General features: G+C 49.5%; 3 protein-coding genes across 4 annotated transcripts in view; 2 read left to right on the top strand and 1 right to left on the bottom strand.

Moving 5' to 3' along the window:
• The window catches only part of EIF4E2 (eukaryotic translation initiation factor 4E family member 2), a 26,946-nt gene extending 20,395 nt beyond the window's left edge, over positions 1–6,551 (top strand). For both annotated transcript variants that reach the window (XM_078880151.1, XM_078880152.1), the window contains exons 7-8: positions 309–347; positions 5,116–6,551. In XM_078880151.1, coding sequence (XP_078736277.1) covers positions 309–347; positions 5,116–5,176 — 100 coding nt within the window. In that variant the 3' untranslated portion in view covers positions 5,177–6,551. The remainder of the gene's footprint in view (positions 1–308; positions 348–5,115) is intronic.
• Positions 6,552–12,631: 6,080 nt separating this feature from the next.
• Positions 12,632–31,180, top strand: BDH1 (3-hydroxybutyrate dehydrogenase 1). The gene is made up of 6 exons (XM_078880155.1): positions 12,632–12,952; positions 21,226–21,336; positions 22,850–22,991; positions 24,998–25,150; positions 26,018–26,295; positions 28,184–31,180. Exons 1-6 carry the CDS (start codon positions 12,881–12,883, stop codon positions 28,379–28,381), a joined length of 954 nt encoding a protein of 317 aa, XP_078736281.1. The 5' UTR covers positions 12,632–12,880; the 3' UTR covers positions 28,382–31,180.
• Positions 31,181–32,026: 846 nt separating this feature from the next.
• Positions 32,027–38,869, bottom strand: LOC144950197 (transmembrane protein 126A-like). Its single transcript, XM_078880273.1, has 7 exons — positions 38,823–38,869; positions 35,784–35,871; positions 35,205–35,263; positions 34,663–34,788; positions 33,977–34,170; positions 32,597–32,711; positions 32,027–32,312 (listed from the first exon to the last, which is right to left on the bottom strand). The coding sequence occupies exons 4-7, from the start codon at positions 34,776–34,778 to the stop codon at positions 32,135–32,137; spliced, it is 603 nt and encodes a 200-aa protein (XP_078736399.1). The 5' UTR covers positions 34,779–34,788; positions 35,205–35,263; positions 35,784–35,871; positions 38,823–38,869; the 3' UTR covers positions 32,027–32,134.
• Positions 38,870–71,095: the final 32,226 nt, after the last annotated feature.

Raw genomic sequence — 71,095 nt, forward strand, 5'->3', positions numbered from 1 at the left:
TTATATTGCTTGCGGTGCTTGGATCGATTGGCATGCGTTAAGAATCCATTTTTCGATTGATATATTTTGTATTTAATGTCTTCTCAATCACCTCTTGCAGCCACGATGGGCGCTACCATCCACCATAATGTTTAAAGAATAAATTCTTGAATCGAATCGTGACAAATCAACAAATCGCAGATGCCCGCTGAATCATTCCACACCCTGTACACGCCAGCGTTCAGTACCGCAAGTGTCGTCGATGGAACATTTCTAAGCCGTAACATTCCTGCTGACCGATGGTGACCGACTGCATTCATGTGTTGCAGGGACAACTCAAGTTTTCGCAATACGGAGGTGTTCCGCAGGTGAAATCCCATCGTGCGAAATTCCTCATCCACCCTCCTTTCCTAGACCTCACCGTTGGCGCGTTCCTACCGGCGAGGGTGGGCCAGGGCGGTCCCACGAAATGCTGCCCTCTCCGTTGTCTGCAGAGCCTCTGCGTCCTTGCGGGAAATGCCCTCTGGTTGTCCCGATCGGTTTCACAAGCATGCCCTCTCCCCGGGGTGGCTTGCATCAGCCAGCATCAGTTTCTGAACAGCTCTGTACGTGTAAATTATGCCTTTTGTCGTGTCCCCGTAATCATGACACGGCTTTCGAAATGCGGAGCAGCGGTCTCTTAATAACGGGCGCGTAGCGGTTCGCACGCCAGCTTCCTGCACGAATCAACGCTTTTTCAGGGCGTGTATCGGGGGGGCCCGCGGTTCTATTCAAGAATCGATTAATTTTTCGTCTCGTTTGTTCCGCCTCTGTTGCATTCTCATAAACTCCCATGAAAATGTAGCTAATTTGGATACATCAAGTAATTATCAATTGTTGCACTCACGATTCGGCGCGCGAATGACGAGCGTAAGGACTGATTTTGACCGATGAGTGAATCGTTACATGCGTAGAAATTCGATTCTTTAATTTCTCCGCATTCGCCTGCCTACCGTGCGCACGACGAGCATTGACAACTCCTCGTCAATTGGCGCCTTGCCGTGTGGCTCATTCAGAAGTTACAAACAGGAGGTTGCCAGGCGCTTTTCACAATAAAAAACAAATATTTGTCACTGAAGTGGCAGATACGTGAGCGGGGCATTTGTTGCAGAATTTGCAACACAGAAGACTACACGGAGAGAATGATGTGGATTCGTCAAAGAAACTCGAGAAAAGGCATCGAGAGAGTTGCGAAAACCAAGTGCCGATAATGCCAAAAAACCCACCTCTCCTAATCAATGCCACTATTTTTTAACGACCCTGTTTTTCCCCCCGCCCCCCTCCCCTTTATGAAGCGTCGCACACCCTGGGTTTTGCTCGTGAAACCGATGTCCCTCCCCCCCTCCAACGGACGCATCTTAAGCCGCAGTTCCGCCCACCCTCAGAAGTTTGCTGTGCAATTCATCAGCATTGACGTGAAGCATTGGGTTATATTTTTTTTATTTACAAAAAATAATCGTTTTGAACTCCAGTGCTCCCTCCCCACTTTTGCGAATCGATGCAAAGGAGCCACCCCCCCTCGCTTGTGCCACAATTATTCGCGATGAAAACAAAATTATCGTGAAGGAAACTTTTTTTTGTGTGTTGCCCACGAGGAATCCGACCAGACAGACCTGGGGTAAAATCGTAAATCACGAAAAGAAACTCCAACATTGTTCGGTGAATTCAAGGCGACATTGTGGTGAATGACAATTACAATTGTAATTGAACCCAGGACTTAAGCAAACCCTTTGGATGATGGGTCACTCTTAATATAAAGGCTTGTATGGCATTACATACAGGGCTCTATATAGAATTGCACGTATGTGTGTATATATGTTCAGTTTGTATATATATGCAGTATTTGCATTGTGTAATATATGTGTAGTGTATATGAAGAGGCTCGCATATATATACTATATAGAACATGAAGGTCACAGTTTTAGAGAATGCGAATAATGTACGGACCCAATGTTTAGCTTATTGGAAACTCCGTTTTGTGTATTTTCATATGCGGGGCATGAAAATACACGGCTCATCGACATGTATATATATAGTAGATGTATGCATAGTTTTAGGAGTGGCTGGCAAATTTCACTTGATGAATGGAAACATTTGGCAAGTCCAAGATGTAAAGGTTAAATCCATCGGTACACACAAAAGGGCATTCTGGACATTTTAGTAGGCACGACCAAAAGACGCCAATTTGTGAATTGCTAAAATTGTCCTATATACATAGTAATACTAATAATATATCCATATGTCAAGCCACTGCTGAATGAAGGCATCCCCCATGCCATGTCGGTCATTGCTGTTTGACCTTGCGTCTCCACGCGGGTCAGCGCGGGTTCATGAAGTTGTGGGTGAGTGCCTCAGGACTGATATCACTCGGCATAGGGCGCCACGGTGGCTAGGAGATGTTAACTACCTCGCCTGGTATACAGGAGGTCGTGGGTTCGATCCCTACCCTGACGCCTGCTGCTGTATATTTGGAGTTTGCGTGTTCTCCCCGTGGTCGCGTTGATTTTTCTCCGAGTTCTTCGGTTTTTCCCTCCAAATTTAGAAACATGCGTCCGGGGGTATTTGGCTGCTGTAAAATCCCACGTGATAAGCTGTCATTTGTGGCCAGGTCGCTTCTAAAAAAAAAGAGCTATATAGCCAAGTGGGCCTTACCTGGCAAAAAAAAAAACTACAAAAAATGTTCTCCGCTTGGCAGCAACAGTTTTAGATTTGAAGCTTTCGTGACTGCAAGGATTCATACTCTTCGTTTTTTCGGTAAAGTCACGTAAGTAAAAAAAATGAAATTAATAAAAATAAAATAATAATAAAAATCACGACGTTTCAGAGGCAACACAAGGCTGTATCAAGCAAATCTGGCTGTGACGGTCCCACCTGATGACGGAGACTTGTGTTGCCTCCGAAACGTCGTGATTTTTATTATTTCATTTTTATTTCATTTTTTTTTTACCTACGTGACTTTACCGAAAAAACGAAGAGTATGTAGCAACAGTTTTGTTTATGGTATTTTCACGTAACCACGTGTTCCCAGAGGCAATGTCACACCTGGCTCCCATTTTTTGTTGTTGTTGCATTGGACACGAGCACAATCCGAGCAAATTTTCCCGCAGGTCATCGCGCTACGTTTACAAGTAATCATCAATGACAACAGTAGGTGTATAATAGCACGGGCCGGAACATTCCATCGCTTCGTACGTAGACGGGCGTTCAGGGTGGGCAGAATTCACGGTCGGTGCACCACCCCTCGTCTAGACCGCAGCACAAATGGGTCCAACATAGGTCGATCGGGCAAGTCTCGCGCGGCGGAGGGTAAAGGTGCTAATACTCTGGCCCATTCCAAGAAGTTTAGCCTCCTGAGAGGGGGGTCTCATTGTGGAGTCCCTTCTGCCAGCAGTGGCACGAGCAAGTCATTGCAGGGTGCACCTTGACCTTTTGTTACAGCATCTCGTAACAAAAAATATCACGAGTGACTCATTGCAACAGGTATAACAAAGACTACCTTTGCTTTCTTGCCGTCGCTGCTTCTGCTTGGTGTACATGTCTTTTTGTACACAGTGTGGCGCGTTTACTAGATTGTATTGCACTCCTCGGAGATGACGCTTTGGGTGACTGTTCGATCATTAGAAATCCTCGGGTTTTCATCTAAACGTAACAACCGTGGATGATTATTCCACCATCGGTGTCGGAAACATTTTTTAGAAATGCGGATTCGGAAGAGGTTCTTGAGCTCTGCGTGGTTCGTTCTTAACAATTACGGGACGCGACGCTGAATGCGCTCGTATGTTCACATTTGGTTGGGTTTTGATTGTATATTTTTGCAGTGGCTAAATTACCTTTTGTCTCTGGGCAGTCTTTCTCTGAATTTCATTTTGGTGGGGAGCCAAAGGTAATGTTTAAACGGAGAACCCACCGTTGCCCCCCCCCCTCAATATTATCTAATCTTTTTTGCTCGCGCAGTGTTTACCCATGACGTGTACGTGCTGCAACAGAAGTGTCTGCTATCTGAAATACTCGGCTGCTATCGCCCGTACCGTACAACTTTTTGGGCGATAGATAAGTCCAACACGATGACCGTCGGCACGTTGCGATTCAATATTTGAAATACCCCAAGCATTGAAATGCGGTGCACCGCGCTTTGTCGCAAATTTGACTCATTGTACATAGAGGTACAAATGGATACGTGAAAAGGTCGGATTTGTGTTTGTCTACAGATAACGACAGTTGCACCGTGCATAAATACTTGCACGGTGGTGTTGGGCAGGTAATTGGTCAGGGAGAATATATGTGGAGGTAAGAGTTGCGACGTAGCAGATAGTGTCGCAATCGGCCCTCTGAAATATTGAAATAGGTAATGGCTATTCTGGTACGGACAGATGTGGATTGCAGGAGGGATCCAGCAAATTAGGGGTTTTCAGACATTGCTGTTCTCTTTGCAGGTATCCCTCTATTTACGAAAGGGATGCGTTCTTCAAAAAACAAACGCAAAACGAAATTGCGTCAATCAGAAATGGCTTTCCCATTATTTGAATTTGAAAAAGGGATGTGTTTCGGACAGTCATTCCAGCTCTACTCCATGCCTAAACAAGTATAACCCGTAAAAACAAAGTTTTTCACTATAAATCCTTTATGTGCGTGGCGGCTGGAGTCCTCTCATCCTCTGGCTTGAGATGACTGCCACCTATGGGTCAGATGATTGTCCGGCAGCATTAAACAATTGGTAATTAAATATTTTTTAAAAAATTCCCTAAACAGTGTAAAATTTTGGAAACATTTTTTCACGAAAATGCATTGTCACGCACAACGAGTCTGTGTGCAAAATGTCAGCTCGATTGGATAACGGGAAGTGGGTTAAAAAACGACCGAAAGATTTGCACGGTCCTAAGCAAGCAAGCGAACTTAATATAAAGGATTAAAAAAAAAACATCCATCTATATCGCTTCTCACAACACAAAAACGACAATAAGTAAGGACACATTAAAGCGATTGAATAATAATGCATCTGAAAGCAAGATAATTCACCTTTTTCACGGAACTCGCTGAAAGATCTGCACGTTGAAATGACTGGCAAGGTGATGTGGAGGCGTTGCTCTTGCACTGCAGGGAGATCGTGACGCTGTCGCGGACGGACGACGCAGCCTCCCGGATGGTTCGTGTTTGGTGATCTCACAGCGCGTGCCGCGGTGAAATTTCTTCGACACGGAAAATTCGATTTCGCTCATCGAAAAGTGTCCGTAGTTTCGTCAGTTGCGCGAACGCGAGATTTCGTAATTCGCGGGATGCCTGTACCTGTGTTGAACATTATAAGAGGATAAGGGGTATGGGGGGGGTTGCTGTTAAACTTAAGCCACTGCAATCAAAGTTATGTCTTTAATGAATCAGCCACCACTTCCACGCAGGGCCCACATAGTTGGAAGAGATCAGGCCAGTACATCTAGACTCACGATATCTTAAAAAAATTTAAAATACTCAAGATGTTCGTCCTATATTAATACTGAAGGTGTATCAAATCGTAATTTCATGTAATGGGTTCATGAAATATCTGGCAGCCAAGTGGCGTCCACTAACATTCCCCGCAGTGTAAAACAAAATAAGCAATATTCTCGGTTCTTTCGGTAAAGTCATGTAGCAGGGAAATAATATTATAATATAATATTATTTCCCTGCTACGTATTATAATATAATATTATTTCCCTTCTACGTAATATTATAATATTACTTTACCGAAAGAACCAAGAATATGAATCCCTGCAGTCACGAAAGCTTTAAATCGAAAAATAAGCGATCTTGAATCGTGATCCTGATGGTGACTTTTCATCGTTTCACCAAGGGGTTGAATAGTTACACCTCTCATAAATAGAAACAACTACTTTAAAGCAATTCCAAAGTTGCCATGTCTCGTCATTTGAGTTGTTAAAATAATCTTCAACTGTTGTGTTTGAAACCAAGGAATTGATTTGTCATGGGGTTCATTTTGTAGTTGTGGTGTTTTTTTTGCAATTTCATTTTTTTTAAATGTGGGTAAGCGAGGGTTGGAAATAAAAAAAAGTGTTGACACCTCCGCTACGCTGATTGTAACAATGTATACATGTTTTCAAACAATGGTCAACAAGTATGCAGAGATCACGTCAGCCAAACGTTAGCTTTATTTTTAAATATATTCTGAAAGAAAAAAACAATTTTGCCTGCATTCCGGTCCACACATTTAATTGCTAATTCTCAAATCATCATAATCGGTTCTATGCAGCATCGTGAGTTCTATGCAGAAAGCTCATTACGCAAGACGTCTTAAGTTATGGTTGGCTTTTATTGAATAACATCCACAGTAATTTGGTTTCACAGATTTCTGTCTTTCGTTGGACATTGCCGTGAGGCCGGATCGCGGTGAAAAATTATTACATGCCGACCGAGCGCGCGGTATTTGAGTTGGAGGTTGTGGGAAAGCACTCGTGTTTGGCCATATCTCACCTTCGTCATTGCTTTTAATGGAAATAACATAGCACTTTTTACTTTTCATCGTAATAAAACGGAAGCCGGTACCGTGAACTGCGTGCGTGTGTGTGTGTGAGATGTGTTCATATTGCAGCTATTTTCTTTTTTTAAGGGCTTGTGTTCATAGGGTGTGTTTATAAGGACGCCGTGGTGGCGAGATGTTAACTCCGTCACTTTGTGGGTTCGATCCCAACCCTCACGACTGTATATTTGGAAGTAATAAAATAATAAAAATAACACATAATAAAATAATTATCACGACGTTTCGGCCACAACGCAAGCAGCCGTCCTCAGGTGAAGAAACGTCGTGAGAATTATTTTATTATGTTTTCTTTTTATTATTTTATTACTTCCCTTCTACGTGACTTTACCGAAAGAACCAAGAAGATGAATCCCTGCAGTCACGAAAGCTTTAAATCGAAATGTATATTTGGAGTTTGCATGTTCTCCCCGTGGTTGCGTCGATTTTTTTCCGGGTTCTCCAGGTTTTCTCTCCACATTTAGACTCAAACTTGCGTTTTAGAATATTTGGCTGCTTTAAATTTGCGCATGATAAGCCACTTAGTTGAGTGTATCACTTGTGGCCAGGTCGCTTCTGAAAAAGATCCATCCAGCTCAGTGGGCCTTACCTGGTAAAATAAAATAAAATGTATATCGTAAATGCGTTGGCAATTCAAAGTGCATTGCATCACATCTATTCTCAACCGTTCCAATGCCACGCGTCAATGTGTGGCGATGAGAGGGCCCAACCAGTGACGGCAGTTCCCGCACAGCACGTGATGTGACCACCACAATCGGGCATTAGTTCGGCAGTCGTATTTAAATTTCGATTTAAAGCTTTCGTGACTGCAGGGATTCATCTTCTTGGTTCTTTCGGTAAAGTCACGTAGAAGGGAAGTAATACAATAATAAAAATAAAACATAATAAAATCATTCTCACGACGTTTCGGCTACAACGCAAGCAGCCGTCCTCAGGTGAAGAATGAAACACTGCCAAGCTTGGAGCGTATATATAAGGCGTTCTTCTTCCACCTCCAACCCAGCTTATATATACGCTCCAAGCTTGGCAGTGTTTCATTCTTCACCTGAAGACGGCTGCTTGCGTTGTAGCCGAAACGTCGTGAAAATTATTTTATTATGTTTTATTATTTTATTACTTCCCTTCTACGTGACTTTACTGAAAGAACCAAGAAGACGGTCGTATTTAGTTTTCTTTCTCCAAATTAAGCGATGCGCGAGTGTAATTTGATCAAATGTGGATCTCGGTTCCGTAACGCGCGCACACGTTGCTTTTTTCTTTTTCCAGAAAACAGGGTACTCTGTCGCTGTGTTAACCCCGGGGGGGCAACGTGGGGAAGGCAACCACCGGGTCTCAAACCGTGAACTTTGGCAAACCAGTGGCTCACGCCCATCACCGATTGGCCACGTATCGCTCTTGCATCGGTTCGCATGAAAATTCTCGGATAATTCTTGACGGTCGGCACGGAGTGGCGGGCTCAGTTGACCGTTCTTCAACACGCATCTTAACATGGGCAGCGAGCGAAGCCTGAACCAGCGTTGGGCGACTCGGCTTCGCAGAGCCGGACTGAGCAGTTCCAGAGTATCGTCAAACAACTCCCATGGACCAACGGAATGGGGGGGGGTCTGGGGCCTTCATCCAGGAGTGGGCTGTACAAAGGGTCGAAAGTTAATAATCACATGCAGATTGAGCTCGTATACGTATACGGAGACGAAAACGTTTCTGTAAAGGGATGATTTCGTGGAATTACTTTTCGAGGCCAACACGGGTAAGAAAGTTTGAAAAAAAAACACACAATTGTGATTAGATTACTGCCCATTAGTGAACTAATGGGCAAAAATGACAAACTACCCAACGAGTTTAAAGTGTAAAGTTAAAACTTTGCCAAAGTGGACTTTGCCCTGACCTTGAGTGTCACAAATGTGTGCCATCCCCTTTGCATCACCGCCAATTCCGGGGACATGTGAAACTTAATTGACATCTGCGCAACACTCTCCCCGCGTCGGGATTGCGTGGGGGAGGCTGCTAAGTGAAGCGTAGGAGTCCACAGTTTGGTCCGCGTTATATTTAATTGGTGTCTTCAAATATGAATTGATGCCGTACGTATTAGTCCGTGGGTCAAAGGTCATTGGCAACAACCCCAACTCCGGTTTTGCATTAGGGTCACCAAAGGGTCCTTTAGGCATTGTGTTTAGGGGTGGCATCCGTGCTTTTGTTCTTCCACTCGCTTCTTATGCAATTGACCAGGGTTCGTGTCGACCTCTAGGTCGACTCGGCCTCAAATGAGTACCTGGGTGCGGTGTGTAGTAAACATCGCCACCGGGGGAGACAAAGGCGGCCGGGCGTGGTGCTGGCCACCCACCCCCCCTTCGTGTGCCGTGCCGGCCTTCATAGGTGCTACTCGCTAGCAGCACTTGCCCCAACAGTCTGTCAAGGCTACACGGGGGATCTTTGTCTTTGTACCCTGGCCGGCTTGTGTTTTTCAAAGCTTTGGGGGAAATAAAAAAACAAAAACCCCTTCAATAAATCCGGTCAGTTTGGCACAAGCGTTCATCGGGTTACAGAATTTAACGATCGATTATAAAGTTACACATTTTTAAATCCTTTATATTAAGTTCGCTTGCTTAGGACCGTGCAAATCTTTCGGTAGTTTTTTAACCCACTTCCCGTGATCCAATCGAGCTGACATTTTCCACACAGACTCGTTGTGCGTGACAATTAATGTTCGTGAAAATTTTTTTCCAAAATTTTCCACTTTTTAGGACAAAAATATATTTAATTACCAATTGCTTAAGGGTGCAATGCAATCATCTGACCCATAGGTGGCAGCCATCTCAAGCCAGAGGACGAGAGGACTCTAGCCGCCACGCATATAAAGGATTTATAGTGAAAAACTTTGTTTTTACGGGTTATACTTGTTATTCGCTGTGAGGGATTGATCGCATCGGCTTGAAGGTTAACCTTTATCCAGCAGTGGATTGATCGTGGCTGTTGATGAATCTCAGTAATTGTTATCATGGAAATGCAAGGTCAGCGCATTGGCGCTTTACTTTAACCGGTTATGGAACCCCCCCCACCCCAAATAGACTCCATTTAGCAGTGGATAGACCATGGCTGATGACAAATACTATGATAGTATTTGTCATGGTTTTCGTGAACCGATTTTTTTTTTGATTGATCATGGCTGACAAAGATAACGATACAGCAGTTTTTTGCGTGCAGGGTAAGCATGAAGCAGTTCGAACTCAGACATAGACTTAAGGGAGGGCCTCATCCAGCAGTGGATTGATCATAGCTGACAAAGAACGATACAGCAGTTCTTTGTGGGTTAGCCTGAACTGGTTTGAACCCGGACACTGATTTGAGGAAGGCCTTCATCCAACAGCGGGATTGATCATAGCTGACAAAGAACGATACAGCAGTTCTTTGTGCAGGGTTAGCATGAACCGGTTCGACCCCCCACATAGCCTTAAGGGTTTCATCAGGTAGCAGATTGATCATAGCTAACGAAGATTATAACGATAGTCCTATGCGTGGGTTAGCATGAACCGGTTCGAACTCAGAAATAGGCTTAAGGGAGGCCTTCATCCAGCAGTGGAACGACCGTGTATGGCAAGGCCGTAATTATAATATATTGGGGGGGACACACATCCCACACTATATATTGCTATAAAATATGATCTGTTTATATGATTGTGGTTATGGTTGTACTTGATTAATCCATAATCTCTGCCATTGCATACAATGAAACAAGAAAAGAAAAAAAACATAAAAAACAGAGCAATGGAATACAATCCACTATTAGACATTATTGTAAGAAGATAAATAAAAAGTCCATCCTATGTGTTTGTGAATTTTTACTATTTTAGGCAGGAAATTCGTTTTCAAATTTAGATTTATTTTTTTTTCTGGGGGGGGGGGGGGGGCAGACCCCCTGGAAGATTTGGTCCCCCCCCCAATGTTGACTCCATGGCTACGGCCTTGGTGTATGGTAGTAAGGCAGTGGTTGTAGTAAGGCAGTGGTTATGGTAGTCGTGGTAGTAAGGCAGTGGTTATGGTAGTCGTGGTAGTAAGGCAGTAGTTATTGTAGTAAGGCAGTGGTTATGGTAGTAAGGCAATGGTTATAGTGGTAGTAAGGCAGTGGTTATAGTAGTGGTAGTAAGGCAGTAGTTATAGTAGTCGTGGTAGTAAGGCAGTAGTTATGGTAGTAATGCAGTGGTTATGGTAGTCGTGGTAGTAAGGCAGTAGTTATGGTAGTCGTGGTAGTAAGGCAGTGGTTATGGTAGTAAGGCAGTGGTTATGGTGGTGGTGGTAGTAAGGCAGTGGTTATGGTAATGGTGGTAGTAAGGCAGTGGTTATAGTAGTAGTGGTAGTAAGGCACTAGTTATGGTAGTAAGGCAGTAGTTATGGTAGTCATGGTAGTAAGGCAGTGGTTATGGTAATGGTGGTAGTAAGGCAGTGGTTATGGTAGTAAGGCAGTGGTTATGGTAGTGGTGGTAGTAAGGCAGTGGTTATGGTAGTAATGGTAGTAAGGCAGTGGTTATGGTAGTGGTGGTAGTAAGGCACTAGTTATAGTAGTAGTGGTAGTAAGGCACTAGTTATAGTAGTAGTGGTAGTAAGGCAGTAGTTATGGTAGTCATGGTAGTAAGGCAGTGGTTATGGTAATGGTGGTAGTAAGGCAGTGGTTATGGTAGTAAGGCAGTGGTTATGGTAGTGGTGGTAGTAAGGCAGTGGTTATGGTAGTAATGGTAGTAAGGCACTAGTTATAGTAGTAGTGGTAGTAAGGCAGTAGTTATGGTAGTCGTGGTAGTAAGGCAGTGGTTATGGTAGTAAGGCAGTGGTTATGGTAGTGGTGGTAGTAAGGCAGTGGTTATGGTAGTAATGGTAGTAAGGCACTAGTTATAGTAGTAGTGGTAGTAAGGCAGTAGTTATCGTAGTCGTGCTTTCCGTGGCTGCAGCAGCAGCGTGAACTGGTCTGAACCTCTCGCCATCACGTGGCCAGAGAGAGAGAGGGAGACCTTGGGACGTCCTCACACTTCACGTCCCACGTGGCATCATTGTGCATATTCAATCACCACCAAAGATTAAAAGATTTAACCCCCCCCCCTCTCTCTATACTGTACGTCGAACTTCTTTCGCACCGTACGTAGCCAACCGTGCTACTCGGAGGTGTGTCGGGAAGGACAACAAACTATGGGTCTCTGTGTGAGTCTATGGGTCTCTGTGTGAGTCAATCTATGGGTCTCTGTGTGAGTCTATGGGTTCTCTGTGTGTGTCTATGGGTGTCTGTGTGAGTCTATGGGTCTCTGTGTGAGTCTATGGGTCTGTGTGTGAGTCTGTGTCTCCATGTGAGTCTATGGGTCTCTGTGTGAGTCTATGGGTCTCTGTGTGAGTCTATGTGTCTCTGCGTGAGTCTATGGGTCTCTGAGTCTCTGTGTGTGTCTATGTGTCTCTGTGTGAGTCTATGGGTCTCTGTGTGAGTCTATGTACGTATGTTGAACTTCTTTCGCACCGTACGTAGCTAACCGGGGGAAAGTTGCTGTGAGCGAGTAGCAGCACCTATGAAGGCCGGTACGGCCAGCACCACACCCGGCCGTCTTTGTCTCTCCCCCCCCCCCCACAGTGGCGTTGTTTACTACACAACACCGCGACAGGTAACTCATTTCAGGCCGAGTCAACCTATGGGGAGGCCCAGCACGGGCTCTGGTCCTGGGCCTCTGGTGTTGGTCGTGAGCGGGAATCGAATTCGGATCGCCGGGGTCCCTAAGCACAGCAGCGCGCTAACCACTGCACCACCGCTCTCTCCACCCAATCAAAGACAAAGATCCCCCTGTAGCCTTAGCAGACTGTAGGGGGCAAGTGCTGTTAGCGAGCACCTATGAAGGCCGGCACGACACACGAGGGGGTGGGTGGCCAGCACCACGCCCGGCCGCCTTTGTCTCCCTAGCGGCGATGTTTATTACACACCAGACGGGGTACTCGTTTGAGGCTGAGTGGACCTAGGGGCAGGCCAGATAATCGTCACCGATGTTGGCCGCCGTGAGAGCGGGGGGAGGTTCGTAAGCGCAGCAGCGGCACTAACCGCTGCGCCACCGCTCCCCTCCCAGCCAATCACCGTCACCGCATTGAGGAGGGGGTGGGGTGAAACGTCGGTGGGTGTCGCCCGATCCATTATAGCGCCGCGCACACTGCACGTACACCGCAGAGGCGCGTTTATAGCAACATCAGCAGCGGCAGCAAAATCTTAACATTAACGAAACTAAACAATATTGTCGATATATATTAAAATACATTTACATTTGTTTAAAAAGAAAGAGAAAATAATTATAAAATAATTCACGGCACATCGGGTTTAAAATGGCGGCAGACAAGATCCTCGCTCTGGCCAAGTTTTGGAGGAACATTCGTCCCAACATTCCAGCTAAGAAGGTAAACAACACCAACAGCAGTAACAGCCTGTGGTTGTTGTTGTTGTTGTGATGTTCGTCTTGCAAACCGCGTTGAGATTAATGTAACAGCGCTTGTGTATCGATTAACATTGGTGGTGGTGACGGCGAGCGGTGGTGCAATGGTTAGCGCGCTCGGTTCACACAACAAAAACCCTGGGCCGCGCCTAGATCCACTTGGCCTCTTCAACGTTGTACAGTAACCTTGCAGTGCTTTGGTGGTGGGCACCCTGCGGGGAGACAAAGGCGGTCGGGCGCGTACTGTCCGATCCACGCCACGTGTGCAGTCGTGGCCTTAATAGTTGCTCGCTAACTCGTGCTTGTGTGTGTGATGTGATGATGATGTACGTGTTTATAATGGCACAGTTGTTGGTATCTGTGGATAGTTGAATTGAAACTTGGTCTGGGCATCATCACCTTTAGGTCGGCTGAATCTCAGTCCTCAAGCGAACGTGGTTATGAACTGGGGGAGACAAAGGCGGTCGGTTTTGTGTCTCTTTTTAACATCATTAATTGGTCTAGCATCCTGTACTGTTGCAACTTAAACGTACGGCTATTTAAATGCAGTTCATTGGGTACTGATGTTGGGTAATGTGTAATATTCATACCGTAAATTATAATGCTTCTTACGTGATAACAGGACGACGTACAAAGTGCATCCTTTTAAAGTCGATTTTATGGAATGACTAATCTTATTAAATTTCGATTTAAAGCTTTCTTCTTGGTTTTTTCGTTAAAGTCACGTAGAAGGGAAATAATAAAATAATAAAAATAAAACAATACAATTCTTCTTTTATTATGTTTTATTTAATAAAATAAATATTTTATTGCTTTATTTTTATTAATTTATTATTTCCCTTCTACGTGACTTTACCGAAAGAAACAAGAAGATAATCTTATTTAGTTATAATTGCTATTTTTTCCCCGGCTTGAATTAGATGTAACAGCTGTTGGAATTGTCTTTAGTATTATACTCATGATTGTAGAATACAGTACGTTGATCGTGAAGTTTGCAGTACAAATAGTTGAAGTTGTAGAGCCTCATGCTTAACTTGGTGAGATAAGAGAATGTGAATTGGTGAAGGTCAAGCCGATATCATCATCACTATCATCACATTCATCATTACAGTACCTCCTCTACCCCTAACACCATCATCATCAGTAAGGTGGCAACACATGACGATAGCTGTACACATTAAAGCCATTCGTTGTATTGTACAAGTGTGGATGTACGTGCTCCCGTCACACGAACGTGGGATTTCTACTGCTGGTTCAGGAATAACATTGTGTGGAGTATAACCGCACCTCGCCCAACATGTTTAAGCATGACAATTGTATTGCATGATAGAATACTTCATTCTTAACTACTGTGGATAACTGAAATGGGATCTTTATCCCAAACTTGATGTACGATTGGTGTGGTTCGTTTCTTCATTCGGACTTTTAAGTGAAATGTAAAGTTCGAGTGTTTATTGTACTTTTCCGTGCGGTATTAACCACATTTATATTTACGTGATCTAACACCCCCTGTATTGTGGATGATATTGGTCACGAAAGCCGGCTCCGTGTTAAACTTGTGAATGTTTTCAGCGGCACACGTGTGTGGGTTGCCCGTGTTGGCATAACACTGGCAATTAATCTTCGCAAGTAATTTTGTGTAAACGTAACACACAAAATCATCCCCCACCCACCCCCACACACTTACAATTTGAGATAATTGTAATTATTTTCCGCGAAATTCTTTTGGCCCTTTAATAATGGGGCTGGAAGCGATTTGACCTTGGGTTGATGCCAGACAGTGGCTGGAATTGGAGTTGAATAGCGTGTCAGAAGGCCCTTCAGGCAAAGTGTACAACCACATCGCTGATAAGCAAATGAAAGTCCACTATCGTCGAGTCAAAAAAAATATTTTATTTATTTTCAACGGTCTGACATTGTTTAACTTTTTTTTCTACACAATGCAAAGTGTTTGCGGTGAGTTTGCAAGAGAGTATAGGAGGAAGTTTACTGTACAGCCCACGTTGGTATCCAACCTAAATCATGAGCTGTTAGCACCTCTGGCATGCAGTGACAAGCCACGTTGAGAGATGTGACATTGTCTAGGCTGAGTTGAACCCAGATTAACTCTCACCCTAGTAGCCCCGTTGGCCTTGTCTGTGACACACACACACAATGTACAATTCACTCCTCCACATCTGTTGGCACTTTGATTACAAATCTCAGCGACCGATACTGATGGATCCGTGGCGTTAATGATCCAGGCTCTCGGCAATACATTGCCAGAAGTGGCATGGCAATTAAAGGAAATGTTAACCCCAATTCTACACTACTGGCACGGAACAATGGACACTCATCATTCAGTTAAAGTTATTGAATACATTACTGTGTATCGCTCTCAAAGTATTGTAGTGGGGGGGGATGGTGGGACAGTGATTAGCGCACTGTGTTAAGAACCTTGCCGCACGAGTTCAATTCCGGCCACGCTTAACAGCAGTGGTGGATGATGTTTGAAGCCATCTGCACACCCCCCACCTCATCAGCCCGCATGGATCAGCGTTGCGATGAAGTATGGCCAATGAGGCTTGGGAAGGCCTTCGTGAAAATAGTGTTGTTATATGTTTTCACAAATAGTTTTTTTAGGAGTGGGAAATTCAATATTTCATGGTTGGTTTTTACAGTCTGTGTGCATAGAACCGAAAGCATAAAAAATTACTTTTTCAATAAAAAGTAAAATTCCACAACTAGTTTATCACTGTGAAAATCCGAACTGTTTCAAAGTTAAGGTCATTCTTGAATCTCAAAAGTGGGTCAAGCTAAGAAGAGGTGCGTGAGACCTGAGGTGGGGTCCACCGTGGGTGGAAAGTGTTGGGATATGAAATGCTAGAATTTGGTGAACTCTCCCTTACCAGTGGTCTTACCCACTGCCAATAGTTTCCCTGCATGCCAGCCACACCTCATTTCCCTCTGCCAACATTTTCCACCATCCACTCAGCATTGCCGCTTGCGAATTGAGCTCCCGTTAAATTTGTCCTGCCCCGTCACCGCAATTCTCTTGAGACCGGAATCTGTCGCGAGTGAATGGTTAACCCGGCCGTTAAAAGATTCTCCCGAATGTTTAACTTAAAGATTTGAGCGTTCGTGGGGGGGGGGGGCTTTAAGGGATGCTCGCCAACGTGTTTTTTAATGCGTGCATCCGACGGTTCATGCCACGTGTTCGGAAGCATTTTCAGGAACTATCCACTTCTACGTGCTGGGAATGCAACGTAGGACATCAAGCCTTGAGCAACGGGCGTTTCGATCTGAGCAACTACAAAAACATGCATCGCCAGACCTTTACAGCACATTCTAGATTTGAAGCTTTCGTGACTGCAAGGATTCATATTCTTAGTTTTTTTCGGTAAAGTCACGTAGGTAAAAAATTCATAAAAGTAAAAAATAAAATAAAAATCACGACGTTTCGGAGGCAACACAAGCTTACGTCTTCAGGTGGAACCGTCACAGCACGATAGCTGTATCAAGTGAGAGAAATTCCAAGAACACAGTATTTGTATATATACTGGTTGAGGGTGGGAGGAGCCAAGGTAGGCCCTGAATATTATTTTTTTGTGAGGTTCGGTGCGGCTGAAGCACGCTGTTAGGAATGAATGAGCCTTTGTTGTGTGAACTAGCACAACCGCTCAAATCTATGCGGTAGACTTGCTTCTTTCACTTATTTTTCCACTGCACAACGCGAACTGCTTCTGGGCTGTGCCGGCTCGGAAGGTGCCAGATCGTTTTCCACTGTGGAAGCTGAGCCGAGCTGCTGGTGCCACTTGCAATAAACATGTACGAGTCACACGTAGATGGTGCGGTGATGCTGTCTCCACGCAGTGTACCGACTAACATTACACGCGCAATCGTCATCAGGTGTGAAATCCACAGCAAGAAAATTTTCTTGCTGTGGATTTCTTCACGAAAGCTTTAAATCGAAAATCAGCACATATTCTTGGTTCTTTCGGTAAAGTCACGTAGAAGGGAAATAATAAAATAAAAATAAAACAATAAAAATTCTCACGTTTCCGCCACTTTTTCAAATTTTCAAATTGCTGTGGTTTTCGCACCTGATGATGATTGCTTGTGTTGCAGTCGAAACGTCGTGATAATTTTTTTTTATATTTATATTATTTTATTATTTCCCTTCGAGTCGGTAGCTCCGCCCCCTGGCCCTGTTTGGCTTCGAGCCAGATCCAGATGTCTCCTCATGAGGCCAGCGACATCACGGATTGGTTCTGGCTTGGAAAGACGAGTAGTCGGTGAAAAAACCATACATGCCGGGGAGGCTTCTCGCTGGTTTGGTTTGGATGGGCCAGGGTGAAAGGGGTATAAGAGTGGCTGGGACGTGGGATGCCAATCGTACCATGTGTAGTGATGATAAAGGGCTTGCAGGGTGATTGAGGAATTGATCTCCACAGGGCAGCAATATCGCCTTTTGCAAAGAGCGTGGTACACCATTTAGTCTAGATTGCAGACACCAGGTGATGTTTTACTGCTGTTAAGTGCCGGGTCCTTCACCTCTGCTCCCATAGGGACATAAATGCTCGACTGCTAGTCAGGTGTGCGTACATTGTGTACCGTGTGGGCGAGTCTTAAACCATTGTGGTTATTGCTCCAAGGGTACAATTTGGCTGTGCCATGAGTTGGACATGAGCTTATCCCATACGTGCGCAGACAACGGGGAGTGCATTTTAACGCCGATAATAGGATTGTGTGTCTAGACCAGGGGTCGGCAACCAAAATAACAAGAAGAGCCATTTCTTTCCAATTCGGTACAAAATTCAGTATTTCAAGAGCCGCAATGCATCTGAGTACATACTGTACATACGTACATATCGTCAAGAAGCAGCCCGTAAAGAGCCGCATGCGGCTCCGGAGCCGTAGGTTGACGACCCCTGGTCTAGACCATCGCCCCGGATAATAGGAGTCTCGCTTCGCTGCAATGTGTTTTCTGGTCGTACCATGTGTTCTAGATTTGAAGCTTTCGTGATTGCAAGGATTCATACTCTTTGGTTTTTTCGGTAAAGTCACGTAGGTAAAAAATCTAATAAAATAAATGAAAACAACTAAATTAAATCACGACGTTTCTGGCGCAACACAAGCCTGAAGGACGCTTATGTTGCGCCCGAAACGTCGTGATTTAATTTAGTTGTTTTCATTTATTTTATTAGATTTTTTTACCTACGTGACATTACCAAAAGAAACAAAGAGTACGTACCATGTGTTGTTTGACAATATGTCCCGACGTTTAGCTACATGTGCTGAGCTCCTTCTGGAACTGAAACGTCGGGTATCACGCAGAACACAACTGTTTATTTTCCCTTTCTGTGTCCCCCCCCACCAAGCCAAAGGGCAGTGCAGAAATCGAAATGTTTGTACTGCTGTTGCTCCACGCTTTGACCAACCCGCAACTGACCAAACATGGCGAAGTGTGCTCAAATAAACCACCCCTCCGCACTGCCGTCGCGGTGTGGGAAGGGGGCGGCGGGGCCCTCTTGCAGCAGCGAGGAATGACGAACAGAGCTATGCATGTGTGCTGCCCCCCACCACCAGTTTCAAGATCAAAGTTGGGTCATTCAGGTTCAAAATGACGTCCACAAGCCGTGACATTTGGCACCTTCCTCCCCCCTTGCCTCTTCCCCATTCGAGCAAGAAAATGCCTGCTTACGTTTTGCCTCGGCCGGCTGCCGTCATCGCTGGAGACTATTTATAGCCAAGGACCGTGGATGAGGCCAGGCGAGCAATGGGGGCGGCCCTCTTAATACTGTACGGGTTCCCTGCGGCTCTCCGTCCTAACCTTGGTGGCGCGTTCCAGACGGTTGCGTCGGCACGCGCGCCCTGCCGCGGCAAGTCAAACGTGAACAAATGGGCCTACATCTTCTTGGTTCTTTCGGTAAAGTCACGTAGAATGGAAAAAAAAACATAATAAAATAATTCTCACGACGTTTCGGCCACAACGCGGAGACAGAGTCTCTGTCTCCTGGACAGAGTCTGAAGACTCTGTCTCCTCGACAGACCTGTTCTCCACCTGAGGACGGCTACTTGCGTTGTGGCCGAAACGTCGTGAGAATTATTTTATTATGGTTTATTATTTATTATTTTATTATTTCCCTTCTACGTGACTTTACCGAAAGAACCAAGAAGATGAATCCCTGCAGTCGCGAAAGCTTTAAATCGAAAAATGGGCCTACACTTTAAATGTGTGTATCGTGAATCCGCTGTTGGATGAGGGTCTTTTCTCCCCCGTGCCATTGTAGAGTCGTGGCGAAGAGTTTACACGGACTTGGGCGCATTGGTCACTTGCGGCTTGCGGAATGCTGGGGAACATAGAAGTACAGTGCAGCATTTTTTTAATGCTCTGCCCTCTGCCGCCTCGCAATGAGAAGGTGTATACCAGAGGTCGCAAACCGGTTTTGATTCCTTACCCGTACCCGGCCGCACCAGGGTCGCAAACGGGTACCCGTACCCGGCCGGGTACAGGTAGCCGGGTATCGGGTAGGGTACGGGTATCGGGTACCCGGTTGCGACCTCTGGCGTATACGTACGTTTTAGATCTCGAGGACGTCGCATGTAGTACGTATGGTAGTTGAATGGAAAATAAATGACGTGTCTGTATAGGGCAGGGGTCGGCAACCTACGGCTCCGGAGCTGCATGCGGCTCTTTACGGGCTGCTTCTTGACGATATGTACAGTATGTACATAGATGCATTGCGGCTCTTGAAATACTGAATTTTGTACCGAATTGGAAAGAAATGGCTCTTCTTGTTGTTTTGGTTGCCGACCCCTGGTATAGGGGGTGCACTTTGAGGCACTAAAATGCACCCCCTATACAGACAGCGACCCCGGGTTAAGTAAGTTTTCTTTGCCACGATGCACACACACCATTGCTGGCGTGTGATCTCTGTACGTGTCCCGGGCCCCTACAGCGCCTGAGCATCATCGCTGAGGCAGACGGAGGCGGTCGGATGTGCACGGGACTTGCTACCACCTCACCGCTGCCCGTGTCATGCTGACCTTGATAGTTGCTATGATAACAGTACCTGTCTGTGCAGTTTTTCGCAGTGTTTCTCAACTACAGTCCTCACGATTCACCACGATACAATTTTCTATCACAGTTTTATTAACCGTCAGGTGCTTGGAGTGTGCATTGGCCTAATTAGCATTTAAATAGAACGCGTTTGTAATGGACTGTGGAGAGTTGCCTGGACTGGATTCACTCTGTACGACTAATCCTGTGTTTTTGCACTTTCCAGTGAAGGTTGAAAGCGTTCATGCATTTTAGACGTGTCCGTCTTTCCGTCACATGGGGGTCACGGTGTCTATCTGGTAAACATGATTTCAATGTGGATTCAACTTTGGGATGAGGTTGTGTTGCTTCTCGGCGAGTTTATAGAAGACCGGCCACTTTGATCGCGGGGTAAACGCACGCCCTTCCCGGCAGAACCGCCATCCGAGACCCGATGTCTCATCGGGGCCTACGGCCAGGTGCTTCTTGTACGTACGTTGAACTTATTTAGCACCGTACGTGCTAATCAGAGGTACGGGTGCGTGCGGGGGTTCTAGAGAAATGAGTGTGCAAACACAAGGTTTTTTAAAGTTCTCAAGAAATGTGTTTGCAAACTCACCTTGTGTTTGCAAACTCACCTTGTGTTTGCACACCTTGTGTGAAGGCCTCCATTTTTATTGCTAATTAAATACGTCGGAGGACAAGTTTTTCAGTTTCAGTTTTCACTTATTTGGTAAAACGTCGTGAGAATTATTTTATTATGTTTTATTTTTATTATTTTATTATTTCCTTCTACGTGACTTTACCGAAAGAACCAAGAAGATGGTATAGCCCTGTGAGCCATTCGGCTCTTAAATCGGGTGCAACCGCAACAAACAAAAACATGAACAAAAAAACATCTTAAAGTGACTACGCGCAAACAGAAAAATCCTGGAAAAAACAGCAAAGTCTTCCAGAAAAAGCACCGTACACCAACGCTGTGTGCAAAAATCCCAGTGGGATGCAAGTCAAACAACAACAACAACAGCCACAAGACAACTTAGATTAAAGCCATCGGTGTAACTCCGTACTACAACAAACAAACATGGCCAAACCAAAGCGAATTTTTGGAAGCGTTACAGAATTACGCGAGTGCATTTATATAGATATATATTTCTTACGTGCGTGTGCGTGCGTGCGTGCGTGTGCGTGCGTGCGTGCGTGCGTGTGTGATACAGATCCGGGACAAGTCTGTGCTGGTGACGGGATGCGACTCCGGCTTTGGACTGTCACTCGCGCAGCACCTGCACTCAAAGGGCTTCAAAATCTTCGCCGGATGCCTCCTGAAGGTGCAAGTCACAGTGACGTTGCAGTGGGTTTCTTTTTCTTGTTGTTTTGAGCCCAGCCAACCCAGAACTGTGCAAGGCAATGCAGTTTACCCGCTCCTCGGTTTCCTTTCTTACGAGATGAATAAGCCTTTCCAAACTGGTTTTGGATCCTTTGGAATGAATTGAAAGCGTGCCATCAGATAACTGTCGCTTTTCTTTTTTTTTATTTGTTTGTTAAGTCAACGTTGACTTTCATGACTATGTACATGTACAGCCTCTTTTTTTTTTATAAGTCTACTGCCAGGTGGATAATTTATTTGGATATATTATTGATTCACTCCACCCCCCACCCCACCATAATGAGATGAATTGTCACGTTTCAGGGTCGTGGTGCTGTTCTAAAATTATATGCTGCCGAGATGGCGAGATGTTAACTACCTCGCCTGGTATACAGGAAGTCGTGGGTTCAATCCCGACCCTGACGCCTGCTGCTGTATATTTTGAGTTTGCGTGTCTCTCCCTCTCATCATCATCACGGTGGCTATGAGATGTTAACTACCTCGCCTGGTATACAGGAAGTCGTGGGTTCAATCCCGACCCTGACGCCTGCTGCTGTATATTTTGAGTTTGCGTGTCTCTCCCTCTCATCATCATCACGGTGGCTATGAGATGTTAACTACCTCGCCTGGTATACAGGAAGTCGTGGGTTCAATCCCGACCCTGACGCCTGTATATTTGGAGTTTGCGTGTTTTCCCCGTGGTCGTGTGGATTTTTTCCCAGGCCCTCCGGTTTTCCACATTAGAATCAACGTGCGTTTAGAGTATTTGGCTGCTATAAATTTCCACGCGATAAGCTACTTCATTGGGCTATCATTTGTGGCCAGGTTACATCTTAAAAAGATCTGTACAGGTCAGTGGATCTGGTAAATAAAAATTTTAGTTTAGCTTCGAATTCATTATTGTGAAGTAAACACCACCTCCAGTGGCTGCAGGGGTCACGGGAACCCACTCCACACAGCACGTACGAATCCATAAATAATAATAACACTGGTCAACAGAAAAAAAAACATTTTTTTCTGGCCTGGACTATTGCAGCTGTTTTAGACTAATTTGCTCTCACATCTCATTTTTATGCTATCGGCATACCCCATTTTAATTGATTTTACCCGAAATTAACTCTGTCACTTATGATTGCAAGTTGTTTCGAGTCAGTGACTGCTTTAGTGTTAAAATATGGTGCTGTATTTTTAGGATAGTGTGTTTATAATATCATTTTATGTAGATATCCACATTTATTTAATATTTTTCTTCTGCAGTTTTTATTGAAAATGCAATATTTGATATCTCAAAAACCTGATGTGATGGACAAAAACTGATGCCAGATTTGGAAGTAGCACCCCAAAATTACATTGAAACCGTTGGAATACCTTACGCCAGAAAAACTGTGTTGACCAGTGTAATCAATTTATATACTAATTCGGCGAATTGTTGCATTGCCCCGATCCCGTTTGAAACCGTTACCGTTCTCCACCAGGACAAGGGAGGCGACGGCGCCAAGCAGCTGGAGGCGATGAAGTCGGAGAGGCTAAAGGTCGTGCAGATGAACGTGGCGAGTGACGACGAGGTCGCGAAGGCCGTCGAATTCATCAGGAGCAGTCTACCCGACCCTGAGGACGGTGAGAGAGCGGCACGGAGAGTTTGATTTATTTTACCAGTTAAGGCCCGTAGAAGGGAAATAATAAAATAATATAAATATAAAACAATAAAAATTCTCACGACGTTTCGACTGCAACACAAGCAATCGTCATCAGGTGTGAAATCCACAGCAAGAAAATGTTCTTGCTGTGGATTTCACACCTGATGACGATTTTTTTTTTATATAAATACTATTTTATTATTTCCCTTCAACGTGACTTTACCAAAAGAACCAAGAATATTAATCCCTGCAGTCAAGAAAGCTTTAAATCAAAATTCAGTTAAGGCCCGCTGAGCTGATGCAGCTCTTTTTCAAGAAGCGACCTGGCCATCAGAAATGATAGCTCAACGAAGTGGCTCATCACGTGGACATTTATGGCAGCCTCAAACGCGTGACGTTGATTCTAAATGTGGAGGGAAAATCCGGAGGACCCGGAAAAAAAATCCACGCAACCACGGGGAGAGCGTGCAAACTCCAAATATACTGGCGTCAGGGTCCGGATTGAACTCGCGACCTCCTGTATACCAGGCGAGGGAGTGAACATCTCGCCGATAGGCCGCGCGGGCCAGCGACCCGACTTGCAAGTCGATGCGTCGTTACGATGTCCGCGCTACTTATTATTACGTGCACCACAAGGGCGGGAAAAACAATTTCACTGATCAAGAGTGTCGCATTTAATTTTTACAACTTCCACCACCCCCCAAATCGTGATCATTTGAACTGGCTCAAGCCCAAGCCTCGCGCTGTCTGAGTTTTCAACCAGTTGGCTTATGCTTGAGGCTTAATTTTAGCTGGTTCTGTGTAGGTCAGCGACCCCTAAAATATTTCTGCACGTGGAACAACACATCCACGATACCTGGTCGCATGCCACCTCAAAACTCCAGTCTATCCGCACACTCATACACTTGACTGTATGTGTGCATGTTGAACTTCCTTCGCACCGTACGTAGCCAACCGTGTTTAATCTGAGGTGCGGGGGAAGGACAACAAACTAAACACAAAACGCAGTTCTAAAGAAATTAATTTTCAATCTAGATTTCAAAGTGCATAGCTCCAGTGGCTTCCTAGTATGGGAAGGGAAGAGCGTTCCAGACGGCCACAGAAGCGCATCTGAAATGGCTTGGCCAAAAGCCTCTGCTGTGAGTATGAACTCTGTGCAAAGTCAACTGACTGTGTGGCCAAGTCAATTGACTGACTGTGGCCAAGTTAACTGACTGTGATACAAAGTCAACTGACTAATGCCAAGTCAACTGACTGATGCCAAGTCAACTGACTGTGATGCAAAGTCAACTGACTGATGCCAAGTCAACTGACTGTGATGCAAAGTCAACTGACTGATGCCAAGTCAACTGACTGATGCCAAGTCAACTGACTGTGATACAAAGTCGTCAACTGACTGTGTGGCCAAGTCAACTGACTGATGCCAACTGACTGATGCAAAGTCAACTGACTGTGATGCAAAGTCAACTGACTGTGATGCAAAGTCAACTGACTGATGCCAAGTCAACTGACTGTGATGCCAAGTCAACTGACTGTGATGCCAAGTCAACTGACTGATGCCAAGTCAACTGACTGATGCCAAGTCAACTGACTGATGCCAAGTCAACGGACTGTGATACAAAGTCGTCAACTGACTGTGATGCAAAGTCAACTGACTGTGATGCAAAGTCAACTGACTGATGCCAATTCAACTGACTGTGTGGCCAAGTCAACTGACTGATGCCAACTGACTGATGCAAAGTCAACAGACTGATACAAAGTCAACTGACTGTGATGCCAAGTCAACTGACTGATGCCAAGTCAACTGACTGTGATGCAAAGTCAACTGACTGATGCCAACTGACTGATGCCAAGTCAACTGACTGTGATGCCAAGTCAACTGACTGTGATGCAAAGTCAACTGACTGATGCCAACTGACTGATGCCAAGTCAACTGGCAACAACAAGTCTCAACCCTCCCCTGCCCCCGTCTGGTTTGCCGCCTAGGCCTGTGGGGCGTGGTGAACAACGCGGGGATCTCGACGTTTGGAGAGATCGAGTGGACGCCCATGGAGACCTACAAGAACGTGGCGGAGGTGAATCTGTGGGGCATCGTGCGCACCACCAAGGCGTGCCTGCCGCTCATCCGGCGAGCTCGCGGTAATTCTCCCATGGTCCGGCGCCACAATTTTATTCGGTCGCTCCTTTAACCGGAAAGTGTCTATTTTTTTTTTACTTGTGCACACGGTATTCCCTCGTTATTCACGGACTCGCTGTCCACGATTTTGGCTGTCCGTGAATCGCACCCGCAGCTCTACACGACTGCATCAAGAGAGAGGTAGAGCGATGAGATAAAGAGATGTGTTATTAGGATAGTTTCCACGTATTTAGTAGCTTATTTATATATTTATGGTAATTCATTCAAAAGAGTCGTAAAAAAGGTTTTCTAAGGCCAATATCTTTATCCGTAAAATCTGCTATTCACAAGCATCTCCGGAACGTATCCCTCGCGAATAATGAGGGAATATTGTACTTCCAGTACTTTTTGTACGGTACACAAGTGTGTGTGTGTGTGGTCATTGACGAGCAAAAAAACATTATGAACATACTAAAGCTACAAGCATGTCACCGGGTGTCTTGGGGGTCAGAGCGCTGAGCTGACACTGCTGAAATCCTGGGTTCGGATCCAGGAAGCCACCTCTGACGACAAGGATGTCAAAGAGCCCAGGTCACTCAGGGATCAGACCGCTGAGCTAATACCGCTGAGATCCTGGGTTCTGACTATTAAGTGTGTCAAAGAGTAGTCTGAGTAATCCCACACCTGGTCGGCACGGAAGAGCAGGCCAAAATGTTGTCCTTCCCCCGCACCTCCGATTATCACGGTTGGCGTACGTACGGTGCGAAATAAGTTCAACATACAGACAAAATTCCCTCTATAGGGGCTCTCCCTCCGGTGGAGACCCTTCGCCCAGCAGCGTCGCGAAGCAAGCACCCCGGCTAACGCCCGTCGCTTTGGGTCGCGCGCAGGGCGGGTGGTGAACATCTCGAGCATGATGGGCCGCATGGGCAACACGGCGCGCTCCCCGTACTGCATCACCAAGTTCGGCATCGAGGCGTTCTCCGACTGCCTGCGCTACGAGATGATGCGCTGGGGCGTCAAGGTGTCCGTCGTGGAGCCGGGCAACTTCATCGCGGCGACGGCGCTGTACGGCGAGGACCGCGTCAAGGAGATCGCAGACGGCATGTGGGCCAAGATGCCACCGCAAGTGCAGAGCGATTACACGCGCGAGTATTTCGACCGCCAGGTGAGTCGCGCTTGCGCTCGTCGTGTTGCCTTCTTTGTCGGCGAGGTGCGACCGTAATTAAACCCTTTGCCCTTCCGGGGTGGGCGGGGTGGTTGACCCGTTAAACCGCTGAATCTCGGAACGCGCGAGCGACTCGGCATTAGTTTTATTTGGAGAGGCGTAGCGCCGCTGTTTATCGGAACGGAACATGAAGTAAGAATTAAAATAAATAGTAATTCTCTTGATAGTGCGCTGTTTTTGAGTTGTACGCCTTTTTGGCGTCATCTGGTCCAACACCAATGGAGACTAGGCTCGAAGAAAAGCTGTCTCGGGTGTGGACCAATCAACTTCAAGGACAGTGCTTATCATTATCAGTTTCTTTTTGTTTGCATTTTGACTGCTTGTGTCGTGGTTATTGCAAACATGATCCCTTGTATAAAGGTGTCAGTTTTTGTACCAGATAAAAGGGTAAAAACCTATTACTATATTTTGATACTGGTAAAGGAGGTCTCATAGTGTAAAATAAAGTAACTTTATCGGTACCGAGGCTCCCACAAGGCCATGCGGGAGGGCGTGTGGCACAGGTTGGCACCAGCTAATCTCTATGGTGAGTACAACGTCCTTAAAAAAACGGCGCTACGTCATCGGAATGGGTTAAGGCCTTTATTATTGCCAACTTCGTCACTGCGTGGTTTCCGCTGTTGCGCTGTACGTTGAACTTCTTTTGCGCCGTACGTAACCAACTGTGCTAATCAGAGGTGTGGGGAAAAGCCTTGTGCTGTCTGCAACCAGTTGGCTTATGCTTGAGGCTTATGCTTGAGGCTTAATTTTAGCTGGTTCTGTGTAGGTCAGCGACATCCTAAAATATTTCTGCATGTGGAACAACACATCCACGATACCTGGTCGCATGCCACCCCAAAACTCCAGTCTATCCGCACACTCATACACTTGACTGTATGTGTGCATGTTGAACTTCCTTCGCACTGTACGTAGCCAACCGTGTTTAATCTGAGTTGCGGGGGAAGGACAACAAACTAAACATAAAAACCAGGTCTAAAGCAATGGATTTTCAATCTCGATGATTGAAAAGTGCATAGCTCCAGTGGCTTCCTAATATCGGAAGGGCGTTCCAGACGTCCGCAGAAACGCATCTGAAAGCGCGCGATGCGGTGACCATCTTTGTTAGATGGCTCGCCAAAAGCCGCCGCCGCTGCAGCTGCGAGAATGACCGGGGTTCGCGTGTTACTTGACGAGCTCTGCAAGGTATTGCAGCTCATTTGTGGCAAACACTGCGTGTGTAATGGGTGTTTGTTGTAACGTTTTTACCTGCCCCGACTGGACTTCTTTGAAAGAGATTTTTAGTTCATCAGATAGCCTCGAGTATAAATAAATATTCTGATTCTGACAAATTCGTTCGGCAACCGGAAGCCAATGCGGCTCGGCAAGCACTGGACAGACGCGGTCGCATCTTGTAAGCGCCCGACCGCGACACGTGGCAGGGAATTCTGTACACGCCGCAGCTCGTGCATTGTTTTTGCCAGACGTCCCGTAGAGCGGGGAATCGCAATAATAATCGAGCCTCGTCGATACTTGCGCTCGGATGTCACCGTTTGTTGGCAGTGTCGTCGTGTCGGCTATGTCACCGTGCCGGCTATGTCACCGTGCCGGCTATGTCACCGTGTCGGCTATGTCACCGTGCCGGCTATGTCACCGTGTCGGCTATGTCACCGTGCCGGCTATGTCACCGTGCCGGCTATGTCACCGTGTCGGCTATGTCACCGTGCCGGCTATGTCACCGTGCCGGCTATGTCACCGTGTCGGCTATGTCACCGTGTCGGCTATGTCACCGTGTCGGCTATGTCACCGTGTCGGCTATGTCACTGTGTCGACTATGTCGCCACCGCCGCAGGTCACCATCATGCTGTCGTACACCGGCGGCGGATCGACGGACGTGTCTCCCGTCATCGACGACATCCAGGATGCGCTCACATCGTACTTCCCGCTCACGCGCTACACCCCGATGGACGCCTACTGGTGGACCCGCGTGCAGGCCATCACACACCTGCCCGCCGGCATCTCCGACCGCATTTACTTCTCGAAGAAGTAGCTGCCCTCTGACCCCTGTCCCGTCGCTTGGGGTTCCCACTCGGCCCAAGAGGGCGTCCTCCGGCTGAACGCCAGGACGCGCTGGGATAGCGGAAGTGTATTTTCAAAAGTTTGTCTTTTCCTCCCCTCCACACCCACCCAGTTCCGTCCTGATTGTGTGATATCGGTGTTGTCTCACGATGAAAACCTTCGCAGAGCAGTGGTCCGTGGAAGCAGTTATCATGGAATTACCTCCGAGATCCACGCTGTAGGGAGTGCAGTGCTTTGCCACCCGGGAGTCAAAAGGATTTTTCAATGACTAGCTTCTGTTCCTATCCGTACGCGCCTCTCTCATTCTCACCCGCCGCATTCCATTGCCCAAGATGAAACTTAACAAAGGTGCACTTTGCTTGACGCCCGTGACAAAAAAATATATTTACTCATATCTGCCCACTCTTAGAAACGTTACCTGGACAGTACCTGGTACATTCACTCGTTAAAAAGTCTCCAGCACTTGTTACATTTTACACTTGTATTTATAACTTCCAAATTTATGGCCTCATGTCAGCATCGAGCTGCCTGTAGACTGCGGTATCGTACGGTCTGCAGAACGCCCTTAGGCCGTGGGATCGTACGATCTGTTGAAGGCCCATAGGCTGTGTGTGATCTGCAGAACGGTACCACCCATTGGCCTCCAACCCGTCTCGCACCGCCACTCGGCACCCTCGTGTCGTTCACAGCCATGGCGATGACGATAGCTTCGTGTTTTCCCCCAACTTCTCCCTCTGTGGTGTCGCTGTAACCCCTATAACAGTGTTTACATCCCATATGCCGAGATAATACCTGAATTTAGTTTGGCGTAGTCCACGTTAATTGCAGCCCATAACGCTGTACATTAATTATATATAACGAACAAGTACTACATACAGCCACTACCAAGCAAATGAAAACCCCTACTACTGAGCAAAATAAAAATGAAAGAAATGGCACCAAAGCAAAAGGCACGAAACAATTGCACGTATGTATTCTCGTCCGCCTCGAAAGGTCTTCCCCCGCTGTCGGGAGTTTTCTGCATCCGTCCTTTCAGAATGTCTTTGAGGTCATGACCTGATAAGAGGAACGGCCCCAGTTAAGATACGAGGGAGGAGAGGGGGGGTGTTGCGTAGTGTAAATAACCTGGGCGTTGGATCAACTGCGCAGCTATTGGCGGTTGTGCTTTACAGCCCTCGCAGCCGGTTCCCTTCCCAGAGACTTTCTCGCGGCATGCGGAGCGATGCGTTGGGGACGTCATGCCGAACGGCAAACGCGGCGCAACCCGAAACCGCATCGGTAGTTCTGACTGCTCACAAGTAATTGGGCGTTTTGTAAAAAAAGCGTTTGCAGTCGTTGCCGGGACTCGGTGTTCGCCACTTCCGATGTATGTGCCGGTCGTGCATGCGCAAGCGAAACGGCCGTGGATGTTAACTTGAAAAAAGGGATCGCGGTTTTAAAAGGGAGAGGCTCGCGAAGAAGCCATCGTCTCCGGGTTGCAACGTTACCGTTTGTTATTTTGCCCGCTCCGCGCTGGCGAAGCTTTCTCGCGGCGTTACACTCAAAAGCGGAGGATGACAAGGTAATAGACCCCTCCCCCCCGTGAAACAAAATTTGCACTTAAAACTCCTGAGAATAGTCGAGGAAGCTCGGCAAAATTCGAAGGTCGGTTAATGTTTGGACAACATGATTGGTGGCAATCCACTTAATTGAATCGCCATGAAACTGCGAAATGGTTTGTTGACAATGGCGAGTGTTGTTCTCATCTTTGTGAAAACGTCCCCGTTTTCTTGGTTCTTTCGGTAAAGTCACGTAGAAGGGAAATAATAAAATAATAAAAATAACATGTATTCTTAGTTGTATTTTATTATTTCCCTTCTACGTGACTTTACCGAAAGAACCAAGAAGATGAATCCCTGCAGTCACGAAAGCTTTAAATCGAAATTTAACGTCCCCGTTGCTTATTTCCCCGTTTCCATCCACAATTATACGATAAAGAAGTATTGCTCCGTCGTGAGGCTCGTAACTTCTCTGCGGTACGGCAGAACGGCGTGCAAATTATTTGAGCGTCGTCGCACAATACCAGCCGGGTGCGCCAGACTTACGAATTAAGCCACTAACGTGTGAAAGACACGGGCCAGATGGCTGTCGAAGCAAAATGAAGGTGGTTTGAATTTTTTTTAAGGTACCGTTAAAGGGCCAAAATGTGATTAAGGGCACTAAGTTTTTTTTATTTAGAACATTGTGTTATCGATGCCGTGAGCATGTGTCCAGCAAAGAACAGAGTTACCTACCGCTTGACTTGAAATGTTAAACAAACCCCCTGCAAATCTTACCTGTTTAATATGCTCACTTGAAAAAGAATTTTGACGTCAAGAGAGAGGAAGAAAACAAAACTGGAATTCTCTGCTCCATGCACACTTTTATTTCGAACTTATTTTCACAGGTCTCGCTCAAATCCCCCCCCCCCCCCCCAACTTCTTTACGTATTGGTTTAATATTATATTCTGTTGCACGCTTTATTTTCTTTCACTGTTACGTTGTACGTCGGAAAGCAGGGAGCGTGAAGTTACATTCAGATGTTGGGCCGAATTAACCCCTTAACGGTGCGGCACGCCGCAGCTTTGTCTTTCATCGTTGCGTCCCGCCTTGCAACCTGTGAATGCTGCAGCCCAAACGATTAAAGTGCAAACGCGTTTGTGAAACCACAGAGGGATGTGGCGAGTACTGACAGTGCTAAACACAAAAGGTGACATGGTGTAAAAAATAAAATAAAAATTGAGATACCTTTGAGGTTTTGTTGATTTCACTGCTCGTAATTTTTCTGGTCGACGACACGGAGTTTTGCAAGCTGTCGCCAGTGTTTCGATTTAAAGCTTTCGTGACTGCAGGGATTCATCTTCTTGGTTCTTTCGGTAAAGTCACGTAGAAGGGAAGTAATAAAATAATAAAACATAATAAAATAATTCTCACGTTTCGGCCACAACGCAAGCAGCCGTCCTCAGGTGAAGACCAGGTCTGTCGGGGAGACAGCCTTTATTAATGCTACCCCTATCCCCTCCCTTTGATGCTGCTAATCCTGCATAATGCACGGGCATAATGACTTTGAAACCCCCCCGCCCACCTCCTACGCATTTCACAAGTAGTACTAATCACATTCCTGCATTTTCCATAAATATGCTAAATTCCTTTTGATATGCAAATTATTTTGTCAAGGCGCCCTTCCCCCCTTCCAACCCAGCTTAAATATACGCTCCAAGCGTGGTGGTGTTCCATTCAGACGCTGTCTCCCCGACAGACCTGGTCTTCACCTGAGGACGGCTGCTTGCGCTGTGGCCGAAACGTCGTGAGAATTCTTTTATTATGTTTTATTTTTATCCTTTTATTACTTTCCTTCTACGCGACTTTACCGAAAGAACCAAGAAGATGTCGCCAGTGTGTTGGGCATGTACGACAGCCCACTGGCGATCTGGCATCCTTGTAAAGCAATGGCGTAATGCATGACCTCTCATTAGCGCACCGTTGGCTACCTACGGTGTGAAAGAAGTTCATAACATAGGTGACACTTGCCACTCCCTACTCCTCCTCAAGGTGGGCACCAAGTACAGTATTCCTCCCCCCACCTATACACGGCCAAGTGCCGAAAGATCCCCTTCCAAGCTTCGGTGCTTACCACCACCACAACAACAACAACAACAACGAACCGAACATGTACGTTTGGGAGATGGGGCCACGCCACGTGACGTCACGGGAAGTCGTCCGGCACGTGCAGGCGTGCGGAGCGGGCCTGCGTGTACGCCATGAAGCTGCAGCAAGCCGCTTGGAAGAGTGCGAAGGAGAGGTGTGGCCCACGCACGGCCTTGGAGACCCGCCACAGGAACTCCAGCTGCCGGCCTTTAGGCGGAAGCTCGATTGTTCGGTGCCTGTCGCCGCCGGGAGGGCGAGAACGAATCGGGATCGGAAGGGTTTTTTATTTTATTTATTTATCCTGGGTAAAATCCGACGAGCCGCGAGGCTCTTGTTAAATCACGGCCTACCCGTACCCGGCCGCACCAGGGTCGCAATTGGGTACCCGATACCCGTACCCGGCTGGGTATGGGTAGCCGGGTATCGGGTAGGGTACGGGTATCGGGTACCCGATTGCGACCTCTGCTGCACGTGGACAAAGCTGCGTGTGTCCCCTTTGGTGCCGTTTGGCTTCACTTACTGCACTGCGAGCCGGTAGTTGGGAGGGATGGTCAGCAGCACGGGGAAGACTCCGGACACCACGAAGCCAACGAGGGCGCCCCTCGCCACCGCCGCGCTCGTGGAGGAAGTCTCACCTGACGGCACGGCACGGCACCGCCGGGTTAACACGGTTGGCTGCGTGCGGTGCGAAAGAAGTTCTACGTACGGCTGCCCGGCACCATCCACGCAACATCCACGGCGCGAACGAGCAAACGGTCAAAGTCGTTTGGTACACCTGGAACTCGTGCCAATCTTACGTTTAAAGCTCATTTATTTTAGATTTGAAGCTTTCGTGACTGCAAGGATTCATACTCTTAGGTTTTTTTTCGGTAAAATCACGTAGGTAAAAAAAAATTAATAAAAGTAAAATAAAAAAATAAAAAATCACGACGTTTCGGAGGCAACACAAGCTTCCGTCTTCAGGTGGAACCGTCACAGCACGATTGCTGTATCAAGTAAAGAGAAATTCTAAGAGACCCGACCTTGTATATATACTGGTTGAGGGGGAGAGGAGCCAAGGTGGGCCCCTGTATCGGAGTTTTATATTATTATGGTGAGGTTGGTGCGGCTGAGGCTGCTGCTAGGAATGAGCCTTTGTTGTGTAGACTGGTTGAACTGGGAGGTGCCAGAGTTGTTAAGGTGCGGCTACTGCTAATGGGACTGAGCCTTTGTTATGTAGATGGTAAAAGCAAAAAAGCAGGTCAGGAAGAAACAGCCTCCTGCTATGTTGCTGGGTGGGTAGAACTTAAAGCAGGAAACCAGGGTGTGAAAAAATTAACCCGTAAAAACAAAGTTTTTCACTATAAATCCTTTATATGCGTGGCATCGGTTTTATTTTATTATTCATTTCTGTTTTTCTTGAGTAAGAGTTTCATTTTTATCACATTGGTATTTAAAATTAAATATGAAATTATTTTCCTAAAAAGTGGAAAATTTTGGAAAATTTTTTTCACGAAAATAAATTGTCACGCACAACAAGTCTGCGTGCAAAATGTCAGCTCGATTGGATCACGGGAAGTGGGATAAAAAACGACCGAAAGATTTGCACGGTCATAAGCGCACAAGCAAGCAAGTGAACTTTATATAAGGATTTAAAAAGAAGCTAAACATGATAAAACAAAACTGGCTGTCTATGAGTAAACTGTACGGTAACTAAAGAATAGTACCTGTCAAATAAGATGGTCCAAATATGTGGAGTGTAAATCTATGTTTCACGAGCACAATTCTACGCGCGCGTCGCGAGCGTAAGAAGTGACCTGTAACGGTCGAATCTAAGCATCGATTACATCGGAATCGTAACATTTCATCCTGGAGGAATCCGGTGCGGCACGTGTCAGCGAGTGTACGCACGAAACGACACCTCGGAGGATGGGCGCAGACACCAGGCTGGTGTACGCGACGGTGGTCGTCAGGAAGGGCAGGAAGGACAGGGGGAAGCTGCTCGCAAACGCCGCTCGCTTGACGCGCAGCAGCCGCCGCCAGTAGCTGTTGGCGATGAGGCCCATGAAGGCGGCGTTGAAGCCCATGGCCGGCGGTCCGAGCAGAAACTGGCCCCTGTGTGAAGATATTGCTGACCGTTACGGCTCTGCCGAAGCACTTGGACAGATTCGACGCGAAGGTGAAAGGAAGGAGGCTCAGGGGCGCTGCCGGATCATCCGAATACCTTTGGAGGTTAAACTAAACAATGGTTTTATTTTATTCTCAAGTCAGATGTAATGCAGGCTGTAACATCTAAAAAAATGTGACACAATTATAAAGTAACGCCGGTTATGATTTGCCTCGCTGTGCCTGGCCAGGTGCCACAATGACAAGAGGACTCGAATCACAATTGGAAGTTGTACGAGCTCAAAGCCTGGATGACGAGAAAGAATTTGAATTCACTTTGTAACACACACAGATGTCACGTGATGTCGTGTTGTGGCTAAAGACAAGGAAGTGAGTTTGACAAATCTGCTCTTTTATTGGTCACATTTTAACATAGATTACTGCATTTATTTCTCCGCACGGCCGGCTTTTAATTTCATGCCAGAAAATGTGAAATCGTACCTCTCGTCAGCGGGTAGCTTGTTTATTTTCCTTCGTTCACGCTCGCCGTACAACATGAGCCACACAGAATCCTGAGCGTCCGATCCATCAGGATGGAAGGTCCTGGCACGATCCATTTGCTCCGATCTGTACGACACGGCAACGACCACCCACGTGAGACCCAGCGGCACAGCCAACGGATTTGTGCAGGCGGTGCAACTGCACCAGCGTCCACGGGCTGGAGGGGGGGCCCAGGCTCAAGGGATACAAATAGGCGGGTACGGAAGGTGGACAGAGGAAGGGCCCCCAAATTGCATTTCGTGCACCGGGGGGGGTGGGGCCTTGTCAACCACGGTACTGATCACAATAATCGTCATCTTTATGTAAAAAGCCAGAACCCTGATGTGACACTAACTCCGTGACGCTATCGTTAATAATCATGAGCGGGTGACGTCACTCCACGGGGGGGGGGCCACGGCTAACATCAGTGACGCGTGCTTGCTACGATTCGGCCCTGGCCCCATCTACCTCCCGGCCCCCACCCTTCACGAAATCGCACTTACCAGCGAGGGGAAGTATGGTCAAACAACTCCCACGGGGAAGACTTCTTAACAGCGGAAGACTGAAAAAAGAGGGGCGGGTTGTAAAAAAACGAAATCATGCAAAATTAATGGCGGCTACTAATTGCACGCTGCAGGAATGATCACAGCATGGATGTTCCTCATCACCACAGTGGGAATAGCGTCTGGTGCAGGAAATGACAAATGGAATCGTTAAATCCCGCACGACCCAATTAATGTGTTTACTGTCTTGGGTATTAACATAAAAAAAATGTTAAAACTAGAAAACTCTAAGAACAAACGGCAGTGCCTGTAAACAACAAGACAAAACCATAATTCACCGAGATACAGAATGTTTATACTCCTTTGATTCTTTCGGTAAAGTCACGTAGGTATAAAATAAAATAAATCACGACGTTTCGGGCGCAACACAAGCGTCCGTCATCAGGTGGGATGCTTGTGTATGGATTCCTGCAGTCACGAAAGCTTCAAATCAGGATACAGAATATTTGCTGTACAGTACTGGACTGAATTGGTCCCCATGTCTGTGTTCCGCGATTCGCTACACCAACGCGCACTGACCGGCGTGGAGAAGTATGGTCAAAGAATCCCCACGATCCACACGGTGTTGGCAAGGACCTTTCATCCAGCAGTGGATTGTCACGAGAGCCTGTACACATACACACGTACAATTAGTTAAGAGGCACAGCACAGTTGCACTTATCTTCGATAAGTCACGCCCTGGTACTGGCAATGGAGGTTTAATGATGTAGATGCTGACCCCGAGCTCTCATTACTTTGATAGTGGCGTTGTCTTTGAGCTGTATGCCTTTTGGCGTCCTCTGGTCTAGCACCAATTGAGACGAGGCTCAAAAGAAAGCTGTCTCTGGTGTGGACCAATCAGTTTCAAGATGTGTTTTTTGTTTGCATTTTGACCACAAGTATTGTGGTTAATACACACATGATTCCTTGTAAAAAGGTTTCAGTTTTGTTGCCAGAAAAAAGGGGAAAAGCCCTATTATTCTGCTTTCTTTTGTTGGCCGTTTCCAGAGGCCTCACTGAGAGCGAAGTGGTCTTTGCTTCAAGGCGGCTGTTAACCGAAGACTTGTGCCATACCTGTCAACCCCTTATCAGAGGTCGCAACCGGGTACCCGATACCCGTACCCTACCCGATACCTGGGTACCCGTACCCGGCTGGTACCCGTTTGCGACCCTGGTGCGTACGGGTACGGGTAGGCCGTGAGTCACTGGTGAGTCACCGTTTGTCACTCATTTCCCAACGTCTCGTCTCTTTTCACAATTCAAGTTCCTAGAATCAACCCACCCACGCCTGCAACATGGCTTCATCCCAGAGGTCGCAATCGGATACCCGATACCCGTACCCTACCCGTACCCAGCCGGGTACGGGTAAGGGTACGGGTACCCGTTTGCAACCCTGGTGCGGACGGGTACGGGTAAGGAATCAAAACCCGTTTGCGACCTCTGCCCCTTATCAGTGCCAACCTTATTATATTATTACCAATTCGGACCTTATGAATGTCAACCTTCATCCTACAAAGTCCCATCACGAGCGAGAAGCACAAACAAATAGACACTTTTTTGTCATTGCCCGTATTGAAACGGCTGTAACGCCGTATGGAGCTGAAAACTCAATTTGCCTGTACAAGAACACGGGGTATAAACCGTGTGGGTTGACACGGTATGTAACTTGTCAGTGGTGTCATCGGCATCAGAGCGAGCGAGCGTGCACAGTCAATTAAGCAGCGGCTCGGATGACGCCTGAACAATAATAACGCTCAGAATAGAGGTTTTTGGGGGGTTAGATCACATAAATGTATAAGTGTGTCGTTAAAGCCCGCCACCACCCGACACAGCCAACTAATAAGGGTTGTCATGTAAACAGAATGTGGCTAATTCGTCACTAGTACAGCACTAGTGTATAGTAGTGTAGTGTATAGTAGTGTATAGTAGTGTAGTGTATAGTGTAGTGTATAGTGTAGTCTATAGTAGTGTAGTGTATAGTAGTGTAGTGGTATAGTAGTATATAGTGTAGTGTATAGTGTAATATACTAGTACAGCACACCGGTGTGTTGGAGAGCCAAGCCACAACATTTACAATCTGAGTACGATATTTCGTCAGTAATTACAACTTGCTTCATCAAGCTTGGCGCACCAACACACCGGTGTGCTGTACTAATGACGAATTGGCACGTTCTGTTTATAATATGTTTGTGTTTCTCACTTGTTATGGGACTTTGTAGGATGAACTTTGAGATTTATAAGGGCACGCGGTGACCAATAAGGTCTGAGTTGGTCTGTAATAAGGTAGGGCACTGATAAGGGGTTGACAGCTATGAAATGTAATAGGCAATGACTCTTCTATCACGTAAACACATTCCTGCGGAGGGAGCTGGTAGGAAAATTGGGTTGCTCGGTCTATGGCCAGGGTCAACGGCGGCGTGGTGTATTCCGCAAATATGCCCGACTGTGAGGGCGGGCACAAGCCAGCGTGAGTAGGTTAAACGTTGAGTTTTATAAGGGCACCATGGGGTGACCAGCTCCTCTCCACCCAGCCCCACCCCTCCCATTTTTGGATGCACGACGGACGGACACAATAATCCCCTGTGGGCTGGTGTAACCAGGAGGTTCCTACCAGTAATAGCTCCCACCTAAGCGTTACGTGCAGCCTACATTGTAAATAATTCGTCCCACTTCCGTTTAACCTTCTCACTTTACCCAGCCAACATGCCAACAACCTTGGCGTGTGCTTCGTTAACCATGTTAACTGGGTAACCGCGTTTACAACGGCCGACTACAACGCTATAATTATCTAGATTACATTACAAATTAAATTAAATCCACTTGGCGTCAATGCGTTTATAAATTCACCACACGGCCCTAAATCCGCGCAGCCAAAATACGAAGATGACAAAAAAATCCGAAATTCGCCACCAAGTGGCGGCGACGTCACAACGGCGCCCGTGCCAGGCTAGGTGCACTTTGAGGCCGCGTGAAGTGTCGAAGGCTCTATTTATCTTATTATTTTTTACCTACGTGACTTTCCCGAATAAAACCACCAAAGAGTATGGATTCTTGCAGTCACGAAAACTTCAAATCTAGAATGTCGAAGGCTCGCTTGCTGCCAAGGATTTCAGGGGACAGACCCGGGTGGTTGCCGTGGGTTGACCTACTCAGATGACCGGCAGATGCACCCAGCTTGTGCCCTCTACTGTGCCAACAGGTTGCATATTAAGATGTTTTCTTGATCATGTTTTTGTTTCTTTGTTTGTTGCAGGTGCACCCGATTCAAGAGCCGAATGGCTCACACGGCTATACCTAATCAATGAACTTGAACTTTATCCGCTCCTTACTGTGAGCGTCGCTCCTCCCGCCCTCCGCCGTTGCTTGGAGGGCGATTGCCTCCAACTGTTCAAGGCAGCGTCCTTCACGAGCCTCCTCCTCCTCAACAGAGGCCGATCTTGACCACGCTGGTCCACATCACCGTTTAGCCCCCCCTTACCCCTCTCTCTATCCTTGCCAAATAGAAGCTGTTTAGGTAACAGCAAGAACACAGTAAGAACAGACGCACGTGTGTGTGAGTGTGCGCGTGTTTGTTTTTACCCCCTGGGCGCAGCCATCTTGTCGGTGACGTCACCCGTCGAGCGCGGTTGCACCGATTGGCTGACGTTGCGGGTGACGTCACGTCAGGGGCGGGCGGGGGGGGAGTGGGGGTTGTGGAAGTGGAGTGGTGGGGGTGGTGAGGGATGGTGGGGGTGGGGTGGGGGTGGTGGTGGGGGGGTATTGGTCGTGGGGGTGGTGATGGGGGTGGTGGTGGTTGGGGTGGTGGTTGGGTTGGTGGTTGGGGTGGTGGTGGGGGGGGTGGGGGTGGTGGTGGTGGTTGGGGTGGTGGTGGGGGTGGTGGGGGGGTGGTGGTGGTGGGGGTGGTGTTGGTGGGGGGTGGTTGGGGGGTGGTGGTAGGGGTGGTGGTGGTGGGGGGATGGTGGTGGTGTTGGTGGAGGTGGTGGGGGGGTGGTGGTGGGGGGGGGTGGTGGGGGGGTGGTGGTGGGGGGGGTGGTGGGGGGGGTGGTGGGGGGGTGGTGGTGGTTGGGGTGGTGGTTGGGTTGGTGGTTGGGGTGGTGGTGGGGGGGGTGGTGGTTGGGGTGGTGGTGGTGGTTGGGGTCGTGGGGGTAGTGGGGGTGGTGGTGGTGGTTGGGGTGGTGGTGGGGGTGGTGGGGGGGTGGTGGTGGTGGGGGTGGTGTTGGTGGGGGGTGGTTGGGGGGTGGTGGTAGGGGTGGTGGTGGTGGGGGGATGGTGGTGGTGTTGGTGGAGGTGGTGGGGGGGTGGTGGTGGGGGGGGTGGTGGGGGGGTGGTGGTGGGGGGGGTGGTGGGGGGGGTGGTGGGGGGGTGGTGGTGGTTGGGGTGGTGGTTGGGTTGGTGGTTGGGGTGGTGGTGGGGGGGGTGGTGGTTGGGGTGGTGGTGGTGGTTGGGGTCGTGGGGGTAGTGGGGGTGGTGGTGGTGGTTGGGGTGGTGGTGGGGGTGGTGGGGGGGTGGTGGTGGTGGGGGTGGTGTTGGTGGGGGGTGGTTGGGGGGTGGTGGTAGGGGTGGTGGTGGTGGGGGGATGGTGGTGGTGTTGGTGGAGGTGGTGGGGGGGTGGTGGTGGGGGGGGGTGGTGGGGGGGTGGTGGTGGGGGGGGTGGTGGGGGGGGTGGTGGTGGGGGGGGGTGGTGGTGGGGGGGTGGTGGTGGGGGGGGTGGTGGTGGGGGGGGTGGTGGTGGGGGGGTGGTGGTGGGGGGGGTGGTGGTGGGGGGGGTGGTGGTGGGGGGGGTGGTGGTGGGGGGGGTGGTGGTGGGGGGTGGTGGTGGGGGGGGTGGTGGGGGGGGTGGTGGGGGGGGGTAGTGGGGGGCGGGGCGATTGAGAAGACACGTGGTCGTTTCTCGCTCCACGTGTTGTGGGGCTTCTATTGAATCCGCATCGCAATGCATGCACAGGGCGACCGAGTAGCCAATGCAACCGCGTTTGCGTATAGCATTGCATGTCTTATAACACGGCGTAGATATACATCGATAATTTAACGTTGCAATTTCGTGTCAATTATTTCTTAGTGTTTGTATGGGAGGCTGTATTGCACAGGCTGCGCTACGACCACTAACGTTAGGCGGTATTTAAAAAAGCGAACATATTGGTTCATAAATCGTACTAGTTTTTTTGGGTCCGCGGTGTTTATATCCCCTGCTGTCAAACAATGCCTCTGTGCAAGCAAGGTGCGTTGGGGATTGTGTGGGTTCTGCGTGCATATGTGGAGTGGTGTGTGTGGTGTGTGTGGTGTGGTATGTGGTGTGCGTTGTGTGGTGGTGTGTGTGGTGTGCGTTGTGTGGTGGTGTGTGTGGTGTGCGGTGTGTGTGTGTGGTGTGTGTGTGGTGTGTGTGTGGTGTGTATGTATAGTGTGTGTGGTGGTGTGTGTGTGGTGTGTGTGTGTGTGGTGTGTGTGGTGTGTATGTATAGTGTGTGTGTGGTTGGTGTGTGTGTGGTGTGTATGTATAGTGTGTGTGGTTGGTGTGTGTGTGGTGTGTATGTATAGTGTGTGTGTGGTTGGTGTGTGGTGTGCGTGCGCAAATGCACATGGGCTATCGGTTGTAGCCTGTGCTTGTGGTGGGTTATTGTGGTGGTTGTGTTGGTGGTGGGTTATTGTGGTGGTGGTGATTGTGGTGGTGGTTGTGTTCGTGGTGCGGGGAGCGGTGGTGCAGCGGTTAGCGCGCGCTGCGCTACGAAACCGGCACTTGTCCCCTACAGTCTGTGAAGGCTACACGGGGGATCTTTGTGTTCGTGTTGGGTTGTGTTCCTGATGCATTGTGTTCGTGTTGTGGACGTTTGTGCTGGGTCTGTGTTATGTTTGTGGTGTGTTGTGTTTGCTGGGGTTGTGGTGGGGGTTGTATTTGTGCTGCGGTTGTGTTGGGTTTGTGGTTGGAGTTGTGTTTGTGTTGTCTTTTTTGTTGGGGGTTGTGTTGTGTTGTGTTTGTGTTGGGGGTTGTGTTGTGTTTGTAGTGGGAGTTGTGTTTGTGTTGTGTTGGGGTTGTGTTTGTGCTGGGTTGTGTTTGTGCTGGGTTTGTGTTTATGTTGGGTTTGTGTTGTGTTTGTGGTGGGGGTTGTGTTGGAGTTGTGTTTGTGTTTATGTTGGGTTTGTGTTGTGTTGTGTTTGTGCTGTGTTTGTGCTGGGGTTGTGTTGGAGTTGTGTTTGTGGTGGGGGTTGTGTTTGTGCCGGGTTTGTGTTGGGGGTTATGTTTGTGTTGTGTTTGTGGCTGGGGTTGTGTTTGTACTGCGGTTGTGTTTGGGGTTGTGTTTGTGTTGGGTTGTGTTTGTGGTGGGGGTTGTGTTGTGTTTGTGTTGTGTTTGAGGCTGGGGTTGTGTTTGTAGCTTGGGTTGTGTTTGTGTTGTGTTTGTGCTGGGGTTGTGTTTGTGTTGTGGTTGTGTTTGTGGTGGGGGTTGTATTTGTGTTGTGTTGTGGTGGGGGTTATGTTTGTGTTGTGTTTGTGCTGGGGTTGTGTTTGTGCTGGGGTTGTGTTTGTGGTTGGGGTTGTGGTTGGGGTTGTGTTTGTGCTGGGGTTGTGGTTGGGGTTGTGTTTGTGCTGGGGTTGTGTTTGTGTTGTGGTTGTGTTTGTGGTGTGTTGTGTTGCTCTTTAATCCCACGTGGTGAACGCGCTGCGAGTTCTGTGCGTGAACGAATCAAGAATTTGGAGCAAGCGAGAAGAAGCAATCGCATGGCTGTTCTGTTCTGTGTGTGGTACAAAGTGGCGATGTCGCTGCATAAGCAAGGCACGTGTGTTGTTGAGGATGCTGCACTTTCACAAGGCTGCCGTGTTGTGTTACACTCTGCGTTGGGATGACCTTACTGTCCGACTCAATCTTGATTTGAAGCTTTCGTGACTGCAGGGATCCATACTTTTTGGTTCTTTCGGTAAGGTCACGTAGGTAGAAAATAAATGTAATTAAATCACGACGTTTCGATTGCAATACAAGCAATCATCATCAGGTGGGAAAACCACAGCAATAAACATTTGTTTTGCTAAAAAAAAAATTGCTAACATTGTTTTTCTTGCTGTGGTTTTCCCACCTGATGATGATTGCTTGCGTCGTGATTTTATTTATTTTTCGATTTAAAGCTTTCGTGACTGCAGGGGTTCATCTTTATTTTATTTTATACCCACGTGACTTTACCCAAAGAACCAAAGATTACTGCCCGACTGTTTATCGGGGTGCCGTGGCGGTGAGATGTTAACTACCTCGATTGGCTATGCAGGAGGTTCGTGGGTTCGATCCGGAACCCTGACGCCTGCTGCTGTATATTTGGAGTTTGCGTGTCTCTCTCTCTCATAATCACGGTGGCTAGGAGATGTTAACTACCTCGCCTGGTATGCAGGAGGTTCGTGGGTTCGATCCGGAACCCTGACGCCTGCTGCTGTATATTTGGAGTTTGCGTGTCTCTCTCTCTCCACCGTGGACGCGTGGATTTTTCTCCAGGTCCTCCGGGTTTTTCCCTCCACATTTAAAATCGATGTGCCTTTAGAGTGTTCGATTTCCACACGACGAGCCACTTCGTTCGGGTTCAGTTCCGTCGTTTAGTTACTTGCCGTGAAACGTCGGACAACTAAACAACCACAAACGAACAAACAATTTAAGCGATGGTTCAATCTTTTCGAAACTACACCACTTGGTGTCGGCTCTACTTTACATCTTTCATGAACACTTAGTCGGGGCGACGGGATTTGAAACGGCGGACTCGCGAGCCGGGCGGTGCCGACCGACCCCCCCCCCCCCCAGGCTGACCCCGTCAGGCTGACCCCGCCAGGATGACCCCGCCAGGTTGACCCCGCCAGGCTGACCTCGCCAGGATGACCTCGCCAGGATGACCCCGCCAGGATGACCCCGCCAGGTTGACCTCGCCAGGATGACCCCGCCAGGCAGACCCCGCCAGGGTGACCCCGCCAGGATGACCCCGCCAGGTTGACCCCGCCAGGCTGACCTCGCCAGGATGACCTCGCCAGGATGACCCCGCCAGGATGACCCCGCCAGGTTGACCCCGCCAGGATGACCCCGCCAGGATGACCCCGCCAGGATGACCCCGCCAGGTTGACCCCGCGAGACCGGCTGGCTCCCACCGCCAGAGGCACTCCGCGAGTGGCGTTGCGTGCGTCGTGCGTGTGTTGTGCGTGTGTCATGTGTGTGTGTTGTGCGTGTGTCGTGTGTGTGTTGTGCGTGCGTTGTGCGTGTGTCGTGTGTGTGTTGTGCGTGTGCCGTTGGGGGAGCGGTGGTGCGGCGGTTATCGCGCCGCTCAACGAACCCAGCGACCCGGCTTCGATTCCCGCTCATGGCCAACACCAGTGGTGATTATCTGAACCGGTGCCGCTCCTCCCCCAGAGAGCCTCAACTGAGTACCCGGCGCTGCGTGGACAAACATCGCCTCTCGGGAGACTCAATGCAGCCGGGGCGTGGAATTGTCCCACCCACACCGCGTCGTGTGCCGTGCCGGCCTTCGCAAGCGCTACTCGCCGACGGCACTTGCCCCGACAGTCCTGTTAAGGCTTCACGGGTGGTCTTTGTCTTTTTTTTTTATGCCGTGGCCCCCCCCCGGCAGACGTGCTGCGGGCCGTGGCCTTGCTGGAGGAGTACCGCCGAAGGCTGCAGCCGGGCCCGCTGCACGAGGTCATGGGGCAGGTGGCGCGTCTGTTGGGCAGCGCGCTCTTCAACGCGCTCGTAGGTGAGGCCGTCACAGCGACTGCCGCAATCGTCGCGCGCCGCGGTGGCTGTGAGATGTTGTCTACCTCGCCTGGTATGCGCGAGGTCGTGGGTTCGATCCATGACCCCTGACGCCTGCTGCTGCTGCTGTATATTTGGAGTTTGCGTGTCTCTCTCTCATCATCATCACGGTGGCTATGAGATGTTAACTACCTCGCCTGGTGTATAGGAGGTCGTGGGTTCGATCCTGACCCCTGACGCCTGCTGCTGCTGCTGTATATTTGGAGTTTGCGTGTCTCTCTCTCATCATCATCACGGTGGCTATGAGATGTTAACTACCTCGCCTGGTGTACAGGAGGTCGTGGGTTCGATCCATGACCCCTGACGCCTGCTGTTGTATATTTGGAGTTTGCGTGTCTCTCTCTCATCATCATCACGGTGGCTATGAGATGTTAACTACCTCGCCTGGTGTATAGGAGGTCGTGGGTTCGATCCTGACCCCTGACGCCTGCTGCTGCTGCTGTATATTTGGAGTTTGCGTGTCTCTCTCTCATCATCATCACGGTGGTTAGGAGATGTTCACTCCCTCGCCTGGTGTACAGGAGGTCGTGGGTTCGATCCTGACCCCTGACGCCTGCTGCTGTATATTTGGAGTTTGCGTGTCTCTCTCTCTCATCATCACTGTGGCTAGGAGATGTTAACTACATCGCCTGGTGTACAGGAGGTCGTGGGTTCGATCATGACCCCTGACGCCTGCTGCTGTATATTTGGAGTTTGCGTGTCTCTCTCTCTCATCATCATCACGGTGGCGAGATGTTAACTACCTCGCCTGGTATACAGGAGGTCGTGGGTTCGATCCTGACCCCTGACACCTGCTGCTGTATATTTAGAGTTTGCGTGTCTCTCTCTCATCATCATCACGGTGGCTAGGAGATGTTAACTACCTCGCCTGGTATACAGGAGGTCATGGGTTCGATCCATGACCACTGCGTGTTTTTTCCCCGTGGTCGCGCGGATTTTTTTCTCCGGGTCCATCTGGGTTTCTCCTCCGCATTTAGAATCGACGTCACGCGTTTAGAGTATTACGTTTCCACGTGATAAGCCACTTCGTTGAGCTATCATTTGTGGCCAGGTCACTTCTGAAAAAATTAACCCGTAAAAACTAAGTTTTTCACTATAAATCCTTTATATGTGTGGCATCGGTTTTATTTTATTATTCATTTCTGTTCTTGAGTAAGAGTTTCATTTTTATCACATTGGTCAGCTCGATTGGATCACGGGAAGTGGGTTAAAAAACGACCGAAAGATTTGCACGGTCGTAAGTGCGCAAGCAAGCAAGCAAGTGAACTTAATATAAAGGGTTTAAAAAGAGCTGCCTAGCTCAGTGGGCCTGGTAAAATAAAACACAAATGCTTTTTTAGTTTAGTTGTTGATTTTATTTACGTTAATTGCGCTCGAGATCAGAATCTGAATATTTATACTGGAGGAGTCCAATGAGCTGTAAATATCTTTATCACAGATGTCCCAGTTAGGGTCACGGGGTCAAGTTCAAGTTCATTTATTAGGTGTATCGCCCTGTGAGCCATTGGGCTCTTGAATCGGGTGCAACCGCAACAGACAAAAAACAAAAACATGAACAAGAAGGTTAGGACAACAACGAATACAAAAACACACGATGGGGAGTGAAAAGTATAGGAAAGGTGAACACATCGCGGCGAAAAAATATGTAAAAATATAATTTGTTTATCTAACCAGGCAAACCTGATTGCTCAACGAAGTGGCTTATGATCATCACGTGGACATTTATAGCATTAACGTGATTTCCGTTCTAGATTTGAAGCTTTCGTGACTGCAAGGATCCATACTCTTAGTTCTTTCGGTAAAGTCACGTAGGTAAAAAATGAAATTAAAATTAATAAAAAGTTAACGGTCCCGCCTGATGACGGAGACTTGTGTTGCCTCCGAAACGTCGTGATTTTATTATTTTATTTTGATTAATTTTAATTAAATTTTTTACCTACGTGACTTTACCGAAAGAACTAAGAGTAGCATGGGGGTGGGGTTACGGTGGCAAGCGGCGAGGTGGCGCACCCATGGTGGTAAGGAGGGCCACGGGGTTGCCCAAGCGAACGTGCCAACAACGTCGGGCCAACCACACGGCAACGTTGGCAAGAGACGTCGGCTCGGAACTCGAGTGAGATGACGACGAGTCTGGTTTCCGGAACAAACTAAAGTGCATCAACGGAGATCTGTTACGATCCAAACAAGATCCATCGTGCCTGTCTGCAAACATCACCGTGAGCACCGTGAGCACCGCAGAGGTCGCAACCGGGTACCCGATACCCGTACCCTACCCAATACCCGGCTACCCGTACCCGGCAGGGTACGGGTACGGGTACCCGTTTGCGACCCTGGTGCGGCCGGGTACGGGTACGGGTAGGCCGTGAGTCACTGGTGAGTCACCGTTTGTCACTCATTTCTTAACGTCTTGTCTCTTCTCACAATTCAAATTCCTAGAATCAACCCACCCACGCCTACAACATGGCTTCATCCCAAAGGTCGCAATCGGTTACCCGTACCCGGCCGCACCAGGGTCGCAAACGGGTACCTGTACCCTACCCGATACCCGGCCGGGTACGGGTAGCCGGGTATCGGGTAGGGTACGGGTACCCGTTTGCGACCCTGGTGCGGCCGGGTACGGGTACGGGTAAGGAATCAAAACCCATTTGCGGCCTCTGGAGCACCGTGATTATCCGGCCGCCGCAGTGGGATTATTCACGATGGATATTTAGTCGGTGTGCAAAGAAACTAAACTTTTAATATTATTTGGTTATTTGACCAGGTGAGGCCTTACTGACCTACGCAGCCGTTTTTCAGATGCGACCTGGCCATGACAATTGATAGCCCCAACGAAATTTATAGCAACCAAACACTCTAAACGCGTGACGTTGCTTCTAAGTGTAGAGGGGAAAAAACCGGAGGACCCGGAGAAAAATCCACGCGATCACTGGGGGAACACGCAAACTCCAAATATACAGAAGGCGTCCGGGTCGAGATGAAACCCACGACCTCCTCCGTACCAGTGGCGGCAAAACCAGGACAGTGACTGCCAAATCAGGACGCGTGTGGCCACGAGATTATGCTCCGTGAATAACCGCGGGACGTCATTTCGCATTCGCGCCCAAGTTGTTTGGCCGGCAGCTGCTGGTTCAGCGTTTCGGAGCAGCTTCGCACGGGGAAAAATGTAATAAGCGTCGCGAATTCCCGCCAGGCATTGAGGGGCGATGATAATAAAAAAAAAACGAGCGTGAAAATAAAATCTCAGCGAGCCGAGACGCGGGAAGACGACGTGGCGGACGAGCCGTCGCTGTGATTGAGCGAGCGCCTCGCGTAATATCCCTTGGCCGCCTGCGGACTGCGCCTCTCTGCCGGAGATCCGTCGTCGGGGTGGGAAGGGGGGTGAAGATGCCCGACAGAATCCCCTATAGCAGTGCAGCGTCAAATCTACTCCTCGCCGCAGCAGCGGCAGCAGCTGCTTTGGCTAAGCACAGGACAAAGACGGTGGTCGTCGCATCGCGCTGCGCTTTCAGATGCGCCAGAGGTCGCAACCGGGTACCCGATACCCGTACCCTACCCGATACCCGGCTTCCCGCACCCGGCCAGGTACGGGTACGGGTACCCGTTTGCGACCCTGGTGCGGCCGGGTACGGGTACGGGTAGGCCGTGAGTCACTGGTGAGTAGCCGTTTGTCACTCATTTCCCAACGTCTTGTCTCTTCTCACAATTCAAGTTCCTAGAATCAACCCACCCGCGCCTGCAACATGGCTTCATCCCAGAGGTCGCAATCGGGTACCCGATACCCGTACCCGGCGGGTACGGGTGTAGGGTACGGTTAAGGCCGGGTACGGGTATCCGATTGCGACCCTGGTGCGGCCGGGTACGGGTACGGGTAAGGAATCAAAACCCGTTTGCAACCTCTGAGATGCGCTTCTTGCGGCCGTCTGGAATGCTCTTCCCTTCCGATGTTAGCATGCCACTTGAGCTGTGCACTTTCAAATCATCTCGAGTGACAAACTCATTTCTTTAGAACTGCTTTTTTGTGTTTCGTTTGTTGTCCTTCCCCCGCATCTCCGATTAGCGAGGTTTATTGTTGACCTCCGTAAGGTGAAGGTGAAGACGCAGAACTCATCGTCTGGATTTATTGCTCCTCAAACGGAAAGCGTCTTGGCATGCCGACGCCTTTCCAACCCCAGGCCCCCGACGGGTGAGGAGCAGCTGACGATCAAACGCGTAAAGAGAATTCGCGAAATACATTTCGGCAAGCAACGTTATAAATCCGCGAGCCGGACAATCTGCCCACGGATAATCGAGTTAAGCGCCGCAGTCCGTCAAGTCGGCTGGCCTCGTGAAGCTCTCTGTGTGTCTCACGGCATTTGCTTTTGCGCCGACAGACATAAAAAACCTAAAACGAAGAAAATAAAAAAATACCTAAAATTAAAAAAACATAGCATAAACAAACCTAAATTTTAAAAACCAAAAATAAAAAAACCTAAAATAAAAAAAGGTAACTTCAAAAAAACCTACAATAAAAAAACCCTAAAATAAAAATAATATACAAAACCTTAAATAACAAAATATCTGAAACACTAAAAGAAAATATACTCTAAATAAAACAAAGCATTCATTTAAAAAACCCTAAAATAAAAAACCTAAACGAAAACAAATCTAAAATAAAAAAAACCCAAATTAAAACAAATTATAAAATGAAAAAAAAACCTAAAATAAAAAACCCCCTAAAGAAACTAAAATTAAATTTAAAAGATCTAAAATAACACAAACCCCTAAAATTAAAATACTAAAATTCTCCAACACCGTGGCGTTATCCTCATAATGCGAGGCACGTCGACTGTCGGGCGCAGGTCTCCCCGGGGACGTCTCGGACACCCCCCCCCCCCCCATGTGGATTGTTATTGACTCGCAGCGTGCGCCCAACACTCTCTTATACAATGAAATTTCGTGGGCGGGGGAGGGGGGCGGGGGGTGGAATTGCGATGGAAATAAATAACGTGGGCAGCGTCCCGCCGAGCCGTGCCGAGCGTGGTGGCGTCGTCCAGTGGAGCGATGTAGATGCCACTGGTTCTTCACCTTCTGTAGATGTAGATGCCACTGGTTCTTCAGGTTCTGTAGATATATATGCAGCTGGTTCTTCGCGTTCTGCAGATGTAGATGCCACTGGTTCTTCACGTTCTGCAGATGTAGATGCCACTGGTTCTTCACGTTCTGTAGATGCCACTGGTTCTTCACGTTCTGCAGATGTAGATGCCACTGGTTCTACACGTTCTGTAGATGCCACTGGTTCTTCACGTTCTGTAGATGTAGATGCCACTGGTTCTTCACGTTCTGTAGATGTAGATGCCACTGGTTCTTCACGTTCTGCAGATGTAGATGCCACTGGTTCTTCACGTTCTGTAGATGTAGATGCCACTGGTTCTTCACGTTCTGTAGATGTAGATGCCACTGGTTCTTCACGTTCTGTAGATGTAGATGCCACTGGTTCTTCACGTTCTGTAGATGTAGATGCCACTGGTTCTTCACGTTCTGTAGATGTAGATGCCACTGGTTCTTCACCTTCTGTAGATGTAGATGCCACTGGTTTTTCACGTTCTGTAGATGTAGATGCCACTGGTTCTTCACGTTCTGTAGATGTAGATGCCACTGGTTCTTCACCTTCTGTAGATGTAGATGCCACTGGTTCTTCACATTCTGTAGATGTAGATGCCACTGGTTCTTCACGTTCTGTAGATGTAGATGCCACTGGTTCTTCACCTTCTGTAGATGTAGATGCCACTGGTTTTTCACGTTCTGTAGATGTAGATGCCACTGGTTCTTCACGTTCTGTAGATGTAGATGCCACTGGTTCTTCACGTTCTGTAGATGTAGATGCCACTGGTTCTTCACGTTCTGTAGATGTAGATGCCACTGGTTCTTCACGTTCTGTAGATGTAGATGCCACTGGTTCTTCACGTTCTGTAGATGTAGATGCCACTGGTTCTTCACCTTCTGTAGATGTAGATGCCACTGGTTTTTCACGTTCTGTAGATGTAGATGCCACTGGTTCTTCACGTTCTGTAGATGTAGATGCCACTGGTTCTTCACGTTCTGTAGATGTAGATGCCACTGGTTCTTCACGTTCTGTAGATGTAGATGCCACTGGTTCTTCACGTTCTGTAGATGTAGATGCCACTGGTTCTTCACGTTCTGTAGATGTAGATGCCACTGGTTCTTCACGTTCTGCAGATGTAGATGCCACTGGTTCTTCACGTTTTGCAGATATAGATGCCACTGGTTCTTCACGTTCTGTAGATGTAGATACTGCTGGTTCTTCACGTTCTGCAGATGTAGATGCCACTGGTTCTTCACGTTCTGTAGATGTAGATGCCACTGGTTTTTCACGTTCTGTAGATGTAGATGCCACTGGTTCTTCACGTTCTGTAGATGTAGATGCCACTGGTTCTTCACCTTCTGTAGATGTAGATGCCACTGGTTCTTCACATTCTGTAGATGTAGATGCCACTGGTTCTTCACGTTCTGTAGATGTAGATGCCACTGGTTCTTCACCTTCTGTAGATGTAGATGCCACTGGTTTTTCACGTTCTGTAGATGTAGATGCCACTGGTTCTTCACGTTCTGTAGATGTAGATGCCACTGGTTCTTCACGTTCTGTAGATGTAGATGCCACTGGTTCTTCACGTTCTGTAGATGTAGATGCCACTGGTTCTTCACGTTCTGTAGATGTAGATGCCACTGGTTCTTCACGTTCTGTAGATGTAGATGCCACTGGTTCTTCACGTTCTGCAGATGTAGATGCCACTGGTTCTTCACGTTTTGCAGATATAGATGCCACTGGTTCTTCACGTTCTGTAGATGTAGATACTGCTGGTTCTTCACGTTCTGCAGATGTAGATGCCACTGGTTCTTCACGTTCTGTAGATGTATATGCTGCTGGTTCTTCACGTTCTGCAGATGTAGGTGCCACTGGTTATTCACGTTCTGTAGATGTAGATGCCACTGGTTCTTCACGTTCTGTAGATGTAGATGCCACTGGTTCTTCACGTTCTGTAGATGTAGATGCCACTGGTTCTTCACCTTCTGTAGATGTAGATGCCACTGGTTTTTCACGTTCTGTAGATGTAGATGCCACTGGTTCTTCACGTTCTGTAGATGTAGATGCCACTGGTTCTTCACCTTCTGTAGATGTAGATGCCACTGGTTCTTCACATTCTGTAGATGTAGATGCCACTGGTTCTTCACGTTCTGTAGATGTAGATGCCACTGGTTCTTCACCTTCTGTAGATGTAGATGCCACTGGTTTTTCACGTTCTGTAGATGTAGATGCCACTGGTTCTTCACGTTCTGTAGATGTAGATGCCACTGGTTCTTCACGTTCTGTAGATGTAGATGCCACTGGTTCTTCACGTTCTGTAAATGTAGATGCCACTGGTTCTTCACGTTCTGTAGATGTAGATGCCACTGGTTCTTCACGTTCTGTAGATGCCACTGGTTCTTCACGTTCTGTAGATGTAGATGCCACTGGTTCTTCACGTTCTGTAGATGCCACTGGTTCTTCACGTTCTGTAGATGTAGATGCCACTGGTTCTTCACGTTCTGTAGATGTAGATGCCACTGGTTCTTCACGTTCTGCAGATGTAGATGCCACTGGTTCTTCACGTTTTGCAGATGTAGATGCCACTGGTTCTTCACGTTCTGTAGATGTAGATCCTGCTGGTTCTTCACGTTCTGCAGATGTAGATGCCACTGGTTCTTCACGTTCTGTAGATGTATATGCTGCTGGTTCTTCACGTTCTGCAGATGTAGGTGCCACTAGTTATTCACGTTCTGCAGATGTAGATGCCACTGGTTCTTCACGTTCTGTAGATTTAGATGCCACTGGTTCTTCACGTTCTGCAGATGTAGATGCCACTGGTTCTTCACGTTCTGTAGATGTAGATGCCACTGGTTCTTCACGTTCTGCAGATGTTGATGCGCTGTGTGTACGTCCCTGTTTCGCACGCAGTGTTAGGCAGTGCGTTCCCGATTGTGGTTGTTGTTGTTCTCCCCCACTCCCCCCAAATTAATTCTGTAAGATGGGAAAATCAAGTCGAGTCTTAACGTTTCGCTGCACCGGTTAAAATTGTCCTCATGTTCGGATTCATTTGAACACGCGGCATCACTTTAGCGGCGTCACTTTAACGGCGTCACCTCCGTGGATGTCAATGGGGAGCCGCGGTGGCTAGGAGATGTTAACTTCTCTCGCCTGGCATGCAGGAGGTCGCGGGTTCGATCCCGACCCTGATGCCTTAATATGTTGAAGTTTGCGTGTCTCTTCTCTTTCTCACCCCGTGGTCGGGTGGATTTTTCTCCGGGTCCTCCGGGTTTCACCTCCACATTTGGAATCATGCGTTCAGAGTATTTGGATACTGCTATAAATTCTGCACGCCGATGATGAGCCACTTCGTTGAGTTATATTCTTGTGGCCAGGTCGCTTCTGAAAAAAGCTACATAGCTAGTGGTCCTTACCTTGTAAAATAAAAAATAGTTTATCTTTTTGGTTCTTTCGGTAAAGTCACGTAGAAGGGAAATAATAAAATAATAAAAATAAAACATAATAAAATAATTCTCACGACGTTTCGGCCACAGCGCAAGCAGCCGTCCTCAGACGCTGTCTCCCCGACAGACCTGATCTTCACCTGAGGACGGCTGCTTGCGTTGTGGCCGAAACGTCGTGAGAATGATTTTATTATGTTTTATTTTTATTATTTTATTATTTCCCTTCTACGTGACTTTACCGAAAGAACCAAGAAGATAAATCCCTGCAGTCACGAAAGCTTTAAATCGAAATTTAAAAAATAGTTTAGTTTTAGTTTTACGTGCCGTTGGAGAGACAACTTATCTTTCTTTAGCGCGAAGACATTTGGGGTTTGAAAGCACAATATACAATATCTGAAATGTTTAATTCCGAAACTCATCCCGAACACATCGAGTGCAATGCCGCATATCCGACCGTGCGCGAGGTCACGTGTTCGGCAACGGAAATAACAAGAAGAGACATTTTATTTTTTGAATTTGTTTAAAAAAAACCCTCAATATTTCAAGAGCCGCAATGCACTGTGTGGTGAATACGAGACCCTCGGTCCACGAAGCAGTTCCCTAGCCAGCCGGCAGCACGCGGCTCGCGGAGCCGCTGGCTGCCCACCCCAACGCTCGGGTCACCCACCTGCCCACGGTTTGACCCGGACGAGGCTTTGACCGGGACATCATGGGCATTGGCATCTGTGTTTGGGGGGGGGGGTGGCGGTAATCGATTTGTCCCGACGACACCTGGCACCGTTGGCGCGTTCAACTTCACCACGGTAAAGCGCAACAGCTTTCACGAGAGACCCAGCGCTGACCGAGAAATCCGTCCGGGTTTGCTCTACGGAGGAGGAGGAGATGGATGAGGTTGCAACCCCCACCGCGCGCCCTAATGGTGCACACGACGCTGTCCTTTAAACCCCCGCACTTTGCCTGAATATCGGCCCCAAAGCCCCAGAGGCGATTATTTCACGAGGGATTTAGCTCGCTGGCTCGCTCACTGGCTCGCTCGCTGGCTGGCTCACTGCTTTGCTGGTTGGTTGGCTCGCTCGCTTGATCGCTGGCTCACTCCTTGGCTGGTTGGCTGGCTCGCTCGCTGGATCGCTGGCTCGCTCACTGGCTCGCTCACTGGCTGACTGACTCACTCCTTGGCTGGCTGGCTGGCTCGCTCGCTGGATCGCTGGCTCACTCCTTGACTGGTTGGCTGGCTCGCTCGCTGGATCGCTGGCTCACTCCTTGACTGGTTGGCTGGCTCGCTCGCTGGATCGCTGGCTCGCTCACTGGCTGGTTGGCTGGCTCGCTGACTGGCTCGCTCACTGGCTAACCAGCTGGTTCGCTCGCTGGCTCGCTCTCTGGTTCGCTCTCTGGCTCGCTGGCCTGGCTCGCAGGAGCACGCCGCGTCTCCTAACGGCGCCGGGGGTGCTCGCCGCTCCCTCGGCGCCGTTTCGTCAAACGCGTCGTTTCCCCTCTCGTCGTGGCGATGGCGATGGGGGCGGCGGTGCAGCCGACAAGAGTCGCGTTCATCCCCACCGAGCCATTAGCGCTCGCGCAAAGCTGTAAACGCTTGCCCCTCGCCCTTCCGCCTGCCCGCCCGTGCGCAAATTGTAATCCTTGCCACGGGGCTCCCATGTGGAATAGGCGGTGGAGTTTAATGCAAATGTAGATGTAATCTGCACTGTACGCTCCTGGTGCTTCCGAAACCTCTGAGCCTGCCGTGTGCCATCGGGGAAGAAAAGACGGTTGCCACCGCTCCGCTCGGCACTTCTGCGGCCGTCTGGAACGCTCTCGTCTGTCCGATAACACTGGTCAACACACTTTTTCTGGCATAAGGTATTCCAACGGGTTTAATGTAATTTTGGGGTGCTGATTCCAAATCTGGCATCAGTTTTTGTCTATCACATCAGGTTTTAGAGATTTCAAATATTGCATTTTCAATAAAAACTGCAGAAGAAAAATATTAAATAAATGTGGATATGTACATAAAATGATATTATAAACACACTATCCTAAAAATACAGCACCATATTTTAACACTAAAGCAGTCACTGACTCGCAACAACTTGCAATCATAAGTGACAGAATTAATTTCGGGTAAAATCAATGAAAATGGGGTATGCCGATAGCATAAAAATCAGACGTGATAGAGCAAATCTGAGATCAGATTTGGAATCAGCACCCTGAAATTAGTCTAGAACAGCTGCAAAAGTCCAGGCCAGAAAAAAATGCTTTTTTTTTGTTGACCAGTGTATTAGGAAGCCAATGGAAGCTTTGTGTGGGTGGGGGGTTCGTGGGTGGGGGGTCCGTGGGGGGGGGAGGAGGGGTCGTGGGGGGGGTTCGTGGGTGGGGGGTTCGTGGGGTGGCAGGGGTCGTAGGGGGGTGGGCTCGTGGGGGGGGGGGGGGTCGTGGGTGGGGGGTTCGTGGTGGGAGGGGCTCGTGGGGGGGGGGGGGGTGATGGGACCTGGTCTCGGCGTTCAGAGAAGACGCGACGGCATCGTTCACTAAACCAGCGACACAGCGGCGGCGGCGGCACCAGCGGCAGGGATTTAATGAAACGCAGCCCGGCAAGTTTGGACTGCGTCGCTCCCCACCCCCTTTCTGTTCGTTATCCTCCTTCATCCCATCTCATTTGTGTGAGAATTGTGATGTATTGGTTAATGTCGCTACTGAAACTCGCGATGCGCGCGGTGCGTGCGTGTGTGTGCGTGCGTGTGTGTGCGCGTGTGTGCGTGCGTGTGTGTGCGTGTGTGTGCGGCATGCGTGTGTGCGTGTGTGTGTGTGTGTGCGTGTGTGTGTATGCGTGCGTGTGTGTGCGCGCGTGTGTGTGTGCGCGTGTGTGTGTGTGCGTGTGTGCGCGCGTGTGTGTGCGTGTGTGTGTGTGCGTGTGTGTGCGTGTGTGTGCGGCGTGCGTGTGTGTGCGGCGTGCGTGTGTGCGTGTGTGTGTGTGTGCGTGTGTGTGTGTGTGTGTGTGCGTGTGTGTGTGTGCGTGTGTGTGTATGCGTGCGTGTGTGCGCGTGTGTGTGTGCGTGTGTGCGCGCGTGTGTGTGCGTGTGTGCGTGCAGCACAACCACCATTAACACCAGCACCACCACCAGCACCACCATCATCAGCACCACCACCACCAGCACCACCACCACCACCATCATCACCACCACCAGCACCACCACACAGATATCCCCCGTATCGCCTTGACAGACTTTGTGTGGCCGTGAGCGGGAATCGAACTCGGGTCGCCAGCTTCATAGGGCGGCGTGCTAGCCGCTACCACCAGCGGCAAAATAAAACGACGGTTTTAAATACCGTGAACTACAACTAGATGACATTCAATGAAGACAAACCAACCCCTATCACAAGGGAGACCCGAAAATACAACAGAGTACAAAGTCAAATTAATTCCTTAACTCCCATAAGGGGCCGTCCATAAATGACGTCACGGACCTGGGGAGGGGGGGGGGATCAGACATTTGTGACGATGTGTGACGAGGTGGGGGGGGGGGGGTGAGAAATGTGACGTTACCTAAAAATGCGCAACTTTAAATAAATATAGACAACACGTTCTACTTAATTAAAAAATATTTTCATGTTTTCTCCTACAACATCAGAGTACAGCGCCACATTAAATACGCACTACAATGACAAAAATTCTAGATTTGAAGCTTTCGTGACTGCAAGGATTCATACTCTTAGGGTTTTTCGGTAAAGTCACGTAGGTAAAACAAATAAAAATTATAATAGAAATAAAATATGATGATTTTATTTCTGTTATCATTTTTATCATTTTTTAATAAAAAAAATGTTTTACCTTCGTGACTTTACCTAAAAATCCTAAGAGTACAATGGCAATAGTTTAAAGCGATTTGAAGCATGTTTTTTTGGGGGGGGAGGGGGCAGAGCTTTGTGACGTCATATTTGAAAGGGGGGGGGGGGGTCTGACTTTTTGTGACGCCGTGTGACGAGGGGGAGAGGGGTTAAAAATCGTCCAAAATCGCGTGACGTCATTTATGGACGGCCCATAACCCTTCACCGCGCGGCACACGGTTGTCTTCCGTACAACCTGGTCACTGCCGCTTCAGTCCCAGCAGAGGGAGCTACGTGAGCGTCGCTCACCAAGCTTCCGAATTTCCCACCGGGCATCGAGTCCTGTTGATGGGCGCGTTCACGACGGACGGACGCACGAATGCATGCGCGTCGATCCATCCTCGAAGCGCGTGCCGGAGAAAACAGCTCGTCTGGGTCACCTGCTCAGTCACGTGTGCAGGTGACACGTGCTCCCCCGTAGCCGATGCCTCGCAAGGGGTCATGGAGAGGTCATGCTCAGTCACGTGTGCAGGTGACACGTGCTCCCCCGTAGCCGATGCCTCGCAAGGGGTCATGGAGAGGTCATGGAGAGGTCATGCTCAGTCACGTGTGCAGGTGACACGTGCTCCCCCGTAGCCGATGCCTCGCAAGGGGTCATGGAGAGGTCATGGAAGAGGTCATGGAGGAGGTCATGGAGAGGTCATGCTCAGTCACGTGTGCAGGTGACGCGTGCTCCCCCGTAGCCGATGCCTCGCAAGGGGTCATGGAGAGGTCATGGAAGGTGGTTATGGAGGAGGTCATGGAGAGGTCATGCTCAGTCACGTGTGCAGGTGACACGTGCTCCCCCGTAGCCGATGCCTCGCAAGGGGTCATGGAGAGGTCATGGAAGAGGTCATGGAGGAGGTCATGGAGAGGTCATGCTCAGTCACGTGTGCAGGTGACACGTGCTCCCCCGTAGCCGATGCCTCGCAAGGGGTCATGGAGAGGTCATGGAAGAGGTGATGGAGGAGGTCATGGAGAGGTCATGCTCAGTCACGTGTGCAGGTGACACGTGCTCCCCCGTAGCCGATGCCTCGCAAGGGGTCATGGAGAGGTCATGGAAGAGGTCGTGGAGGAGGTCATGGAGAGGTCATGCTCAGTCACGTGTGCAGGTGACACGTGCTCCCCCGTAGCCGATGCCTCGCAAGGGGTCATGGAGAGGTCATGGAGGAGGTCATGGAGAGGTCAAGCTCAGTCACGTGTGCAGGTGACACGTGCTCGCCCGTAGCCGATGCCTCGCAAGGGGTCATGGAGAGGTCATGGAAGAGGTCATGGAGGAGGTCATGGAGAGGTCATGCTCAGTCACGTGTGCAGGTGACACGTGCTCCCCCGTAGCCGATGCCTCGCAAGGGGTCATGGAGAGGTCATGGAAGAGGTCATGGAGGAGGTCATGGAGAGGTCAAGCTCAGTCACGTGTGCAGGTGACACGTGCTCGCCCGTAGCCGATGCCTCGCAAGGGGTCATGGAGAGGTCATGGAAGAGGTCATGCTCAGTCACGTGTGCAGGTGACACGTGCCCCCCCCTAGCCGATGCCTCGCAAGGGGTCATGGAGAGGTCATGGAAGAGGTCATGGAGAGGTCATGCTCAGTCACGTGTGCAGGTGACACGTGCTCCCCCGTAGCCGATGCCTCGCATGGGGCTGGTCAAGTGGAGCGAAAATGGAATTGTAGATACGGGACGGAATGACCGGGGCAGGCGACGGACGAGGCGTTCGACTCAAGATTGGAATCGCGCACTGCCGACGGAGGGCCGTCGGGAGTGTGCGCTGTGTGTAGAACTTCTTTCGCACCGTACCGTAAACCAATCGTGATCATCGAAGGTGCGGGAGTAAGAGGGTGGGGGGGGGGGTGTGTGGAGGTGATGGCCCTCGACCGGAGTGAGTGGGAGAAGGAGGAGTGGGAAGTTTTCGTGACTGCAGGGATCCATACTCTTTGGTTCTTTCGGTAAAGTCACGTGGGTAGAAAATAAAATAAAATAAATCGCGACGTTTCGATTGCAACACAAGCAATCATCATCAGGTGGGATGTGTCCCCACCCCCAATATTTATAAAATAAATATTTGCTATGCTATGTAAATAAATACAACAATTTGCTCAACCTTGGCCACAATATCTGGACTTGTCTTCATATAAATCAATGCATAGATTTCTGTTCCTATGATTGTGGTTATAGTTGTACTTTTTTAATCCCTAATCTCTGCCATTACATACAATGAATCAAGAAATGTTAAAAAAGTAAAAACAGAGCAATGTAAATACAATACACCATTAGACATTATTGTCAAAAATAAAATAAAAAGTCTATCCCATGTGTTAGTGATTTTTTAAAATATTTTAGGCAGGAAATTAGTTTTCAAATGTAGATTTTTTTCTGGGTTGGGACCCCCAGACACCTTGGAAGATTTGGTCCCCCCCAATGTTGACTCCATGGCTACGGCCTTGCAACACACACACACAGAGATGCACTGGATGTGTACGAAACGTGTAGCCGGGGCTTATTCACTCTTTTACACTCGCCACTCTTTTGTGCGAGCGCCACTTTTTTGAGTGCTTGTCTGACGGCAGCCTCGACCCGGGGGGGGGGGGGGCTCCCCCCGGGGGGGGGCTCCTCTCTGGGGGGGGGGCTCCTTCCGTGGGCAGCTTCACGCTCACTCGCATGGCTCTCCTCGTGAGTGGCGAACGCCGCTGCCACCACCACGGCCACCACCATCGCCACCACCACCGCCCCCATCGGCACCACCACCACCACCACCACCGCCTCCACCGGCCCCATCGCCACCACCGCCTCCACCACGGCCACTACCACCGCCTCCACCATCCCCACCACCACCCTCCCCACCCTCCCCACCAAAACCATCTTCACCACCACCACCGCCTCCACCGCCCCCATCGCCACCACTGCCTCCACCATCCCCACCACCTCCACCATTCCCACCATCGCCACCACCACCAAGGCCACTACCACCACCACAACCCCCACCGCCACCACCATCCCCACCACCTCCACCATCCCCACCACCCCCACCACCGCCACCATCGTCATCACCACCACAACCCCCACCACCGCCACCACCGCCTCGTGTGGTAGCAACGATAGCTTTGAGAGCGCCCGCTTGCCACGGCTCGCAAAAGGCGCTCTCCCTCGGCGCGTCTCAAATAAATAAATAATGAATTGGATTAGCGCAGCCGGACAAAGCGGCGGGGGAGGGCGGGTGAGATGCCCCCCCCCCCTCCCCCGCAATGCGTCGTGGGAATAACGAGCGAACGAATCTTGACTCGAAACTTTCAGTGACTGCAGCAATTCACAATCTTCATCTTCTTGCGTCGCGATCGAAACGTCGTAGGATTTTTTTCCCCGCGTCATTTTCTTCGCGCCTATCTCCCGCGGCTTTACCGAAGTACCCAACGAAGAACCATGGGCGAGGGTCGGGGGCGAGAGGAGTGACCCTGATGACACCTGGGAGGACCTTGGAGGGCCCTCCTGGTGCAGTGGAAATCCACGCGTGTGTGTGTTGACCCGTGCATCGCTTAATTTTCTTATTATTATTCTTCCTCTTATCCGTCTCTTCCTTCTGTTCATCTTCTTTCACTTCCTCGTCATCCTATTTTGTTTTGGGGGGGGCTCTTATTCCTTCTTAATTTGGAGCTTTCGTGACTGCAGGAATTACTCTTTGGTTCTTTCGGTACAGTCTGTGTGTGTTCATCTTCTTGGTTCTTTCGGTAAAGTCACGTAGAAGGGAAATAATAAAATAATAAAAATAAAACATAATAAATTACTTCCCTTCTACGTGATTTTACCGAAAGAACCAAGAAGATGAATCCCTGCAGTCACGAGAGCTTTAAATCGAAATCTGTGTGTTCTCTCTCTATGTATCTCTGTGATATCTGTCCGCTTATATGTCTGTCTATAGTTTTCTGGTTAGATTTTTGTTGCTATTTCATTTATACCTGATGATGATTGCTTGTGCTGCAATCGAAACGTCCTATTATTTAATGTATTATTTTATCTTTATACGTGACTTTACCGAAAGAACCAAAGAGCTCTTATTCCTCTTCCAATTCGTTTTTTTCTCTGCTTCCTCTTCTGTTTATTCCTCCTCTTCCAGTTTTTCTTCCAGCTCCTCTTCATTCTCTTCATCCACTTATTCCTTTTTTAAATCCTTTATATTAAGTTCACTTGCTTGCTTGCTTGCGCGCTTACGACCGTGCAAATCTTTCGGTCGTTTTTTAACCCACTTCCTGTGATCCAATCGAGCTGACATTTTGCACACCGACTCGTTTGGAAAATAAATTGTGCGTGACAATTTATTTTCCAAAATTTTACACTTTTTAGGAAAAAATAAATTATATGTAATTACCAATTGCTTAATGGTGGCAGGCAATCATCTGACCCATAGGTGGCAGCCATCTCAAGCCAGAGGACGAGAGGACTCTAGCCGCCACGCATATAAAGGATTTATAGTGAAAAACTTTGTTTTTACGGGTTAATTTTTTCTTTCTTCCACTTATTCATCATCTTCTACCTCTTACACGCCTTACTCCTCTTCCTATTCATCTTTTACTTTTCTTATTCATCTTTTTCCTCCTCTTTCCTTTCTCCCACTTCCTGTTTTTCCTCTTCCAGAACCTCTTTTCTTTTCTCTTTCATCCTCTTCATCCACTTTTCCTCTCCCTATTCTTCCACTTATTCCTCATCTTCTTCCTCCCTCCCACTTGCACTTCTTTGCTCCTCTTCATCTTCCTGCCCCTCTTCTTCCTCGTCCAATTCTTTCACTTCCTCTTCCTTGAATGGCGTCGACGGCCGTTGGCCGCTCCACAATGGGCGGCACCAGCAGAAGGAGGGGGAAGAAGCGGAGTGACCCTCCCCTCTCCCCTCTCTCTATGACCACCACCACCACGTGACTTTTCTTTCGCGTTGTGCGCGGTGCATTTAGCACCACAGCGCGTGGATTTATAGCGTTTCGATTGAAAGCTTTCGTGACTGCAGGGATTCATCTTCTTGGTTCTTTCGGTAAAGTCACGTAGAATGGAAATAAAAATAAAACATAATAAAATAATTCTCACGACGTTTCGGCCACAATGGAAGCAGCCGTCCTCAGGTGGAGAACAGGTCGAGAAGACAGACTCTGTCTTCTCGACAGACCTGTCTTCTCGACAGACCTGTTCTCCACCTGAGGACGGCTGCTTGCGTTGTGGCCGAAACGTCGTGAGAATTATTTTATTATGTTTTATTTTTATAATTTTATAATTTCCATTCTACGTGACTTTGTGTGTTTCATATCGGAATCGCCTCCAGTGCGTTTGCTGCTGGCGGCAATAAAAGTTATTTAAAAGTCAAAGTCTCCCTCCCGTGTCTCCTCCCTCCCTCTCCCTTCCTCCCGTGTCTCCTCTATCTATCTCTCTCTCTCGGTCGGTCGTTGATGAATGAGGACGTTGTAGGAGTAGAACAATTGAAAGCCCAGCGTTGTGCGATGGTGGAGGAGAGGAGATGACATGAATTGGGGGTGGGTGGGAGTGGTGGTGGGGGTTGGACAGAGGAGCATGGGGCAGTGAGGATAACTCCCGAGACAAAAACAAATTCTGTCTACCACGGCCCCATCCCTGTTGGGAATGAACGTCTTCAACACGTGCTCATATTTAACAAGCATAAAACAATCAAGTTTACCAAACGCTTCCCTTGACAGGTACACCCTAAGCAAACCCAATAACCATGCAAATCGGAGAGAGAGGGAGCGAGAGAGTTGAGAATGTCAAGGTGGGTGAAATGGAATATCGTGGGGATAAAAATGTCAACAAACAACAACGAAAGCCCCCACCCCCGCCACGCGATGCTGAACTCCCAGCGAAGTGTGCACGGATATCGGGTTCGCTTGACGTGCACCCGATACGCGCGTGGTAGAGGTCGCAACCGGGTACCCGATACCCGTACCCTACCCGATACCCGGCTACCCGTACCCGGCCGGGTAGGGGTACGGGTAGACCGTGAGTCACTGGTGAGTAACTGTCACTCATTTCCCAACGTCTTGTCTCTTCTCACAATTCAAGTTCCTAGAATCAACCCACCCGCGCCTGCAACATGGCTTCATCCCAGAGGTCGCAATCGGGTACCCGATACCCGTACCCTACCCGTACCCGACCGGGTACGGGTACGGGTAGGCCGTGAGTCACTGGTGAGTCACCGTTTGTCACTCATTTCCCAACGTCTTGTCTCTTCTCACAATTCAAGTTCCTAGAATCAACCCACCCGCGCCTGCAACATGGCTTCATCCCAGAGGTCGCAATCGGGTACCCGATACCCGTACCCTACCCGTTCCCGGCCGGGTACGGGTAGGGTACGGGTACGGCCGGGTACGGGTACCCGTTTGCGACCCTGGTGCGGCCGGGTACGGGTACGGGTAAGGAATCAAAACCCGTTTGCGACCTCTGGGCGCGTGGTGCGGTCATCGTTGAAACAAAATAAATTTTCGTTCCAATTTTTTTGGGTAGCGGTGGCAGTGACGGGGGGGGAATCTGCCCCCCCCCCTCCCACCCCCCTCCCCTCCGCCTGAGTTCTCAGCGCCACGCGCCGACCGCTGCGGCACCGCTGCGCGTTTGCCCGAAATCCACTCCCCGCCGTCGGTCTGGTTTCGCAGACTTGTTCCTTCGTTGACTCAGGAAATCCGAACTGCGGGTCGTGACCCACACTTGGTGTGGGGGGTTTGTGGTTGCATGGCAATGTGTGTGGTGGGGGGGGTGGCTTGCCTCAGATTTCACGAAACTAAAAGTTGAGTTAAAACCACGGGGCGGCCTTCCCGGTACGGCCTTTGCGGTACGACCTTCCCAGGCAGGGCCCTCCCCGGGTGAAACTTCCTTCAGAACGAGTTTGAGACACACACAGACACAACAACAACCGCCATTCGCCACTAAGTGGCGGTGACGTCACCACGATGCTTGTGCCAGGCTATGTGCAATTTGAGGCCACGTGAAGTGTCGAACGCCCGCTGGCAGGTCACGGGGTAGACCCAGATGCCACGGGTCGACTGACTGAGACGACTGCCTGACGCACCAGCTGTGCCCCCTACTGTGCCAACTTGCTGTGCTTTAGCCACCCGGCGCTCTGCTCATTGTTGTGAGCGTCGCTCCTCCGCCCTCCGTTGTTGTTGGAGGGCGACTGCCTCCAACTGCCCAGTAGCGTCCTTCACGAGCCTCCTCCACTGAGGCCGATCTTGACACCGCTGGTACCAGTCATCTGCAAGTCCACTCAGCTCCACATCCTCCTGTACCACGTCACTCTATCTCTTCTCTAGCCCGTGCCGCGCTCATTTAGCCCCCTCGATCCGGCTGAACAAAAGCTGTTTAGGCATGCGGTGGCTGGGCATGCGGGCTATATGAATCAGCCAACGCAGCCTTGCCTGCCGGAGGAGCTCACCGATGGGACTTTGTCCAGATCTTTCAAGGATTTGTCAAGCTCCTCACACAATCCAGCCTGGTTAAACCCAGGTGTGGCACTGCAGGTTAATTTTTTGATGGAATTAAAGAGCGATTTGTGATCGCGGGCCATTGAGGCAGACTCCATCTCCTCAGCAACCCGCGACCACCACCCATCCTTGCAGCGCCTCCCGGCTCTCCGAACCTCCGAGCGAAGGCTGCGGTAAGCCTCCTCATTCTCCGACGTAGGATGCTGTAGCCGATAAGAGTGGGCCTGTCGCTTTTTCTCAGCCAGCTTGAACACCTCCTCTGTCAGCCAGGGTCTCTGGGGAGGTCCTAAACCTCGCCCATTTCCCCTCGACATCAGGAGTGGGGGACGATGCCAACCCCAGCCGCAAGCGATGATGAAATTCTCGCTTGCAACTTTCATCAGCTAGCTTAGACCATGCCACTTTGGGTTTGAACGGGGTCCTGGATGTACACCTACCATTTTAATTTTTTTTCATGTGAAGTATTGGAAATGACGGCAGGAAACTCCTTGACGGGTAACACACTTCTTTTATTAAATCTTCCCTTATCTCGATACAACGTGTAGTCTCTATTCTTCCGCGTACGGTCACCAGACACCGGTACAACTCGTAACCTCTTCTCTTCCTATAACACACCGTACTGAACTCGTGTAGACTCCAAGCCTCTAGCTACACACGCCTCACTCGTCTCGTGTAGACTCGCCTCGTGTAGACCCTATGCCCCTGGCTACACACACATCACTCGTCTCGTGTAGACTCTTCTCGTGTAGACTCGTCTCGTGTAGACCCTATGCCTCTGGCTACACACTCGGCATGCTGACACTGCATGCTCACACTACCCCCGCCTCTGGGTTACACAGAGTCCCGGTCCTCGCAGGACAGCGGGACTAGGTACCGCAGGGCCCTTGCTCTTCTTCCCGTCTTCAGTCTTCGCTGGTTACACTCTCCCCGTGCGCCTGTGCGCATCCCCTTATATAGTCGTTCCTCCCGGGAGACGGAGCGGATGCGGACCTCGATGCGAGCATCGCTTGTTAGTGAACCAATCACAACGCGTTATCTGTACGATCCTTTTTCCCCAACGCGTGTTTCCACTCACCAACCAATCACGCCGCGCTGCCACTCGATCACTCCCACACCAGCACGTCACCGGCACCCAGCCAATCAACACCACACAACCCACGATCCCGCGCTGACCCCTGATCCCTCACCGTCAGCGCGCGTCACCACCCACACATCCAATCACAACGCGCTGGCACCTGATCGCTACCCCAGCGCGTATCACCACTACACATGTATTAGGTATAACCATGTGAGCCATGCGGCTCTTGACTCGGGTGCAACCGCAACAAAACAAAAACATGAACAAGAAACATCTTAAAGTGATTACACGCAACAGAAAAATCCTGGAAAAAAACAGTAAAGTCTTCCACCGTAGTGGAAACATGGCAGGCGCACGTTACAGATGACAAGTCGATGATGAGTGGGCAGATCAGCTCCACGGTAGGTCCTGGTGTCAAGGACATGGGCCTGCAGACACACACAAGACACACACACACAGACACGCAGAGCCGTGCTGTGGTTCGATGGCCACCGTTTCATTTCTTCGCTTTATAGTGACTCTGCAAATCTACCAAAGGGCACAACAAACGTGGTCGTTGTGCGTACGCTATTGCTTTTTTATTTTTACTTTTTGAACGTTTTGCTCAGATTTCCCTGGCATGCCGCGTCTGTTCAAAACACGCACTTGCGCGTGTGTCTGTGTGTGTGTCTGTGTGTGTGTGTGTGTCTGTGTGTGTGTCTGTGTGTGTGTCTGTGTGGGGAGTGGCGGTGTAGTCGTTAGCGCGCTGCGCTACGAACCCGGCGACCCGGGTTCGATTCCCGCTCACGGCCAACACCAGTGACGATTATTTGAACCGGTCCTGGGCCTCCCCTAGGTCGACTCAGCCTCAAATGAGTACCTGGTGCGGTGTGCAAACATCGCCACTGGGGAGACAAAGGCGGTCGGGCGTGGTGCTGGCCACCCACCCCCTCGTGTACCGTTCCGGGCTTCATAGGTGCTCACGAACAGCACTTGCCCCTACAGTCTGTTGAGGCTATACGGGGGATCTTTGTCTGTGTGTGTCTGTGTGTGGGCGCGCGTGTGTATATACACGTCCCTTCAATTCGACAAAACAGCTGTCTGAATTCTCTCGACGCGTGTTATAAACCACGGGTGCACTGTAACAGCCGTTTAATTGTGTTTCTTAATTTAAAATAAAATAAAAAACCCCAACGGTAATCGCGAGGGAGAGCCTCTCTCGATCATTGCCGGTCTCGGCTACTCTGGGAATTTTTTTTTTTGGGGGGGGGGGGTGGGTGGCACGGAAGACAACCCTTCGAGGGGACTGACACACACACACGTACGGAGGGGTCCGTGAGAAACCCGTGCGGCTTGCCCGCTCGCAGCGGGGCTGCAGAGACGGATTAAGACGCCCGTTCCGTTACACGCGGAGACGCGACGCGGAGTTGCAGAGTCCGTGTTTTCCTGGACGCGTTGGCGGAGCGTAACAGCACAGCGGGGTGCTCGGCAAGACGGCGTGGCGGTGTCGCTGTGGCTCCTCCCACCCCCCCCTGGAGTGAGACGCAGAGATTCTCGGTCAGAAGTTGACACTGAGATTACAGCAGCCGCTCCCACCCCCCCATGCCCAACCGCACACGCACCCACCCCCCCACGCACCCACCCCCCCACGCACCCCCACCCCCCACGCCCCCCACCCCCCCACGCACCCCCACCCCCCACGCCCCCCACCCCCCACGCACCCACGCACCCACCCCCCCCACGCTCCCCCCCCCCACACTCCCCCCCCCACGCTCCCCCACCCCCCCACGCTCCTCCACCCCCCCACGCTCCCCCCCCCCACGCTCCCCCACCCCCCCACGCTCCCCCACCCCCCCACGCTCCCACCCCCCCACGCACCCACCCCCCCACGCACCCCCCCCACGCTCCCCCACCCCACGCTCCCCCCCCACGCACACCCACCCCACGCTCCCCCCCCCACACTCCCCCCCCCCACGCACACCCACCCCACGCTCCCCCCCACGCTCCCCCCCCCCACGCTCCCCCCCCCACGCTCCCCCCCCACGCTCCCCCCCCCCACGCTCCCCCCCCCTCACGCTCCCCCCCCACGCTCCCCCCCCACGCACCTACCCCCACGCTCCCCCCCCTACGCTCCCCCCCACACGCTCCCCCCCCACACGCTCCCACCCCCCACGCTCCCCCCCCACGCTCCCCCCCACGCACCCACCCCCACGCTCCCCCCCCCACGCTCCCCACCCACGCTCCCCCACCCCCACGCCCCCCCCCCCACGCTCCCCACCCACGCTCCCCCACCCCCACGCCCCCCCCCCACGCTCCCCCCCCACGCTCCCCCCCCACGCACCTACCCCCACGCTCCCCCCCCCACGCTCCCCCCCCCCCCCACGCTCCCACCCCCCACGCTCTTCCCCCACACTCCCCCCCCACGTTGTGTAGCTGTAGATGCCACCACTGCCATCTATTGCACGGCGGTTGAACTTACGACTCTCGGTCCAAACGGGCAACTGGACATACGAACATGTGTGTTCGTATCTCTGAAGGTTCGTAAGTAGAATGTTCGTAAGTAGAGGAGTCCCTGTACAGACACACACACCAGACACACCAGTGTAGATGGTGTGTCAGCAATGACGTGAGCGACCCATTCATTACCCCGTAGCTGTCAAGATTTGGGGGGGGAGGGGGTGCATGGTAATCAATTAATCTGCCGAGACGGGGTTTTTTAAATAACAACAACAACAAAGTTATAAATGCGACATTTTTATTTCGATTTAAAGCTTTCGTGACTGCAGGGATTCATCTTCTCGGTTCTTTCGGTAAAGTCACGTAGAAGGGAAATAATAAAATAATACAAATAAAACAATAAAATAATTCTCACGACGTTTCGGCCACAACGCAAGCAGCCGTCCTCAGGTGAAGAACAGGTCATTCAGACGCTGTCTTTCCGACAGCCCTGTTCTTCACCTGAGGACGGCTGCTTGCGTTGTGGCCGAAACGTCGTGAGAATTATTTTTATTATGTTTTATTTTTATTATTTTATTACTTCCATTCTACGTGACTTTACCGAAAGAACGACCAAGAAGATGAGTTAAATGCGACAATTGGCACCGCCGTTCCAAACTCGTTCGCGCGGGGCAAACCTGCGACGATTCGGATTAGCGTCCTCGTCAAGACCTAATTGCCTCCTCGTGTTGTGAGTCAAGAGATCTGCGCGCTCCGCGGAACACCAAAATAGACCCCCACACACACACACTCGCTTGAGCTGTCTGGGGGTCACAGGTCACGTACTGAGAGAGCAGCTGACTACCCCCCCCCCCCCCAATGTCCACCAACTACTTCTTCTCCCTCCTGTCATCGATATTCACCAGCCCCACCCCCCAACCAACACCCCCCCCCCATCACCACCACCCCAACCAACACCCCCCCCATCACCACCACCCCAACCAACATCACCCTAACTCCCCCCCATCACCACCACCCCAACCAACATCACCCCCCCCATCACCACCACCCCAACCAACATCACCCCAACCAACATCACCCCCCCCATCACCACCACCCCAACCAACATCACCCTAACTCCCCCCCATCACCACCACCCCAACCAACATCCCCCCCCCCCATAACCCCCCCCCCCCACCATCACCACCCCAACCAACATCACCCCCCCCATCACCCCTCCCATCACCACAACCATTGATGTTGTTGTTGTTGACACGAGTGCCGCACTTTTTTTGTTTGCGACGTCAAACGCGGCGCCCTCGGAACGACGACGGCGGAGAGACGCGGTGCCCGCGTCGTCGGCGCCTTCACGAGTGCCACGTTTGAGTCGTTCGTTCGTTCATTCACTCGTTCGTTCATTCGTTCATTCACTCCTTCGCTCGTGCGCGCGGTGTCGCCGCTCCGTGGAGCCTTTGGCGGCGCTCCTATCGCGAGCGAGGGAAGGGAGTCGAGGTTGTGGAGTTAAAGTAGTCGAGATTGTGGAGTTAAAGTAGTCGAGGTTGTGGAGTTAAAGTAGTCGAGGTTGTGGAGTAAAAGTAGTCGAGATTGTGGAGTAAAAGTAGTCGAGATTGTGAGGTAAAAGTAGTCGAGTTTGTGAGGTAAAAGTAGTCGAGATTGTGGAGTAAAAGTAGTCGAGTTTGTGGAGTAAAAGTAGTCGAGTTTGTGGAGTTATAGTAGTCGAGTTTGTGAGGTAAAAGTAGTCGAGTTTGTGAGGTAAAAGTAGTCGAGATTGTGGAGTAAAAGTAGTCGAGATTGTGGAGTAAAAGTAGTCGAGTTTGTGGAGTTATAGTAGTCGAGTTTGTGAGGTAAAAGTAGTCGAGTTTGTGAGGTAAAAGTAGTCGAGGTTGTGGAGTAAAAGTAGTCGAGGTTGTGGAGTTAAAGTAGTCGAGTTTGTGAGGTAAAAGTAGTCGAGTTTGTGAGGTAAAAGTAGTCGAGATTGTGGAGTAAAAGTAGTCGAGATTGTGGAGTTAAAGTAGTCGAGTTTGTGAGGTAAAAGTAGTCGAGGTTGTGGAGTAAAAGTAGTCGAGGTTGTGGAGTAAAAGTAGTCGAGATTGTGGAGTTAAAGTAGTCGAGGTTGTGGAGTAAAAGTAGTCGAGATTGTGGGGTAAAAGTAGTCGAGATTGTGGAGTAAAAGTAGTCGAGATTGTGGAGTTAAAGTAGTCGAGATTGTGGAGTAAAAGTAGTCGAGATTGTGGAGTTAAAGTAGTCGAGGTTGTGGAGTAAAAGTAGTCGAGGTTGTGGAGTTAAAGTAGTCGAGGTTGTGGAGTAAAAGTAGTCGAGGTTGTGGAGTTAAAGTAGTCGAGATTGTGATGTGAAAGTAGTCGAGATTGTGGAGTAAAAGTAGTCGAGATTGTGGAGTTAAAGTAGTCGAGGTTGTGGAGTTAAAGTAGTCGTGATTGTGGAGTTAAAGTAGTCGAGATTGTGATGTAAAAGTAGTAAAAGTAGTCGAGATTGTGAAGTAAAAGTAGTAAAAGTAGTCGAGGTTGTGGAGTTTAAGTAGTCAAAGTTGGTGGAGTTAAAGTAGTCGAGTGGGTGAGCAGGCGAGCGAGCGAGCGAGAAACCACATACCGACAGCTCCATTGGATTCCGCTTTCGCGACCCTCTGCAGCTCGTAGTGGTGGTGTTGGTGTTGATTTTTTTTGCTTTCATTGCGAGCGCGGGGAAAGCAGCGAGCGACTTCGTCGAGCCAGGGAGCGAGTGAGCCACGGAGCGAGCGAGCCAGGGAGCGAGTGAGCCACGGAGCGAGCGAGCCAGGGAACGAGCGATCCAGGGAGCAAGCGATTGAGCCAGCGAGAAAAGTAGCGGGACATTGTCCGACGAGCGAAAGAGAGAGTTGCGAGGGAGCGATCATCACGCGCGTCGTGCCACCGTCTCGCACGACCACCGGCTGCTGCACCCTCCCCTGCCCACCCCTGCCCCACCACGCGTCATGTCGAGGAATAGGAGGGACACCACGGAGGATCTCTTCTATTGTAAGTTGGAGGGGAGAGAGAGAGGGGAGGGGGGTGATCGTGGTGACTTTGCTTTGCTCGTCAAGGGAGTAGTAAAACCACCATCGCTGTCAACTCCGCGCGTTCTCGCAGCGGTAGCAGCGGCGGCGGCTTTTGGCTGCTCGGCCCTCGAACAAAAGTCGGGGTGGTGGTCACCGCATCGCGCGGCGCTTTCAGACGCGCTTCTGCGGCCGTCTGGAACGCTCTCTTCCTAATGATATTTAGTAAGTCACCGGAGCACTTTTAATTCCTTTCTGATTGAAACAATCATTTCTTTAGCGCTGCCTGTTGTGTTTAAGTTGTTGGCACGGTTGGCTACGTACGGTGCGAAAGAAGAGCAACATACACACAAAGACAAAGACCCCCCCATGTAGCCTTAACAGACTGTTGGGACAAGGGCTGTTAACGAGTAGCACCTATGAAGGCCGGCACGGCACACGAGGGGGTGGGTGGCCAGCACCACGTCCGGCCGCCTTTGTCTTCCCAGTGCTAGAGATGTTTACACACCGCACCAGGTACTCATTTGAGGCTGAATCGACCTAGGGGAGGCCCAGGACCGGTTCAGATAATCGTCACTGGTGTTTGCCGTGAGCGGGGATCGAACCCGGGTCGCCAGGTTCGTAGTGCAGCGCGCTAACCACTACACCACTGCTCCCCACACTCACACACCTACACACACACCTACACACACCTACACACCT

The sequence above is a fragment of the Lampetra fluviatilis genome, chromosome 56 (assembly GCF_964198595.1).
Source record: "Lampetra fluviatilis chromosome 56, kcLamFluv1.1, whole genome shotgun sequence".
Taxonomy (NCBI): domain Eukaryota; kingdom Metazoa; phylum Chordata; class Hyperoartia; order Petromyzontiformes; family Petromyzontidae; genus Lampetra; species Lampetra fluviatilis.

Excerpts from the sequence above, each read along its gene's own strand:
- BDH1 (XM_078880155.1), top strand. The coding sequence starts at position 12,881 with ATGGCGGCAGACAAGATCCTCGCTCTGGCCAAGTTTTGGAGGAACATT. Across the intron at positions 12,953-21,225 it reads CCAACATTCCAGCTAAGAAG|ATCCGGGACAAGTCTGTGCT; the intron begins GTAAACAACACC and ends TGTGTGATACAG. Across the intron at positions 25,151-26,017 it reads GCTCATCCGGCGAGCTCGCG|GGCGGGTGGTGAACATCTCG; the intron begins GTAATTCTCCCA and ends GGTCGCGCGCAG.
- LOC144950197 (XM_078880273.1), bottom strand. The coding sequence starts at position 34,778 with ATGGATCGTGCCAGGACCTTCCATCCTGATGGATCGGACGCTCAGGAT. Across the intron at positions 32,712-33,976 it reads GTCTGCGCCCATCCTCCGAG|GTGAGACTTCCTCCACGAGC; the intron begins GTGTCGTTTCGT and ends CCGTGCCGTCAG. Across the intron at positions 32,313-32,596 it reads AACTACCGGCTCGCAGTGCA|GCACCGAACAATCGAGCTTC; the intron begins GTAAGTGAAGCC and ends CGGCGGCGACAG.